Below are 71,249 nucleotides of genomic sequence, written 5' to 3' on the forward strand. Positions count from 1 at the left end.
TTTTATTGATTGAACAAAATGTGATATTTTGGGTGCAAAGATCATTCCTGTTCTACTGTGTGCTACTGCAAATAGAACACTGATGGATGAGGACAAGGTTCCTTATAAAGTTGAAGAATTATCTGGTAAAAACATCTTGAAGACCAATCTTACTGCGAACTCAGCTCTGTTTGTCTTGAAGATTCTCGAATGCCATTCTATGGGCATTCGAGACATGACGAAGCTTGAGGATGGCAATGCACATGACATCAGAACAAAGCTTGCATGCGAGCTATATGAGGATATCTGTCCTATAGAGCTTTGAGCAAGCTTTTCAGGATGTGTTTTATCAGATTTAGGAATATCTTTCGGGATTGTGTTATGCTTTTGGATTTAGGATTTAACCTTTTAGGATTTCTTATGGAACACCTTCGAGATTTGTCTTGGATTTAGGATTGGCTATAACTTAATCTTCTGCAATTGTCTTATGTTTTTGGAACTAGCTTATGTTTTAGGAATGTTCAGACCTTGTTTAGGAAAACCTTTCTAACAATAATTGTTTTTGCTTTTATGTCTCTGGTTCGATTGTTTTGAGATATGGGAGATTGTCCGAGCTAATAATGCAGACTCAAGACTTACTCAAGGTGGCCGAACGAGTGGAAATCACATCATATAAGTATGATATTGCTCAGGTATTCTAGTTGTATTTTTGTCTATTTCCTTAATACTCTTCTTATCAAGTAACCATTTATAAAAGCTTACTAACCATTTATAAAAGCTTCTTAAAAATGTTAGAAAAAACTTCATAAACATTAAGCTGACAGCTCGCATATGAAATCATATGAAATCAAATGGAATCAAACTTCATAAACCATTAAAACTTCATAAAACCTAAAGTTCATAATTCATTTCCAAAATTTAGAAAATTATTCCTAAAAAATGTATAAAGACCTACTTAAATGCTCGAGAAACTAACAAAAACAATCAAGAAACTAACGAAACTTAGGAAGTTCTCATACAAATCAAGAATTTTATACTAAACCAAGCTTCTCATACATTAATAAGACCTATATTCTATACAAAAATAAACGTTCAAAATTACCAATGATCGTTTTTCTGAAACGACACGACTAAGACATGACTTCACAGAGAAACGGTGCAGTCAAAATTCAATTAATTACCTTTTTGAAAAACGCAACTGTTCGAAATCCTGATTTACGAGACACCTTTGACCTATCCTTCCTCCTCTCTGAAAATTTACTCCCTCTCTTCCTCTATAAAAGGTGTCTCATCCTCCTTCGTAAGAACCACCTTCCCACACAGAAAAAAATAAAAATTTCTCATCTTTGTTATTCTTGAAAATGTGTTCATCGAAAGTAATCTCGAGGCAGTTGAAGGAAATTGAGAGGGTAAACAATGATCTCTTCAGTGCAGGTATTTTGTTTCTGTATTTCGGATAAGTATTACAATTTCTTTCTACTACATGAACTTGTCTTCTGCAGGAAATCCTTCTTCTGCAGGAGACTACTAATTTGTGTTTTGCCGATTTGATTAGGACTGGTGGATGGAGATTTATTTCACTGGCAGGCCATGCTGATGGGGCCCAAAGGTTCCCCTTATAAGAACGGGGTTTTCAAAATCACCATGCACATTCCTCCTGATTACCCGTTCAAGGCACCGAAGGTATGATTAGGCGTTCTCATATCATTTAGTAAGGGCTTCATAAACAATAGTTTTATATTCCTAAAAATATGAAAAGATTCCTAGTAACACGATGTTTTTGCAGGTCTCGTTCAACACAAAAGTCTTCCACCCAAACGTGGGTGTCCATGGCAGCATCTTTCCTAAGATGTTTGAAAATGAATACTTCTCGCCCATCTACACCATCAATCGAGTAATCATTTGACCTATTCTCATTATTGGTTTATGAATCGTTATTGTCTTTTGCTAATTTGTTTTTTAAATTCTTTGAAACCAGATCCTCACTGAACTTCACGAGAAGTTAACTGCCCCAGAGATAAGCGAATGCGACTATTTTGATGAAACCATAGCCAAACTCTACTGGAAGACAAGGCAGCTTTTGATTCAGTTGCTCGTGCATGGACTGCGTAGCACGTTGGAGCCTGAAAAAAAATGTTTATGTTTGGCTTATGTTTGGTTTTAAGTCATCTTTTTTTTTTAATGAAACTCTATCTTTGCTTTCTGAAAAACTTATTATGTGATACTATGGATGCTGTCTACTTTTTTTATGTGGACACTGTTTGTTTTTATTAATAAGTTTATATTTTGGCTACTCTAAATTGGTTTATATTTGGTTGCTCTGAATTAGTTTATATTTGGATGCTTTTATGAATAGGCTTATATTGGAAGGAACAGATTTGAAGTTCAAACCTAATGACAAGGATTCGCACAGGGAAGAGGCGAAGTAGATGAAGAGGAAGTCTTGAGAAGGGATTAATCAAAGGATTCAAGAGTGACTAGATTGAAGCATTCAAGTCTGCAACAAAGAAAAAAAATCAAGTGAGAAGAAGAAGATTAATAAAGGATTCAATTGTGAAGAGATTTTAGTCATATGTTGTGTTGTGTCGTTTTGTCAAGTTGGTTTTATAAAACGAGTTGTATATAATCCAGTATTGTCTTCTTGTAATCAAACTCGATCTTCAATGAAAATAGCTTTCCTTAAATGTCCTAAAACCTTTCAAAAACTTCATAAATCATTCCAGAAATTCAGAATTTAGGAAGTCTTACCGAGTGTTTTGGAAACATTTTGACCAATTTATGAATATCCTCTGAAACCAATGAACCAATTTCAATCTTAAGATGATGCCAATGAAAGCACATGAGTAAATCCAAAGAAAGCACTAGAACCAAAATGACAAAACCTATCTGACTCTGATCGAATCTAGACAAAGTACAAAAACTGAACCAAAACCTCTGATCATATTAAACGTATCTAAACCAAAACCAAGTACAAGTACTAAATCAATCCAAAAAACTTGGTTTGGTATTCCTTCGTTCTATAACCCAAACTTACTCGAAATCAAATCAAAGATAAATCAAACCAAACTTTAAAACTGCATTTCATTAATGTTCTTCTTTAGAGGAAAAGTGATTTACCCAAAAGATTAAAATTGTGCCAAAAGGATCTAAGCAAAAATGGCTATGGAGCATCTTTAATTCGATGATCTGCTGGAGGATCTAAGCCTCAAAGAAGTTTGTGGGCCAAACAGTGAGTTGAATCGAAGCACAAACGTAAGACTAGAGCATAATATATATTTTTAGGAATGTATTCCTAAAACCTTATCTACAGAGCATATAAAAGGGCTTTCAAATACGAAAGAGGCCTAAACCGAGACAAAAAGAGAGTTGGGCTTTTATTATGATGTCAAGCCCATATCACGTCTATAAATTTCAAACAAATCATAACCAAAGCATGAATCTTTAAGACTGTTTGAATATACATATATATATATATATATATATATATATATATTTGGGAAATCATTCCTAAACATTTATAAAGGCTTCCTAATATGATATCCATGTACTCCTGTTATGTCCTCCTACGTTGCATCTGCTACATTTGTGTCCTTGGGATTTTGAACCGGGTACACCAAACTCTCCAACTGATCTTTTTCTCTTTGTCGGAGGTCTCCCACTGGTTTGCTTACAAGTAGGTGGTGCGCATGAATATACTTGTACAGTATCTGGGAAATTACAATTTGTCAAATCTCCACATGGGTGAATGCTCTCAGCATATGCTTTAGCCCAGGTTTTCGTTAAGTAAGCCTGATCCATATACTTGTTCTCATCCTTGTTTGTACACTTAGCTGCAGCAATAGTATGGACACAGGGGATTCTGTCGATTTCAAAAATGAGATAAGTGCATTGCTTGTTTTCCAGATGAACAATGTACTTCCGAGTCTCGTCATTTACTTCAAACTCATACTGATCTACTTGGAAAATATCAAGTTTCATTGCAGCATTGTATCTCTCTAACATCATCTTCACTACGCGTGGTGTGACGAGCTTTTTGTGTTTCCAAGCTTTTTCCTGACGTTCATGAAACCATGTTGTGAGAGTTAACCTAATGGTCTCATACAGAGACATTATTGGCAACTCACGAGCCAAGTTTTAAATCGAATTTAGAGACTCCGCAATGTTGGTTGTCATGATATTGTACTTGTTCGAAGGTGCATACAAGCAAGACCACAAGTTAGAAAAGACTGAGCAACAATTTAAGATAACATTCCTAAAATCAGTCACAGCTGCTTAAAACGTTGTACTTACCTGTTCGAAATGTGCATAACAGCGAGCCCACTTTGCAAAATCAGATTCTTCCAAATATGCAGCTAATATGGGACTTATGCTCTTTATGTCATTGAAGATGCCAATGAACTCATGACAAGTGTAAGCGTCAGCTGCAGCTTCTACAAGCGGCAACAACCCAGTTCTCCCATACTTTGGTATTGTATTCCTCAACAGATGAATTCTGCAAATACCATGATGTGCAAGCGGATAAACCACTGAACGTGCATTTGCAATGGCATGAGCTCTATCTGAAACAAAGACTAAATTAGATGCATCAGGGATCACAGTCTTACGTCCTCTAAAAAACCAGGTCCACGCATGTTCATTTTCAAAGTCAACTATCCCAAACACAAGTGGATACAATGAATAATCTCCGTTCTGTGCACTAGCTCCAAGCAATATTCCCTTAAATTTTCCTTTAAGAAAAGTTTCATCCACAGCAATAACTCTTCTCATCAGCTAAAATCCTCTTATCGATTGACCAAAAACAACAAAGTTGTATTTGAATTTTTTCCATTTGGATCCATCTCAAGATAAACCTTTGATCCATGGTTTTTCTCAGTAACCTTAAACAACCACTTCGAGAGGTTTTGATAGCTATCCTCTGGAGTCCCTCTGATCAAATCCTGAGCAAACTCTTTAATCTTCCAAGCTTGTTTGTATCCAATGTGTACATCATGGTCGAGTCTGACTTGCTCCATGATTTATTTCAGGTTAAAACCATACTTATTCTCTCCATAATTGCTGCAGATCAGAGTCCCAAGCACCTTGGCAATTGCTTTGCCTACGGCTTGCGTTCCTATGAGCTGTATTACAGTTGTGTTCACTTACATAAGTCCTCACCACAAAGAAATCAGAAGAAGGGAGCTTTGTTGCACGCATCCTCCATGTGCAATAGGGGTCAACACATTTAACACCATCCTGGACTTGTTTGACCAAGCTGATCTGAATTCAAACTTCCAATCCAATGCCCATTTCCTCATTTGCAGCATCAACTCGTCTTTGTTCTTGAAGTGTTTATTGACATATAATTCAACTGATGGATATGCCATGCTTATAGGAGAAAGGTCAGGAGCAGAACGCAGAGCATCGATAGTAGAACATGTTGAATTGTCATCTCCATTTGCTCCATGAGTTAGCTACACAAAGAAAACTTTTAGGAATCATTTAGGAATACGTATAAGTTATTTAGGAAACCATATCTAAAAAACCCATGATTTCTCTTGAACCGTGCAAACACTAACTATAATTGCCTGCATTATGTTTGTATACAAGGAATCCCTTGTTAGTACTAACCCTTCACAGGAGCTTCCTAGTGCTATGATTGAGATTTTGCAGGAATATAAGGCCATTTTTCCGGAAGAAATCCCACCAGGGTTACCTCCAATTAGCGGGATAGAACATCAGATTGACTTGGTACCAGGATCAGCATTGCCTAATAGGCCAGCATATCGAACCAATCCTGTAGAGACTAAGGAGCTGCAGAAGCAAGTGGGAGAGCTGATGATCAAAGGACATATCCGAGAAAGCTTGAGTCCATGTGCAGTTCCAGTTCTGTTAGTGCCAAAGAAAGATGGGTCCTGGAGGATGTGTGTAGACTGCCGAGCTATTAACAACATCACTGTGAAGTATAGGCACTCGATTCCAAGGCTAGATGATATACTGAATGAGCTTTGTGGATCGACAATCTTCTCTAAGATAGACTTGAAGAGTGGATATCATCAGATCAGAATGAAAGAAGGGGATGAGTGGAAGACAGCCTTCAAGACAAAGCAAGGACTCTACGAGTGGCTAGTCATGCCGTTTGGCCTCACCAATGCTCCCAGCACCTTCATGCGATTAATGAACCATGCCCTGAGACCATTCATTGGCGAGTTCGTGATAGTCTATTTTGATGATATCATCATCTACAGTAAAGGTTTGGAAGAACATCTAGATCACATCAGATCGGTTCTTGATGTTCTTCGCACTCAATCTCTCTTTGCCAATTTATCTAAATGTTCATTCTGCACTAATGAAATTGTTTTCTTAGGCTTTGTAGTAAGTGCAGAAGAAGTTAAAGTAGATGAAGAGAAGATAAAAGCTATCAAGGAGTGGCCAACTCCTAAGAATATTGGAGAAGTCCGAAGCTTCCATGGCTTAGCAGGATTCTACAGGCGTTTTGTTCGTGATTTCAGCTCCATAGCCGCGCCCTTAACAGAAGTCATCAAGAAAGACGTGGGGTTCAAGTGGGGAGAGGCACAAGAACATGCTTTTACAGCCCTTAAAGAGAAGCTTATCAATTCGCCATTACTAGTACTTCCTGATTTTACTAAGACTTTCGAGATTGAATGCGATGCTTCTGGTGTAGGTATTGGAGCAGTTCTTATGCAGGATAAGAAGCCCGTCGCTTATTTCAGTGAAAAGTTAGGAGGATCGACGATGAATTATCCCACGTATGACAAGGAATTATACGCATTAGTTCGAGCTCTCCAGACGTGGCAGCATTACCTATGGCCTAAGGAATTCGTCATTCATACCGATCACGAGTCTTTGAAGCACCTCAAGGGTCAGCAGAAGCTTAACAAAAGACATGGGCGATGGATGGAATTCATTGAGACATTTCCCTACATAGTTAAGTACAAGAAAGGTAAAGATAATGTGGTCGCAGACGCATTATCCTGGAGGTACACTCTTATTTCTACCTTAACGTCAAAGTTGACTGGATTTGAGCATATTATAGATCTTTATAAATCTGATACTGACTTTTCTGAGAGCTATGCCAAATTTCATAAGTTTTCCTGTGAGAAATTTTATAGACAGGATGGATACTTGTTCTTCAGCAACCGGTTGTGCATACCACGAGGATCCATCCGAGAGCTATTGGTACGAGAAGCTCATGGAGGTGGATTAGCTGGACATTTTGGTGTAACAAAGACACTCCTTGGACTACAAGATCACTTCTATTGGCCAAACATGAAGAAAGACGTTGAGAGGGTCTGTTCTAGATGCGCCGTATGTAAAATGGCTAAGAGTAAAGTTCAACCTCACGGTTTGTATACTCCTCTGCCTATTCCTTCTCAACCCTGGACCAATATCTCTATGGATTTTGTACTTGGCTTACCTCAAACCAGAAATGGTAGAGATTCTATTTTTGTAGTTGTTGACAGGTTTAGCAAGATGGCTCACTTCATAGCTAGCCACAAGACAGATGATGCCGTAAATGTAGCTAACTTGTTATTCCGGGAAGTAGTAAGACTGCATGGAATGCCACAGGTTATCGTTTCAGATCGAGACATGAAGTTCTTAGGACATTTTTGGCGAACGCTTTGGGCTAAGCTAGGAACCAAGCTCTCATTTTCAACTACATGTCACCCTCAGACCGATGGACAGACCGAGGTGGTGAATAGAACGTTGTCCACACTTTTAAGGACTTTGGTGAAAAGTAACCTCAAGACATGGGAAGAGTGTCTGCCTCATGTCGAGTTCGCTTACAATCATGCTAAGCATTCCGCTACTCTCTTTTCGCCTTTTGAAATTGTATATGGGTTTAATCCACAATCACCTCTAGACTTAATCCCTTTGCCTTTAAGTGGAAAATGCAGTTTGAATGGCAAGGAGAAAGCTGAACAGGTCCGGAGAATACATGCTAAGGCTAAAGAGAACATCGAGAAGAAGACAAAGCAGTATGAGAAGCACGCCAATAAAGGAAGAAAGGAGCTGATTTTTGAAGAAGGAGATCTGGTGTGGATCCATCTGAGGAAGGAGCGATTTCCAGCTGAACGAAAGAACAAGCTAATGCCTAGAGTTGATGGATCATTCACGGTCATCAAAAGAATCAATAACAACGCCTACCAGATTGATCTTCAAGGTAAGTATGACGTTTCTGATGCTTTCAATGTTTCTGACTTGCTCCCTTATGTCGCAGATTCAGATTTGAGGACAAATCCTTTTCAAAAGGGAGAGGATGATATGATCGTGACAAACTCATAGGAGGAGGAGCCGGAGATAGCTGGGAGGATCACTTGTTCCAGAGCTAGGGAGATGGCTAAGGAGGCTCACGCTCTCATTGCTGCAGAGGACGGCGATCAACTGGAGGCTCACATCTTCAACATCTCCATCTTGAAGAACGAAGAACCCGGTAACAATGACTAGGTAACTTAGGTGATGATTCTGTACTCTTTTCCTTGGTGAGGATTTTGGTAGGAAGGAGGTTCTTCCCCAAGGTTTTTAACGAGGCAGAAATCATTGCTACGTCGAGTTACTTAGGAGTTGTTGCTAATGGGTAATAATGTGCAAGTCTGAGCCATTCAGAATGCACTAGTTTAGTATTTTGAGGCGCACCATTTAGGTTCTTTTGGAAGGGATGCCTCGCTGTTTTTATTTTTAAATCAAACTTCCTGTTGTTTTATTTTAAACTTCATGTAGCTTTGTTTCTTTAGGTTTGCGATTTCTCCTAAGGCTATATATAACTTGGGAATCGCAAGTCATCGGGCAGTGAAGAATTTTATGTCAAAACCCTTATTGTGTTCTTTGCTCTCTTGATTTCTGAGAACAAGAAAAACTCTGAAATTCGAATCTCTTAGAACTAATCTGTTTACAAGAGATTCTTCTATCTCTCAAACTCGATCCCATCTCCTGTTTGAGAATCGATCATTACACCACCATCACAACCCCATCGAATCATCTTCACGCCACCATCGATGTTTCTTTGAGTCATCATCCTCGCATCTTCTTCTCCTATCCATGATCTCGCATCCTCTGCAGCCTTTCCTTCGGAGTTGATTACCTAGGATCGTATCAGCTACACAAAGAAAGTTAAAATACAAATGTTAATGAAGGTCTGCCTAAATGATAAGAAACATCCATGACTTAACTATGAATGAATTCAAATGACGTTTACCTGTTGAATTCCATGTGCAGATGAATCAACATAAGATTCTTCAGTCAGAGTTACATGTAAAGGAATCACTTCAGATGATATTTTAATTAAGTTGATGAAACTCCTCAATTAGCGATCATTCTTAAGAAACACCAGTGGACAATTGTGAACTACCAACCTCATCTTCAAGGGGGCTCCATAGATAAGTGCAATAACAGTTCTGGAATCTCATCACAATTAGTGACTAAACTAAAGTCACAAAAACAACACAATTTGTTACAGCTAAGCCAAAAATTGTAACAAATAATAGTCACATTTTTATCACAAATTATTATCATATTTAATTCAACAAAATTTAAAATCAACGAAATTAACAACATATATTAACGTAGTTAAACATATGTCAACAAGAATTTAACATATATTAACAAAGTCAAAAAGAATTTAACATATATTAACGAAGTTAAACATAATTTAACAAATATAGTAAAAAAAGTACAATTGTTCAAAAAAAAAAAAACATATATCAAAATATCAATGACGCACACCATCCACTCTGTAGACACGCCTGCAGAACAAAACCATTTTCTAAGAATATCAATGACGAATACCACCCAGAGATCGTCTCTGCTTGTCGGATCGCATCTTCATATACCTAGACTCACCAAGATAGAAGCAATACAATATCGCCGAGAAACGCCAGCCTGAGCCACTGCTAGCCACCCCATGTGATCATCTTCCTCGCCGAGAGACGCTAGCCTAACCACTAATTAACCTGTGCTGAAAGAAAAAAATTTGCTGCTAGGAAGAACTGTTTAATTTGTTTTCTTTTTCGACTCTTAAAAGCTTGTCGAATAAGAAAATTGTTGAGAACAAATTGAAATTATAAGAGAGATGAAAGGATCAGTTGTTTTGCTTCATCGAGTAAGTGATGATCGCAGAGAAACAGTTTGATGAAAGTTCTTAAAGAGATTTGTTGATAAAATTTATGTCAGTGTATAATTAAATAAAGTTCTAAAGCAGTTCATGTGAAAGTTGTGGAGATCGTGGTTTCAAATAGTGGAACCGGTGAGAGCTTTTTTTTAATTGAAAAAATGTAATAATTATATTTTAGTTTTTGCTAATTAGCATGACATTTTAATTTGTTTTTTAATTCCATCTTATCAAAAGTAATGCACATATTATCATACCCAACCAAACCAAATTTTGATAAACATAATATTATAGAATATTGTGATGATATATAGTGACAATAATTGTCATATATGATATGATGATTAACATATTAATTTTTACTATAATATTTAAAAAATATTAAACATCTTTTGCCATTACCATATTTTAGTGGCATGACAATTACTACACAGCCACAGATTTTTCACCAATTGTGCTAATTAGCTACTGATTGGTCATACATTAGCCACTAATTAATGATCTTTCATGGCTATTGAAATAAATTGACGGCTAGCTAGTGGCTAGATCACATTTTTCTTAGTGTTATCTTGTGACGAAAATCTGAATACTATTTTTTACATTTATTATGTCATTTAATTATTTTTTATTATATGTATTTTTTGAGGTTTTTTACAATTAAAGCTATTCTCTTATTTATTTTTCTTAATTCACATGTAATTTTAATCTTGTCATAAAATAGTAACAACTATGTCACAATCTATGATCAAATGCAAAAGTCACTAAAACAATGACTAATTGTGATGATGTATTTACAAAATACTTGTAACTGTGAGTGACTTAAATTTAGTCACAAAATCATATAATATAGTTTTTAAATAATGTAATAAATCTGTAACAATATTTGTGACTATATTATTTTGTAAGAATTACGTCACGAAGTGTAACAAAAAATTTTTATTTTCAGTTTGGTCATAATATTATGACGAAATGGTAATGCTTTTATAACTAAATAATTTCGTCACGGTTTGGTATGAAAACAATCACAAAATTGTTACAAAAAAATTAGTCACAATTTTTTTGTAACAATATTCAGTTTTTTTTTGTAGTGCCTAAATCATCATGAACCATCTCAACTAAATCTTTGAATGTATGATGCTCATCAAACTCAAAAAAATTGATCCTTCATTTGCATCCATTTCAAAATTCCATTCCTGCTTCTCATTTTTCTTCCACTCACCACAAACACAAAAAAACTTCAACCATATTTGTTTCGATAGAGCCTGTCAAGAAGAAAAAGCAGAAATTTCGGCTCATTTATCAATTAGGAATGCCTTCTAAGTATACCAAATGAATTATCTTCCGAACACACATTCTTAGCATTTTATGCCAACACAAAAATCTCACCATTTTGCAACTCTAAAACTAAAAGAAATCTTTTAATCTTAAACAACAGCAGTAATCGAACAGCTATAATGACAGATGAATTGCTCTAAGTGAACCGACGAAAGATATGAACCCAAAGCAACCTGAGATGTGAATCAGATATGATGAGAGTTGTGAATCGATGATGATATGTATCGACGATGATATGCGGATAAGAAATCTCTCAATCGCCGGTGAGCTGAAATCGATTCATTCATTTCTCACCAGAATCTACGATTATTTCTAGTGTGAAATCGATTCCTTTGCTTCAGAAGAATGAGTTCGTCGAAACAAACCAGGTTCTCTCGCGACAATCTCTTCGATCTCTAGCTCCAGGATAATTAGAGGAATTGTATCCTCTTCGCCGGAATTTGGAATCGTGATCGGGTGAGATGAAATCGAAATTGTATCATCTTCGCCGGAATTTGGTCAAATGAAATCTCTAGTGATTTGAAATCGCGAATCCAATCAATCTCACTTTAATAAAGGCTAAATGTGTCTCCTTTCCAAATGAAGGCTATTCCATAGAGTCTTAAGTTTCTAGGGCTATTTGATTCTGTTTCTTTTTAATATATTATAATTCTGCGATATCATACCGATTAATATTTAGTGTCAAAAATAAGACTTACACAGGGTATGTTCTTTTCCCTCATGCTGCATCAGCGGCATGCGGGAAAAATTAAACCGTAAATGACGGCAACGAAACAGTAGAAAAGGAAAAAGGTGACACTGCCGCTACTTCTATGACTATTACGGGCGATGCAGGTAAAAATCCAGCGTTGATCGGAGTAGTGGTTGCGATTGTCTTTATGAATTTCTTCAACTATTTCAAATTTATATATTTTGTATTTTCTTAAAAAATATAAACATTATTTGTTATGTGTTAGTATATTATTATAAATCAATCAATTTGAAATACAATATCATTGAAAATCAAGAGTTAATATTTACATAAATTATTGTTTAATTATCTATCAATATATTTAATTAATTATAACATACTTGTTTAATATTTACATAAATGTTATTTAAAAATCAATTAATAGATATTTTTTTTGAGTAATTTCAAATTTAAAATTAAAATTTATTAATTAATTTTCTTTTTTAAAACTGTAATTTTAAATAGATTTTTTGTTCAACTATTTTAAATTTTATATATTTTTGTAATTTCTTTTTAAAAAAAAATATGATCATCATTTATTAATATTTTATTAATTCAATTAATTAAAAAATATAATATCATTAAAATTTAAAAAATTATTAAAAACATCAATTTTTAATTAATTATAACATAAATTCTTGTTTAATATTTACATAAATATTATTTAAAATCAATTAAAAAACTTTTCATTTTCTTTGAATGGTTTAACATTTAAAATTTATTAATTAATTTTCTTTAAAATGACACATGTCATTTCCATATCAATTCTCAAATGCTGATGTATCACTCATATGGAAAAAATTGAGCAACTTTTATATAAGATTTTCTACAGACTTAAACCACAACTAACTTATAATTATAGCTTTTTACTCTGTGGTTTCCGCTAACGTCCCCTAAAAAAACAGACCCACAGTTACACACACTAGATGAGTATTATTTTGATCAGTAAGTCAATCCATGGACTTAAAAGCCCGAATAAGTAAGTAACGAAACTTAAATCGAAGCCCAAAAAAAACTCATTCACTTCTCATCTTCTTCTCAAACCCAGCGGCTTAGTAGCATCCGTCTAAACCCTAGTTAGCCACAGAGAAGGAGAAGCCTTTTACATTCGTTTACCGTTTTCGCCTTACGATTCTCTAACCTAGCAACCTGGCTTGGGTCAACCTCTGCGCTCTTTTCCGTGGAAAGAAATGGCTTCTCCGCTGAAGTCTCTTCTCTCCATTTCTGCCTCAGTCTCTACAAGCTCCACTTTAGACAGACTCCGGATCTTCCGCCATGGGATCCCGGAAATTCTCCAGAATTCCGGTGAGCATTTACGTCTTATCATTCCGAGGGGACAAACACTGGTTTCGTCTTTTGATCATTGAATAGCAAATTGATCTTGTTTTATAATCTGATTGTTGTGAATATACACTAGGACAAACTCGGCCTCAAGAGTGCCTTTTACCTGTGAAGAACAAGTTTTTTGTTTTCATTGAGCTACATTCATATCATGGCATTGAAGTTGGATTATTGCCCTTTGTTTAATCATCTTAGGCTAATATTTGTCTTTTGGCAGAGTTTATTTTTTTGTTCCCTAGAAACTTGTAGCTGAAAGGAATAGTTAGTTCTTTGAACTGGATTTGTTCTTAGAAAATGTTTTCAGATGGATCGTTTCATGCGATTGTACATATCATATTTTCTGATTACTGCACATGACAAACTAATTAGAGCAAACATGTTATGATAGGAGTGATATATTAAATTCAGCAAAGATCTTGATCCTGATTCTAATCTGGTTAGATTTCTCATGCTCGGGCCCTTAACCATCTAGATTGTAGCTGTAGTTATTTGTATACTAATTAACTAAATTAATATTGGTCTACACTTAACTATCAATTTTTCTTCTGATTTAGCTGTTTTTTTTTTTTGGAATTTTACCCTGTACAGCGTTCTAATTTCAGGTGATCTGAATTACATATTTGCAGATATGACGTCTGATATTGCGCCTGTTCTCGTTGATATAATATTCCAAACATTGGCTATATATGATGACCGTGGCTCACGGAAAGCAGTAGACGATTTGATTGTAAAGGGCCTGGAAAATGTTACTTTTATGAAAGTTTTTGCGGCCATACTTGTACAAGTTATGGAAAAGGAGTTGAAATTTTGTTTTGATACCGTCTGTTACAGACTGCTAACTTGGTCATGTCTTCTTCTGGGCAAAAGTCAATTTGCAACTGTTTCGAAGAATGCATTTGTTAGAGTAGCATCAACACAGGCTTCATTACTTCATATAGTTATGGAGGGCTCTTTCCGCATGCGGAGGGCTTGTAAAAGATATATGTTCCATTTGTTCTCTCAGGTCTGGCTTTGTTCGCTGTACATTTTGCCAAATTTGATTAAACAGTCAGTTGTCTGAACTGTACCTATTGGGAATTTTTGGTTGTTGTTTGTAGTCAGAAGCTATCTACAATTCATATATGGACGAAGTTAAAAATTCACGAATTCCATATAAGGATACCCCTGACCTATTAGGACTACTGCTTGAGTTCTCTTGTTCGTCTCCTGCTCTATTTGAACAGACAAAGGTAAGAGAACGAAAGTTTACTTTTCCATTTTGCTTTGCCTCTTACACAAGACTTGTTTAGCAAATGTTTTTTTCCTTCTCAAGTCTATTATAAAATAATCATTAATCTGTTTGTTTCTCATTCGCAGGCCATATTTGTTGATATCTATGTTAAAGATGTCCTGAATTCCAGAGAAAAGCTGAAACAAAATCTTAGCAAATGTTTTCAACCTCTTCTTTCGCGCTTATCACGTGAAGAATTCCAAACTGTCATCCTTCCAGCAGCAGTTAAAATGTTGAAACGCAACCCAGAAATCGTCCTGGAATCAGTTGGATTTCTATTAGCAAATGTAAACATTGATTTAAGTAAGTATGCCCTGGAACTGCTGCCAGTCATATTACCACAAGCTCGGCATATGGATGAAGACAGGCGTCTTGGGGCTTTGTCAATGGTTAGGTCCTTAACTGAAAAATCAAGTAATCCTGATACTATAGAAGCAATGTTTGCGTCAGTTAAAGCCGTCATTGGAGGTTGGCCTTTATACTGTTTATTCATATTATTACTAATATCACTCGTACTCAATGAATCCTCATTTAGATATATCAGTGTGCCCGATTTTGTCTCTATTTATAGAAGCGAATAGGCAGGGTGGTGGTTATGTTATTATCCTAAATGATATTATCTGATGAATGCGGGCTTTTGTCTAAAGGTTCGGAAGGAAGACTTCAATCGCCACATCAAAGAATTGGAATGCTGAATGCAGTGCAAGAATTGGCAATTGCTCCGGAAGGAAAGTATATTGGTTGTTTGTCGAAGACAGTGTGCAGCTTTCTCATAGTCTACTACAAGGATGAAGGTAGAATAGTAATTGTTGTTCATATCCCGCTGTGCTCGTTTCTGTATTTTTCCAGATTTGGTTATTTGTTTTTTGATTCAGTCATCATCCTTGGCCTTCATCTTCCAACTCTTGAACTTATTGTCGCCTGCTAACTGATTTCTGTTTTATGTATAGGAAATGAGGACGTAAAACTTTCAATTTTGTCAGCCGTAGCTTCTTGGGCATCACGATCTTCTGATGCTATCCAACCTAACTTAATGTCTTTCATTGCTGCCGGTCTTAAGGAGAAAGAAGCTCTTAGGAGGGGGCATCTCCGTTGTGTACGAATCATATGCAGAAATCCTGATACCATTTCACAGGTCTCCTTGCAAGCATCTTGTTCGGCTTTTCGAATCTCAATCCTCTCATTAACTAAGTACGGTACTGAATATATATTACAGATATCAGACTTGCTATCCCCTTTAATGCAACTTGTAAAGACGGGATTTACAAAGGCAGTACAACGTCTGGATGGGATATATGCTTTGCTGATCGTTTCCAAGATTGCTGCATGTGACATCAAAGCAGGTTCAACTCAGGAAATCACGTGTCACATTCCTCCCTTTTAGTAGAATCTGAAAGTCGTGCGCTACTTTCTCTTTAATCGTGTTTATCTTCTTTGTCTACTCTAGAGGATGCAATGGTAAAGGAGAAATTATGGACTTTAATTTCTCAAAATGAGCCTTCACTCGTGCAAATCAATTTGGTAATTTTTTTTCTATAGATATCATTGGTAGTTGTTTATATGACCTGCTCTTGCCATGGTCGAGTACTCAGTTTTTGCTTTGCTGTTTTTTCTTCGTTTGCTTTCATATCTATGCATGTCACAACTGAAAGGCCTCAAAACTATCAAGTGATGATTGCGTAGTATGTGTCGACCTTCTTGAGGTGCTCCTCGTGGAACACTCCTCCAGGTAAATATCCTGCTTAATGATGGAGATTCGTTGAGTTGTTTGATAGGTTGTAGAAGTCTTAATTATCTGCGTTTTCTCAGGGCTTTGGAAGCATTTTCAATGAAACCAGTATCACAGGTAACCTAAGCGAGTTCATGTTTGCTGACCCGTTTTTTCCTGTTCTGGACTTAATCTGTCATCTATTTTTTATACAGTTGCTTCTCTTTCTACTCTGCCATCCAAGCTGGAATGTCCGTAAATCAGCCTACAATTCAGTTACCAAAATCTTTCATGCAACGTCACAGCTTGCCACTACCCTTTTAGAGGAGTTCGTGAAATTCCTTTCCGTAACTGGGGACAAGATCGTTTCTTCGAAAACTAGGTAGACTGCTGCCTGTGATGTTATCCACTATTATTCTCTGATTCCTGGCTTTCAATATGATAACTCATTTCACATTTTGAAACTTTTAGACCAAAATTCTATAGCGACTTATTCATTATAGGAACTAACTTGGCACCTCTGTAGTGACGCAGATAATTCCGTGGATCATCAAGCTCCTCTCATCCCTTCTGTAGAGGTATTAGTGAAGGCTTTGATTGTCATTTCATCGGCAGCAGTTGCTGGACCTCCAAGCGCATGGATTGATCGTGCCATATTTTGCTCGCATCATCCAAGCATAGTTGGTACTGGAAAAAGAGACGCTGTTTGGAAGGTAATCTTGACATTAGTTATTCGCATGGTTAATTCTACTTACTCATGTTTTCTTTATTTTCACTTTTAAATAGTAATTTCTACCTTTTGATATACCAGAGATTGCAAAAGTGTCTCAAAACTTGTGGTTTTGATGTTGCTACTTTTCTGTCTACCAATGGAGTACGTGTTTGCAAGGTAATTGACGACTGTCAGTGACTTCTACGTCAGCAAAACTGATGGTTTTCGTTTGGTGCTTGGTACTAGTAATCAGCTATTGATTTCAATGACTGTTTCAGAGTCTGCTTGGACCAATGGCTTTAATGAGTCCAAAACTTCCTGAGCAGCAAGCAGCAGTATATTCCTTGTCCACACTGATGTCTCTTGCACCAGAGGATACATTTACAGTGTTTAAGATGGTATTGCATTTTTAGCAAATTTATTTTCTAATCAAAAGTTATACCGTTTGCTTTGATTTGCTGATGCTTTATGTTTTAATTTTCTAGCATCTGCAAGAACTTCCAGATCGACTCTCTCATGATATGCTTTCGGTGACTGACATTAAGGTAAATCTTCTCACTTTTGCTGTATGTCTTTCTATAGTACAGTTGGACTTAGCATTTCTTTCCTCTCTCTGTAGACACTTGCGGATTTCTAAAATCTAACTGTAACATTTCATTTCATACAGAATGCAATGGGTGTAGTCTACTTTTCAGTTGCAAGTTTTGGTATTTGGTACTTTTCTTTTTTTAATGTTTTATTCAGATCTTCCAGACCCCTGAGGGGATGCTTTCAAGTGAGCAAGGTATTTATGTTGCTGAGACGATTGGTGCCAAGTACACAAAGCAAGAGCCGGTACTTACATGGGTTTACTCTATGTTTTCTGTTTTATACTTGATACATGGTTCCACTTTTAGAATATTGGATCTAATAACATCTCCTTCTTGTTACTTGTTGTAGACTTCTAATCATTCTCTAAAGCAAGGATTGGCTAGCAGAGATGCTGCAAATTTAGGCAGAAGGGACACTACAAAGTTGACGAAGAAAGCTGGTACACATCTATCAAAGCATTCTATCTGGTATCATGCTACCAACATATATATATTCTTCACCGAAATAATAATTACAGACAAAGGAAAAACGCCAAAGGAAGAGGCACGGGAAGTAATGCTCAAAGAGGAGGCCTTAACGCGGGAAAAGGTTCACAGGATACAACAAAATCTTTCGCTGGTGCTTCATGCGCTTGGGGAGATGGGTCTTGCTAATCCTGTGTTTTGTCACAGCCAGTTACCCTCTTTGGTATGAACAAGCTTTGGTGCATAGTTCCGTAAGAGTTGTACCCATCTATATGCTACAGAGTGAAGAAACAAATTTTGGAAGCAATTACTTCTCATTCTTCTGCAACTGTCGCTGCTTCTCCTTTTGTTTATGTCCACGCATGTTACTCTCTTTGGCATATCAGGCTCCTAGAATTCTAAGATCAAGCTCTTACAATTGCCGTATCTCTTTACCAGGCTAGGTTTCTGGATCCTTTGCTGCGATCACCTATTGTAGGTGCTCCAGCCTTTGAGAACGTGGTGAAGCTGGCAAGGTGTACAGTTCAGCCACTGTGTAATTGGGCTTTAGAAATTGCAACTGCTCTGCGTTTGATTGCGATTGATGAAGTTGATACTTCATCTGATTTTCGTCCATCGGTTGACAAGGCTGGGAAAACATATGAGGGTCTTTTTGAGAGGATTGTAAATGGGTTATCCATATCTTGTAAATCAGGACCACTTCCTGTAGATACTTTCACGTTCATCTTCCCGGTTTGTTTCTTACCATTTATGCTGACATTATTTAAACTTGTATTACCTCACTGAATGAGCAATGAACTATTCTTGTCAGATACTTGAGCGAATTTTACTGTCATCAAAGCGGACAAAACTTCATGATGATGTGCTTCGTATTCTGTTCATGCATCTAGATCCAATGCTGCCACTTCCAAGACTCCGGATGATATCAGTTTGGTGACTTGAACCCTTACTGTTTTCACTGTTATAGCTTTTGTTGTATTTTGGTGTAACCAGATTTACTTTTTAAATGTAACTAGCTTCTGAACTATATTTTTTCAGGTTCTTTATCATGTCCTAGGTGTTGTTCCTGCATATCAAGCTTCAGTCGGACCTGCATTGAATGAATTGTGTCTTGGATTGCAAGCAGATGATGTCGCAAATGTATGACATTTTCCCAAGTATTACGTGGAAAATTTCCCGTTCTAGAGAGTAATATTTCATTTTATTTTACAGGCGCTCTATGGAGTATATTCGAAAGATGTTCATGTCAGAATGGCTTGCTTAAACGCAGTCAAGTGCATTCCAGCTGTCTCCAAATACTCCCTTCCTCAGAATGTTGATATAGCAACAAACATTTGGATAGCTGTACATGATCCTGAAAAGGTTAACCTTCATAATTGATATAGTATCTTGTTATGTTTGCTGTTGGTTGTTACTAGTTTTTGGTTGTTGTTGTAGTGTACATAAATGCTGGTTATATAAATGTTTGCTGTGTCATAACTATTAAATTGATGCTCTTGGCTGGAGCTAACAAATTTCTTATCCTCTTATCGTTTTCGTTGTTGCACAATCTGATTTTATAATGTTAATGCTTGCAGTCAGTGGCTGAGACAGCAGATGATATATGGGCCCGTTATGGTTATGATTTAGGGACCGATTATTCAGGAATCTTCAAAGCACTTTCTCACATAAATCTCAATGTCCGATTAGCTGCAGCAGAAGCATTGGCTGCTGCTTTGCATGAAAGTCCGACATCAATCCAGGTGACTGCATTTCTTGGATCTTTACCTCTAGTGATAATACGAATGGTTTTTAAAGATTTGTTAGTTTTGCAGCTATCTCTTTCAACTTTATTTTCCCTGTACATCCGTGATGCTATGTCTGGTGAGGATGTCTTTGATGCTGGTTGGATAGGCAGGCAAGGAATTGCCTTGGCACTGCAATCTGCTGCCGATGTGTTGACAACAAAGGACCTTCCTGCTGTTATGACTTTTTTGATATCTCGGGCTCTGGTATTTCTTCTCACCCTGTCAGATGAATGCCTCTCATATGAGAGACCTCTCCCACTCTTTGTCATGTTGCAAAAGGAATTGGGGTTTGTAGTGTTATCACCTTGAAACCTACCAAATATCTTATATGAACTGAGTGTTTTTCCCAAGTGCAGGCTGATCCCAACACAGATGTTCGTGGGAGAATGATCAATGCTGGTATTATGATTATTGATAAGCATGGCAAAGAAAACGTTTCATTGTTGTTCCCCATCTTTGAGAATTATTTAAATAAAGAGGTTTGTTTTACAAGCAATACCAATTTGCTGGATACGTTATTTCTTTCATCATTATTACGAGTTGCTTCTGAGCTTCATCTTATCTCATATCACGCAGGCATCAGATGAAGAGGAATATGACCTGGTTCGTGAGGGTGTTGTTATATTCACTGGAGCATTAGCAAAGCACTTGGCAAAAGTGATAAGTCTATCATTAGTTTAAATCTTGTCACAATGCACATCATTTTCTTCTCTATCTTATACATTTACTAATGATAGCAGGATGATCCTAAAGTCCATACTGTCGTGGAAAAGCTGTTGGAGGTGTTAAATACACCTTCAGAATCTGTTCAGCGTGCAGTCTCAACATGCCTTTCTCCACTAGTTCTCTCAAAGAAAGTATGTTTTCTACAAATTTTGAGATCTTACCAAAACAAATTTGTTACCTACAAATTTAAGATCTTTCCGAAACAAATTTTGCTATAACTATGTTTCCTAGTGTGACTTTTGCCAGGGAGTAAACCATTTTGGCTTGATGAGGTGTAAGGTCTATTATCGTGTTTCTCATTTTCTGTTAGGAGGATGCCCCTGCCCTTTTTTCGAGGCTCTTGGATAAGTTAATGAAGAGTGATAAATATGGTGAGCGAAGAGGAGCAGCTTTTGGTCTTGCAGGAGTGGTTATGGGGTTTGGAATTACTAGCTTGAAGAAATATGGTCTTGTAGTCACTTTGCAAGAAGCTCTTATTGACAGGTATTTCTATCTGCGTTTTTCAATACATATTTTTAGATGATATTTCAAGCTGTTGACGTTTGTGTTTGAATATGAGGAATTTGTGCTGAATGATTTTTTCTGTTTTGCTGAGTTCATGTAGCTGTTCATTGTTGTACTGGGGCATATTCTGCAAATTGAGTTAAATTGTCCATCTTGATGAAATAGCACAACTTATTGTTATCTTTACTAATACATTTTAGAGACCACCAATTTATAGCTAAATGCTGCTTTTATTTCTTATAGTGCCATATTTTTGTATCACGTGCAGTGAGATATGTAACCTTTCTCTACTTCCGCTAAGTTCTTTGTGTTTTGGCTGCAGAAATTCTGCGAAACGGCGCGAAGGAGCACTGCTTGCATTTGAATGCCTCTGCGAGAAGCTTGGAAAATTATTTGAACCGTAAATGAAATAATGCTTGGAAAATTATCTGATGATCAACCTGCCAAAAACTAATGTTTCAACTTTGTAATAATCTCTTCTTCTGGTTTAGGTATGTGATCAAGATGTTACCCTTACTTCTGGTGTCGTTTTCTGACCAAGTCGGGGCAGTTCGTGAAGCAGCAGAATGTGCTGCTCGAGCTATGATGTCCCATCTATCCGTATATGGTGTGAAACTCGTCCTTCCTTCTCTACTCAAGGTAAGAGTTCATATTGTTCTGCAGATTTTTAAGTTAAGTGTTATATAACTAAGGTTTGGTGCATCACCTGGTGCTCTTCTCATGAGCATTTTTTATATTGGGTTAACTACGTGATACTTGTATCTTCTTTTTCATTTTTATATGCTTTGTGCTGGAGTAGAATGGATGGAAAATTTACTGATTCTTCAATGATCATTTTTTTATTATCACTCCTTTTTCTTCTAGTTCTATTCAGCTTGACTGCTGCACCTTAGACATAAGTTTCAGTTACTACACTTGCAATTCCTCGCTGCATTTATTCTTTGGTCTTACATGGCGTACACTTGTCTGTTTATTTCGTCCTTTTCGATAGGGCCTTGAAGATAAAGCATGGAGAACAAAGCAAAGTAGTGTACAGCTCCTCGGAGCTATGGCATTTTGTAATCCTCAGCAACTGTCTCAATGCCTTCCTAGGGTTGTGCCAAAACTTACAGAGGTGTGTATTACATGTAGATTTCAGTTGCGTCTTAACTGTAAGCCTGGTAGAAATTCTCCTACCTTGGTTTTTGATGTTATCTGATTCCATGACAAGATGACATATGATGATACAGGTTTTGACGGATACTCATCCAAAAGTTCAGTCGGCTGGGCAGTTGGCACTTCAGCAGGTTGGACTGATATAGCTGAACAAATTCCATATTTCGTGGACTTTGCTGACTAGAGTTTCCTCTCACTGTTATTTTAGGTTGGAAGTGTCATCAAGAACCCAGAGATATCCTCTCTTGTCCCCACTCTTCTATTGGCCTTAACAGATCCCAATGAGTACACACGACATTCTCTTGACATCCTTCTTCAAGTAACGATTTCGTATTCATTGGCCTTCTGATAATTTTTCTCTTCGTTTGCGATTTTGTTCTAACTCTTTCTTCTTTATTCTAGACAACATTCGTTAATTCTGTTGATGCCCCTTCACTTGCACTATTGGTACCAATAGTGCATAGAGGATTGAGAGAAAGGAGTTCTGAAACAAAAAAGAAAGCCTCTCAGATTGTCGGTAATATGTGTTCTTTGGTGACAGAGCCAAAGGATATGATTCCTTACATAGGGTTGCTGCTTCCTGAGGTTAAAAAGGTAATTTGCCATTTCTACCAAAATCATGAGTTGCGTTTTGTGTATGTTTACTCAATTAAACACTGGAGTTGTCAGGTTCTTGTGGATCCAATTCCTGAGGTACGTGCTGTGGCAGCAAGGGCGGTTGGGTCACTTATCCGAGGAATGGGAGAGGAAAATTTCCCAGATCTTGTGCCATGGTTGTTTGAAACTCTAAAATCTGATACAAGCAATGTTGAAAGGTCTGGAGCTGCTCAGGGATTAAGTGAGGTATGTTGGATAAGATGTGTTTTTGGTGGCTTTGTTTCTTTTAGTCAAAGCACCTGGTTTGATTTCGTGGAATTGACTAAACTATTCGCTAGCTTTAAAACTATGGGTTTAATCTTGTTATCTTCACATTTTCCAGTACATCATTGCAGGAGTATTAGGATTTTTATTGAAGTTTAAGTAGATAGATTCGCTTCATCCAGATCAAATTAAATGAGACGTCTCTGTATAAGTGCTTTTGTCTTGGATTTATTTGGTACCTTTTTGTAATGTTTTGATCATGTACATTTGAAACTGATATGCTGTAAGGCATATGTGGAATTACATCGAGATGCAAAATCATTGATCTAAGCTTGTTCTTAACATTTGTTTTCAACAAATTGTAGCTGCATCTGTTAGCATTCTTTCTCCGTATGTTTCCCTTCAGGTTTTAGCAGCTCTTGGGACAGAGTACTTTGAGAATGTACTTCCTGATCTCATTCGTTATTGTTCTCATCAAAAAGCATCGGTCCGGGATGGATACCTTACACTTTTCAAGGTGAACTCTATCACACTCCAGATATTCCTCAAACTTCACTCTTGTTAGATTTTTCTGATTTTTGTTTGCTTGTTAATCGCAGTTCTTACCAAGATCCTTGGGTGCTCAGTTCCAGAACTACTTGCAGCTTGTGTTACCGGCCATTCTGGATGGTGACTTCTTGGCAGACTTTTAACTTCTAAACTAGCTTTTGACCTATTGACTGAACTGATGGTGCGTTAATGCTTTAGGTCTTGCCGATGAGAATGAATCTGTTCGTGATGCAGCCCTTGGTGCTGGCCATGTACTGGTGGAGCACCATGCAACAACGTGCGAAGTTACACTGCATCTGTTTCCCCTTTTTTCTTTTTTTGCATGATTAACTAGATTATTTAATGTTGAGTTATCATGATCCGTAGATTGATTAGATTTTCGACTCATTTGATTAGTTCCTTAAATGGTGTTACTAAGTACCTCCACTGTTCCTCTTGTATCAGTTGTTGTTTATAAATTCCAGTAGCTTGTGATAGATTAAATTGATAAATCCCATTTTAATTGATTGTTGATGTATAGTAGAAGCTTCTTTTATTATCTATGACCTCCTCGTTATAAGAAGCATCATTGGTTTACAGGTCTTTGCCTCTTCTACTTCCAGCTGTGGAGGATGGTATTTTTAATGACAATTGGCGAATCCGTCAAAGTTCTGTTGAACTGCTTGGGGATCTATTGTTCAAGGTTTGCAGCAATTTTTCTGTTGTGTTTTTTTCTTCTTTCTTTTATCCGACCTCTCATAACCTGTAGCCCAATATTTACTTGGGAACCAATGTTGTCATCTTCCTAGCCTGTTACTGATGTTGCAATGCTTGGTTTTTAGTGTGTATTGGTAACTACACATGCTCTAAGAAATTGAAATAAATACTATTATCTTTAGCAGTATCAAAAATTAGATCTATGACCGTGAAAATCTTGATATTGTAAAAATAGGTCTAAACTTGCCTTAACATTTGGAGCTTTTGTACTAGGTTGCTGGTACATCTGGTAAAGCTCTGCTGGAGGGTGGAAGTGATGATGAAGGTGCAAGTACTGAAGCGCAAGGTCGTGCAATTATTGATATTTTAGGAATGGACAAGCGCAATGAAGTTCTTGCTGCATTATATATGGTCCGGACTGATGTTAGTTTGTCTGTTCGTCAGGTAATGTTGTTAATGCTCTATTTAAGTGTTTTGTTCTGGTGTACTGAAATTTGGAGATGAAAGCAAAATTATTTTCTCTTCCAGGCGGCACTACATGTATGGAAAACCATTGTAGCAAATACACCAAAAACGTTGAAGGAAATAATGCCAATTTTGATGAGTACCTTAATCTCTTCTCTAGCATCACCATCCTCTGAGAGGCGGCAGGTTTGGATCCCACTATCCTTTTGTTTCTTTCCTTGTAGTTTTAGCCTGCAGTTTTATAAGTCTATTATACTGTGTAGGTAGCAGGAAGATCACTTGGAGAGCTGGTCAGGAAGCTTGGTGAAAGGGTGCTTCCTCTTATCATTCCAATATTAGCTAAAGGGCTGAAAGATCCGGATGTTGACAAAAGACAAGTAAGCTTCATGTTGAATCCTTTGTGTCACCGCTTATTTTGTTTTTATCAGGATCTATTTTGGTAAAAATTATTGTTGTGACCTTGCTAACCATGAAGTATTTTTATCTGAGTAGAGCTGTCACCATTTTTGTGTTCTATTTACTGTGACATGTCTTTATATGATGTCTCTTAAATGGGCTAGGTATCACGGCATGATTCATGTTCAATGAATTTGAGACCTGATTTATGGTTATATTTCCATATGTGATGCTCAAGTGTCATATTGACCAACTGATGCTAAGCATATGCAGACTTTTTAGGCACATGTTATTCATCTCCTAATATACATGATTGACAGGGAGTATGCATTGGGCTGAATGAAGTGATGGCTAGTGCTGGGAGGAGTCAGTTGCTGAGTTTCATGGATCAGCTCATTCCCACTATTAGGACAGCACTTTGTGATAGGTTTGCTTCATTCTCAATGCATCAGCTTCTGATTCAGCCTGTTTCTTCATGCAAACGAATGAATTAAAATCCTGAACTTCTGCAACTTTCTTCTACAGTGCTCTTGAGGTTCGTGAATCTGCTGGACTGGCATTCAGCACTCTGTATAAGGTACCACTGCTGACTTGTTTTGCTTATCAGATAATTCTTCCGTTCACACTATTTATCTTTCGTCTACTTTTGAAATGCAGAGCGCTGGATTGCAAGCAATGGATGAGATTATCCCAACTCTTCTGGAAGCATTAGAGAATGATGAAATGTCTACTACTGCCCTGGATGGGCTTAAACAAATTATAAGGTTTTCTTCTACTTTTTTCTCGTGCTCTTCATCCCCTTCCCAGCTCGAAGTTTTCTTGTTTTCTGAATTCAGTTATGCAATTTCAGTGTTAGGACAGCAGCTGTTCTTCCACATATCTTGCCCAAGCTTGTCCATCTTCCTCTCTCGTATGTGTTCCTTTTCTCTACTTCTGTAAATATGCAAAGCATGATAATTTTCCTTTTAGCTGTCTATAACGTCTTAAAATACTTTGTCTAGTGCCTTAAATGCGCATGCTATTGGAGCCTTAGCTGAAGTTGCTGGTGCTGGTTTTAACACTCATCTTGGGACCATTCTTCCTGCTTTGCTCTCTGCAATGGGAGATGAAAACAAGGTGATAATAAGATTGTCTTCACCCTTAAATTTGTATGAAAGCTATTGTTAATTTGTTATCTGAGATAAGAATTCTCTTTCTTGTCGCAGGGTGTCCAAGAATTGGCACAAGAGGCAGCAGAAAGGGTGGTGCTTGTCATTGATGAAGAAGGAGTTGAGACTCTATTATCAGAACTTCTCAAAGGAGTGTCTGATAGTCAGGTTGGTTTGTTACCTTCTTAATCAAGTATTTTGTTTTTTCATCTAAGTAACTTAGGTTTCTAAATTGTTTATTTTCAGGCTTCAATAAGAAGAAGTTCTTCCTATCTGATTGGTTACTTCTTCAAGAGTAGCAAGCTTTACTTGATTGATGAAGCTCCAAACATGATATCTACCTTAATTGTTATGCTCAGTGATTCAGATTCAACAACTGTTGCGGTAGGCTACTTGACCAGAATGAAAAGAGTTGAAGTGAGCATATCTTTTTTAACTTACTCTCTTTTGTACAGGTTTCCTGGGAAGCTTTGGCTAGGGTTATTGGTTCAGTTCCAAAGGAAGTACTTCCTTCATATATAAAACTTGTGCGTGATGCTGTATCCACAGCTAGGGACAAAGAGCGCAGAAAGCGGAAGGTATACTTTGTGCTATGATTCAAAGAATGTTTTTATGTAAGAGAGCAATTAGCGATCATACTATGGATAATGCAATATTTTCGTAAACTAATATCTGTAGAGTATAATGTATTACTTGAATTGCAGGGAGGATATGTTGTTATTCCTGGTTTATGCCTCCCTAAAGCCCTTAAGCCTTTACTTCCAGTATTTCTACAGGTATCCCTTATACGTTGCTTTTCTAGTGCTTGAGGCCACCTTATATCAGATCTTTTAAATTGTGTATAAGCTGTGGTTTCTGGGTGTCCTGAGCTTATCTCGCATTTTGCATTTTTCGTACCAATTCAAGATGAAAATCAGTTTAAAAATGCAGAAACTGTTCCCCGTTATTAGTTGCACGTACAATAGCAATCAAGCAGTTTTATACTTCGTTCTCATATCTACCCATATTACAGTTTTCCTATAATTTACAGGGTCTAATTAGTGGATCAGCCGAATTAAGAGAGCAAGCTGCACTTGGTCTTGGTGAGCTTATTGAAGTTACTAGCGAGCAAGCATTGAAGGAGTTCGTCATACCAATAACAGGGTATGCAGTGTGTGAAGTCGATACTTGCTCTGCCATTAGTCCATTTGTAGTATTTATTACTTTGCTTGGGTAGTAAAGTTGTATCTGGATAAGTTGATGTTTAAAGTTGCATATGTGCTATCCGAGTCTAGAACTAGCACTAATGATGTTAGAAGATCTTTGACTGAGTAGTTCCATCAAATTTGACAAGTTATCACTGTCTGTTGGGCTGAGATACCGTTTCTTGTTATTGCAGGCCTCTTATTCGAATCATAGGAGATCGGTTTCCATGGCAGGTCAAAAGCGCTATCTTGGCTACCTTAATCATCCTAATACAAAGGGGTGGGATGGCGCTTAAGCCATTTCTCCCTCAACTTCAAACAACATTTGTCAAGTGTCTACAAGACTCTACAAGGTTAGTCCTGGATATCTCAACCTGAGTGAAAGGTAGCGACTAAGTCGACAACAGTTTACATTTTAAGGGAAAGGAAAAGATTAAAAAAATAAACAGCTACATTATTAAATTCATCCAGGCTGGACAGTTGTTGCTCTAATCGCGATCTGATACTTTGCGGTAGTATTACTAGTAAATCTCCTCTGTTTGTAATTAGAAGAAAGATACATCTGCACCCCACTGTTTGTAATTAGAAGAAAGATACATCTGCATTGCTGGACTAGATTCGTGTGCAACGCTTTATCTAAATTTTTTTAGTCAGCACTCCTACATATCTACCTTTTTTCACATATTGCCTTTTGATTTGAAGTGACATTAAAGATACGTCTTTGTAATATGTTTTCTAGAGAATAGAGTTGTTTTGTAAGTACGTCTAATAGTTATGGTCCATTTGTCATTACCATGTATCGTGTACTTTGAGCCAACACCTTCACACTGCAGGACCATCCGTTCAAGTGCTGCGCTTGCCCTAGGAAAGCTTAGTGCATTAAGCACAAGGATTGACCCATTAGTTTGTGACTTGTTGACAAGTTTCCAGGTACTTTGCTTCTTCTTTAAGCAACAAATACATAAATTCTTAATCTGTCGATCTAGTTCTTATCTGTTTATAAAATTTGTTATATTAGGCTGCGGATTCCGGGGTACGGGAGGCCATTCTATCTGCTATGAGGGGTGTAATAAAGCATGCTGGGAAGAGCATTGGGCCTGCTGTTAGAATACGTATTTTTGATCTCCTAAAGGATCTAATGTACAAAGATGATGACCAAGTTCGAGTTTCTTCCACAAGCATGCTGGGTGTTTTATCACAGGTAGGGCTCCTTACATGTGTTGGGAACTTTTTTTGTTTCTATGGTTCACACCACAGACGTAATCCAATTTAAAACACTTCTCATGTGATGCCATTATGCCTCAAGTTTGTAGTTCTCGAACATACCTTTGTTTTTGATGTATTTTTAATGGAAGTAGAATCAGGGTTTGTTTAACTATTGAGAAAACTTCTCATGTCGATGATGAAGCCTAAGCTTCTCTCTTTCCTATTTGTGCAGTATTTGGAAGCTGCGCAACTCAGTGTTCTGCTTCAAGAAGTCAGAGATTTATCTGCTTCACCAAAGTGGAGTGCTAGGCATGGCTCAGTTCTCTGTATTGCATCTTTGCTGAAGCACAATCCTTCAACCATTACGACATCTAATCTCTTTTCCTCAATGTTAAATTCTCTTAAGAGCTCTTTGAAGGATGAGAAGGTACCTTTGTGGAAAATAAGGTTTCCCCCGTTTTCTGTATAACCTTCTTATGATATTTGTCTTTTGTATAGTTTCCATTACGTGAAACCTCGACAAAGGCCTTGGGAAGGCTTTTGCTACATCAACTTGCAACGGATCCTTCCAACACAAGAGTGGTGATCGAGATCCTTTCATCGATAGTCTCTGCTTTGCACGATGATTCGAGTGAGGTCAGAAGAAGAGCACTCTCTTCACTTAAAGCTTTTGCAAAAGTAAGTCGGAGACTCCAGCAGTCGTTTCGAGTTGATTTATTCGTTAGTGACAGGAGCAACAGTAATATCAAGACGTTTTCTTATAGGATAACCCGACAGCAACCATGGCCAATGTGAGTGTTATTGGTCCTCCTCTTGCTGAATGTTTGAAGGATGGAAGCACGCCAGTGAGACTTGCTGCAGAAAGATGTGCTTTGCACGTGTTCCAATTAACCAAAAAGGGTATTGAATTGGCATAACTTCTCTCATGAAACGTCTCAATTTTTGAGTTTTAAGCTATTTATGACCAATATGTTGGCAAATTTTGGTTGCATATGGCATGTTTCTGTTTCTTGCCGTCTTTCTGAAAACTGCAGCAACATCGACATATTTTACTAATTTGCTTTTATCGGTCTCTTCAGGCACTGAAAATGTTCAAGCAGCTCAAAAATATATTACAGGATTGGATGCCCGACGGTTATCCAAGTTACCTGAACAAAGGTACATAATTTTCCTTAGTAACGGAAATCAATTTGCAATAAAATTTCCACTCTAGAGATCCAGAGTTCTTTTTAATCCTGCATCTGTAACATAAAACGATCCAGGATATTGCTTTTCCTTATTTTATTTAGAATGATGAACCTAGAAAGTAGGGGAAAGGTTTAACACCTGGGGACAAATGCCTGAATCTTTATGATGACTGAACATTTCTTTCTATGGGTACAGTTTGCGTGGATTCACTTAAGTACAATTTGTTACATTTGCAGTGATGACAGCGACGATAGCGAAGATGATAATGGAAGTGGGTAGGCGGAAACTTGTGGGCACGCTCATTGGCTTTCCTCAGAAGGAGATTATCCCGTGAGTGGCGGATAATACTTTTTATCTTTTTTCCTTGCCATGAGAATATAGATACGAAGAGGTTGACACAAATTATTACCTGATTTTGGATTTTGTCAAATCCTTATCCTTCTGTTTGAAATGGCCAATGGTTTGTTCAATTGTATTGTATATCATAAAGGGTACATTTTATGCGACGTTAGCATGTTTGATAATATTTTAAAACAATGATATATTTAAATAAAAATCTTCAGGAACATTATTATTTGAAAAAATCTTTAATAATTAAATCTTAGAAAACACCAAAACAAAATACTAGAAATTGTAGGTGGTGAGTTGAAGAATGCACATAGAAAGGGGAAAGATGAAAGTCACAAAAGAAGTGTAACAATACTAAAAGTCTAAAATCGAAATTAGAAACCCTATTATTTTATGGGAGAATTAGTTTTATAATGCAAATTTAATTACAATTTGTTTTTTTTTAAAATATCTGTCTTTTTTAATGTTTAATTTAAATTTAATCCAATTATACCCTTTAATTTCGTATTAATAAATTAATTTATTTTTAAAAATATTTTAAGAATAAAAAAAGGAAAAATAATCCATCTTCTTCACCTTCAAGTCTCCATCTCCTCCAAGTCACCTGCAAACTGTAAGTAAAACATATTTCTTCTTCTTCTTCCTTGTAACAGCTGTCAGCCTACGGGAATTTCTAGAACTTATTAGGCTCTTTATTAAACGGTTTTATCTGCTTTTGTTTAAGCTCTTTACTAATTAGTTTATGAATTGGTCTAAGCTGCAACTGACCTACTGGCTATACTGATTGGAATAACTTATCATGGAAGTTAGGTGACCAGATTGGTCATTTTGTTACATCTGAATTTTGAAGTCGCTTGTGTGATTTCAGGCCAGAGCTCTCATCACAAGGCTCACCGAGGAAAAGAACTCTGGTGTTCAACTGAATAACAAACTTCAGCAAGAATTGGTAAGAAGCTTTTTCATATGATCCTTATATTTTTGAACTATTTCTCTCTATAATTTTCACATGCACTTTCTTAGCTAGTAGTTTCCCTGGTATCTGAGAAGCAGCCATTTTCTTGGTTTTTTTTTTAACTAGTACGAAGATTTTAGCTCATCATTTTCGGTGGCCTTTAATTATGTATGTTTTATTGGTATCATTTCCTCCCTACAGTGTCTATGCCATTTTGTGTAGTTCGTAATTCCCATTTTACGTTTTGTTCATTATTTTTGTTTTAGTTAACTTATTTTGCTTGATTTTAGTTAAGTTTTTAAACCGAACCTGCTTTCTAGATTCACTATTGGATACTGCTGGTTTAGACATGTGCAATTACCTTCGTGTGTTGTTTTTTTTTTCCTTCTAAGTTGAATTCGTTTATATGTGCGTGGGTCAAAATCAGAGATCAAGTATTTTTTTAGTTATTTGTCGTGATGAAGTTGAAGCCAAATTTTTTGCCATGTATTTTTTTGTTTTTATTCGTAGGTATGGACGAGGAACTTCCGAAACTGCTTTTCGAGCCTGGTTTTGTGAATGATATTGACAAGATCAACAATCGATGCATTCTTAACACAATGGACCCCGTTAAGAAAGCACTTTCAGACGAATACAAAAAAGTTCTGCTAGACCCTGTCTTTGGACCTGTTTTGTCGATTATCGAGAACGACATGGGATATTCAGGGCGACTAATCCATAGCTTTCTGTATAAGGAGCTCATCACCGACAAGAAACACGAGCTATGGTTCGTGTTTGCGGGGAGACCTCTTCAATTTTCTCTGCAAGAATTTCATGCGATTACTGGACTGAACACGGAAGACGATAAGACTTGTGATTTCAGTGATTGGGTTGATGATGGCGGGTTCTGGAGTAAGTTGTTGAGAAGCAAACGTGGAATTACTTTGTCTAACATAGAAACTAAGTATCTTGGAACACAAGGTTTTCTCGTAAAAGAAAAAATATTCTACAGGAACTTTTTAAATTAGAAATTTAAAAATAAAAAAGTCGTTTTTTTGGGGTTTAGGAACCCTGCATTTTTTGGGTTAGAAAGAAAAAAAAAAAAACTGAAACTACGTCTAGGGGTAATTGAACCAGGGTCTAAGAGAAGGAATGAGCACAAGGGGAACCAATAAGAAATCAATAATTGTATACAAGCAATATGTTTTCACTATGTGAAGTCGTTTTTATTTAAAAAAAACTGGAACTACGTCCAGGGGGTATCGAACCCGGGTCTGAGAGTAGGAGTGAACACAGGGGGAACCAGTAGAGCTATTGTAATAAATCAAAAATTGTATTCAAGCAATATGTTATAACTATGTAAAATCGTTTTTATTTTAAAAAAATGGAACTCCGTCCAACGGGTACCGAATCCAGGTATGAGAGAACGAATGAGCATAGGGGGAACCAGTAGAGCTATTGTAATAAATCAAGAATTGTTTCCTTGCAATATTATTTAACTATGTAAAGTCGTTTTTATTTAAAAAAAAACTGGAACTCCGTCCAGGGGGTATCAAACCCAGGTCTGAGAGAACGAATGAGCATAGGGGTAACCAGTAGAGCTATTGTAATAAATCGAAAATTGTTTCCTTCCAATATCTTTTAATGTGTTTATTTTTTTTTTCTTAAAAAATCTCTGAAATCCCATACGACTTGTTAACCCTGAAATTCATCACATATCGTACAAAGCATCTCTAAACTACCTCCAGTTTGGCACTTAAAATTGAAAATCAGTACAGAATTTGTCTTTCATAAAGTGAAAATAAATAAGAAAACCGAATAAGCAAAACGAATAACAATAAAAAAAGAGATAGAGAAGAGCCTATATTGGCATGTCACATGTCCCTCTCTTATGTCCTTCGATACCACAGCGACTGCACTTGTGCTTCTTAGACCGTTGTGATCCTTGGGACGCTCGTATCTTGTCTTCCACACTTTCATATCGTCGTTTTTTCCTGCGTCCTGCTGCTCGTCGTGATTCCGGTTCTACAACTTTGGCATGTTCAACATGATCAGGGACACACCAATCATCCTCTGGACCTGCAATTGGATTAATGCATTCCTCATAAGCTGTTCTCCATGCCTCAGTAGTGTAATAATGATCGGTGAGAATGTGTATCTGCTGGTTCACAGAAAACGCTGCTTTAATTGCATGCCGACACGGAATTTTAAGCAAGTCGTACTTGCCACATGAACAAGTTCTTCTGTCCAAATCAACAAGACAGTCATATTTGTCACCTTTGACCAAAAATCGATCCTGGCTAACTGGGTAAACAATGAATGGTTTACCCTTATCAATCCTTCTCTCGATCTTCGTCTCAACCTCAACTGTTAGAGGAGCCTGATGCTTTGAGCTAAGTTTTTTACGCTAAAAAAACCAATTGGTTAACATTTCTCTGATGCTGTCGAGTAGAGGAATAACTGGGTACTCTCTAGGAGTTAGCAATTTATTATTTATCGACTCAGCTGGGTTAGTGGTTCTAACATCATACCTAAATCCGGGGAATTTGCATCGTGCCCATTTCTCAACACCAGCGTCCTGAAGATACTTTCCAACAGCTGGACTAATAGAACAAATGGCAGCAAACTTGGTATCAAAAGCAGAAACTCTGTACTCTTTAGAAGCCTTCGCAATCAAACCAGTCAAACCCTGTGTCTTGAAAAATGTTATCACATTATTCAGCAAGTGGTGGATCCAGATACCATGGCTAGATTGTGGGTACACTTTCTCAAGTGCTTTAATTACAGAAACATTTCTATCTGACACAAAAGCCAAACGCACCTTATCCGCAATGACAACTTTTAGTTGCCTCATAAACCACTCCCAAGACAGGTCGTTCTCTGAATCGACAACCCCAAATGCGATCGGATATAAGTTCGAGTTGCCATCTAATGCTGTAGCAACGAGCAAAACTCTTTTATATTTATTTTTCAAAAATGTCCCATCCACAACAATCACTCTGCGAATAGCTTTGTAAAAACCTCGTACTGATTGACCGAAAGAGAGGAACAGAAACTTGAAACGTCCAGTAATGTCAGTTTCATACTGCGTATGGATTCCTGGATTCGCTTCTTTCAGCATGTGCAAATATTTAGGAATTTTGGCATAGCTTTTCCCGGGAATGCCTCGAACAATACTAATCGCATACTCACGTGCTTCCCAAGCATGGTCATAAGAGATGTCACATCCATGCTCTGTACGAATAAAATGAATTATTTCTCTAGGGCTAGGTCCTGCATTAGCACCCTCAAACTTATTCTTAATCAGATTACCAATAGTTTTTGCTGAAGCTGTCCTACCGACTACGTCTTTATTAGAAGGAGCGCATGTATGTTGAGCGACATACTTGTTGATTCTGAAATACTCTGACCCTTCAAGACACTGTGCACGAATACGCCAGTTGCATGACTTCTCTTTGCAGCGGATACACCACACATGTTTGGTTGATTCCAGTACGTTGTAGTCAAAATTATACTTCATCGCAGAAATTTCCAAAAAAGCCTTCAACTCTGTTTTGCTTCTAAAAATTTGATCTTTCTTTACGACATCAAGCAAGTTAAGCCGAACGTTTTGCTCACCATCAACTTTTTTCTCAACCATAACGGGTTCATCAAACTCTTCCTCAACTTTATGGCCAATGCCTCTAATATCATCATCGTCTGACTTCACAACCTGGTCGTTTTTAATACAGCTTGAATCAGAGGCTTTCATCATCAATTCGATGTTAATCGGAATCTCAGGATGTTCAGCGTACGCAGTGAATGTCACACACAGATTTACCGAGGTTTTATTCCTAGAGTACCCAACAAAATTTTTGAGCTGACGATCATTAGCGATACTCACTGGTGGAGAGCCTACAGTATCAATCAAATCACTCGGTAGATAACTAAACTCAGCTTTGTGATCGACTACTCCATAGTCTTCTAGAACCATTGTTTCTAACTCTGCGAGAGTCGTATTTGATTCAACAGCAACTAACCTAGCTCGTTTTTCTCCATCAGCCACAAAAACCCACTTCTTATCTGTCCCTGATTTCCGTGAACCACAAGTCACATAGATATGTAGCATGTTTGAAGCAGACAATATGTAATTTTAGGAAAAATCTGCTTAATCAATGTGAAAGAAGAAGAAGAGAACGATGACAGCCAAAAAAGGGAAAAAAAACGTCGTTACAGCATTATTCTAAAAAAAAAAACGTTGCAAATTAAAAAAAAAACAGATTTTCGAAATATTTAAGATCTAGAAGTTAACTAATTTCCCTAGATTTTCTCAGATTTTGGTAGAAGATGTATTCTACATTAATGTAGAATGCAGTCTAACTGGTAGAAGATGCATTCAACGTTAATGTAGAATGATGTCTATTAGGTAGAAGATGCATTCTACAATAACGTAGAACCTGTCTAACAGGTAGAAGATGTATTCTACTAACATGTAGAATATAGTCTATCTAGTAGAAGTTATAATCTATCAATCGGTAGAAGTTATAATCTATCAATCGGTAGAAGATATAAAGACCTATAGAAAATGACTTCTACTAGCTGGTAAAATATGTGAAGAACTATAGAAATGGGATTCTACGTGGACGTAGAACATAGAACATGCATTCTACCAAGCGTAGAACGAATTTTATAAATATTTTAAAAATATTTTCTTTCCATAAATGATATACGAAAATATTTTAAATTCCTTTTTAGGTATTTTCGAAATTTTTAAAATATAGTTTCGAATTTATTTTTAATTATAACTGCCATAACTGATTTAAAAGGGCAACTACGTCAAAAAGTGACAAAAAAATAGAAAACATTAAGGGGACAAATGTTAATTCAATTGACATTATAAAAGCAATTCTCCCTTATTTTATTTAAAATATAAAAGTTAAAAAAGTAAAATAATTAAACAAAATTTGAACATTGAACGTAAAAAAAGAAAAAAAAATACGAAGAACATGATTTTTCTTCTAACACTGATTTACTATCAATCCATTTCAAATTATGAGAAATTATTACAATTACGATTCTATAATAGACAATTTATCCCCTAAAAAAAGATTTAAATGTATTTTATAATTGAATCTGGTTTTTATTGTTGGATGGTTTGTTAGTTTCCTGTTTTTTTTTTTGTGGTTTCATCTGTAGTTCTTTAACAAATTTCATTTTATATATAACTAGGAAAGAACCCGTGCTACGCACAGCTTATTTTATTTATGTTTTTAATTTTCTAGTTCAACTATCAATTTTTTTTTTTTTTTTGTGATTTCCTTAATATTGTTTTTAACTTTTTTCATTGATATCTTAATCTAGCAATCATTTGAAATATCAATCTAGCAATATCAAAACTTGTTCTTCAATTGTTTGAAATTCTCAACCTATTATTTTTTTTTAAATTTTCATAACTTATTTTTTTCGATCATTTTTACTTTACTTTACCATATTCATGTTCTGTTTTCACATAGTTCATTGATTCTATTTATTTGTTATCATATTATTTTTTTTCTATTTTGTCAATGTTATGTTCTCTATATTTTTGATAATTTGTTATCTTTTTGATTATTTAATGAATGTTCTTTTGTGTTTTGTCGTTTTCTAACTCAAGTTTTTCAGTTGTTTGAAATTTTTTTAATCTATTATTCTCATTTTTGGTTTCATTACTTATCTTTTTTCTTTATTTTTTATGAATAAATTATCTTTTTAATTAAAAATATTAATATATTACATAGAAAAAAGAGTAGACAAAACTAAAATCTCAAATTATTTTGTTTTATACATTATGATGTTTAATTTAAATTTGAATTTAATTTATATTATTTTGATTATTTAATATTTTTAACATAATAAAAATTAAATTTAATTTTGTTTATGCATTAATATTAGAAATTATTTGTTGGGACAGATGTCACTTTCTCGAGTGATGATGTGTCACTCAGCTAGAGAGAATTGAACAACTTTTATATATAAGATTTGATACCAATCATACCTGGATATGTTATCGATTTCGATTTGTAGTTTAATCTGGTCGTAGCACTAGTCTGGTCCGGTTTTGAAAACATTGCTAATTAACCAAGGAATAGTGTAGATTTTAGAATCGGTTTATTTGTTTACATATTTAAAATTCTTGGGTCTCTATAAAGACACTACTACAATATTATGTTTCCCCTGTACATACTGTAGAATTTATAATGTTAAGATTATAATATTTTATTAAAAAAAATTAAAAATCAGTGTTGGGAGATGATGCACTGGTCTACAATCAGGATTAAAAATCCGAAGTTACACCGCCAGCGGTCCCTTAATTCAGTAGGATTACTTGAGTTATAATATATATATATATATATATATATATATATTATTAATTTATCATAATATTAAATATCTATAAACTAATAATGTTAACATACCTTGTCGGGATAAATTCAATATTTTTCACGTGAACAAACAATGTGAATACATATGGCTGATGCTGTTATGATGAGGTGGTCGCAGATGAAGTTTTAAATTTATAAACCTTAGTTTTCCTATAATAAGTGCATAGCTGTGCAATATAGTACTTAGTTACGATCCTAAGAGAGATTATCTACTCTACAAAAACTTCAAACTGAGATTAGTAAACGAACTAATAAACTTACGGAGCTTTTGTATAAGGTTTTTGGTGTTACAGAAAAGATAAAGTAAAAGAAAAATAAAACAAATTCCTAGACCTAATCGATATAGGCTTAAAAATAATAGAGAAGTAGGGCTGGCAAGGATATCTGAGGGGATGCAAAATTCATCTAAAGCTTATAAGGTGATTTAACATACTCCTGAATGTCCTAATCGATATCTAAGTATCTTTCAATTAGCCTATGGTCGTTTGTCTAATCGATTTCTAAGTATCTGCATGGAATTAGTATAAACACTGATATAGGTAGCCAACTGTCGTCATCCTAACCAACTAATCACTCAAACTCGACCAGTAGCTTTAGTCTCTAGTCGTGAGATAGATCATGCATTAGCTAAACTGAATTCATTCTTGCTCACAGGTTTTTTTTAGGAAGCTTTCGTCTCCTACAGCGACTATGTTATTCTGAAGCTATATATGGCAATCTGATTCATCACTGTTGTGGCTCTGATTAAACCTAGGTCAGAGATTAGTTCATCACTCTAACCTCATGCATTAAGTAAAACTTAGAAGAGGTGTGATCTAGAATATGGCTAAGAAAATAACAATCCTAATTGAACATGTTGATCCTCATCTTTAGATCCTTTAAACCCAACTACTAAACTACTATAACATGATGCAAGAAAAGAAAATCATAATAGATAGATGCATAAACTGAAATAGATAGATAAAAAGGTATAACAAAGGGTTCAAGGGAAGAATCCCTATCTCCCTGACCTAAACCTAAGAAATAAAAGTTTAATGGCTCAAAAACTCATTACTCAGCACACACCTGAAATAGCTAAAATAAGTATTTGTAGATCTTCAAGTCTTCTAGGTCGTCCTTAGGGCTTTCTTTGAAGAGAATTGCAAAATGGGCTTGATGTTGAGCCTCAGGGCCGAGATAAGCTGTGCTGCGGGTGAGAGTCTCCCGGGACTGTTGGACTGAAGGTCCAGTGCGGGTGAGAGGCGTGAAGCGCGGCCAAACAGATGTTTGCCGCGAGTCAGCTGAATGTTGGACTAGTTGACGAGATATCTTGATCTTCATATATCTTTTGATTGAACTATGGGATTGTCCTTAAGTAAAGTGAAATGGAAAGTCAGCTGGGTCCTCTTGAATGTCTCCAAATTTGAGCTGGATCAGACGGTGAGAAAGTCTTCATTTGAGACTGAACTTCTAACTGTTTGATGCTGAGCTAAAAATGTGGGTTTTCTCCATTTGCAAGTTTTTTTCCTAAGTATCCTGAAAAGAATCTTGAAAATAAAAATAGAGAAGAATCATTATAAAAACACTTAAAAGTAATTGAAACATTTGAATTTGAATTTGCAATAGAAATTCTTATTAGAAATGGGTAAAAATACGGTGTTATAAACTCCTCCAGACTTAAACTTTTGTTTGTCCTCAAACAAAACAAGATCCAAGCTTGGAAAACCTTTTAACAGAAATTATAGGAAACTCAAAATCCCAAAGACTATACCTCTAGACTAATAATCATTGAAATACATCTACCACAACCTAGCAGAGAAAATTCTCACCAAAGCAAGTATGACACTAGTCCATTGTTCTATCATGCAAAATCTAAATAACCTAGATCTCAATTATGGTCAACTAGCTTCTCCACATTAATTAAGTATGAGCATGAATTCTCAATAAACATATCATCAAGGATACACGGCGTTCCGTAATGAGAGGGCATCTATTTAAGTGGTGGAGTTAAAGTGTTTGGGGTTACCTTTGAGCTTAGGAGAATGCAATACATTATGAAAAATCGCAAGAGAGAATGGACCTGTTGATATCCACAACTATTGAGATAGCCCAAATAGAGAAATAAAGAATGGAGGGTCTGGACTCTAGTATCGGCCCATGAAGGTTTGCTACGGCCCATAGAGGTTTCCCACACTCAAATATGACCGTTAGAGAAGAAGAAGAGACAAAGAAAAGTGGTTAGAATCTTTACCTCTGGAGTCAAACAAACGACCTGTCACTTTCAGCCTAGGGATTGCTCTTTTCTCTCTCCTTTTTGTCTTGTGTAGCCCCGCAAATATCTTCTAGGGTTTCTAGGATCCATCCTGTCTTTCTATATATGTAATGCGACTTATGTATTCAAGTTAATGAGAATGGAAAATATTTTTCTCATCAAACTCTCTTTCTTCTTTACATTTCCGCGATAACTCTCATCAGTATTCTTAAAATCTCACATGGTATCAGAGCGATGATCCATATTCTTCATCTTTGATTCTCATTTCTCTTATATTCTTCTCTAAACATCTCGCTAATCTCTCGCATTCTCTCATTCTTCATCTTATTCTTCATTTTCTTGAACTCATTTCTCTTTTATTCTCCAGGAACTCTTATTACCCAGCGGTCCTTCACTTCTTTTCTTCATGTCTACCGATATCTCCATGGAAACTACAAAAACTGTGGTGATTCCTGTCACACTTCGAGGAGAAAACACTACAAGAAAACATGTGATTTCCAACTGATTTCCGACGGACTAAACTTTCCGACGGATTTCTGACGAGCTTAACTTTTCTGACCAAACTCCGAGGGACGTGGTATTTCCGACCCTTTTCCGACGGCTCCACGATTTCCGACGAACTTCCGACAACTATACAAATTTGTCAATTACCGACGGATTCCCGATGGATTTAGTTTTCCGACGGAAAATCGAGAGATATAGAATTCGATAATTTCCGACGGATTTCCGACGGAATATTTTTATTTATTTTCCGACCGATTTCCGACCACTCCTGTATTTTAATAAAAAAAAATTATTTATAATAATTTTTAAATTTATATATATAATTAAAATGCTAAATTAAAATTAAATTCGAAAGTCATTTTTATAAATAAATCTAATAATTAAACAAAATCCAATATATACAATATATCTAAGAAATCTAATAATTTTACTAGATAATATGTTACAATTCTAATTTCAAAATCTAACATAGAAAAATCTAACAATTTGCTTATAACAATCCTAACAAATAAATTTAAGAATTCTAATCTAGCATAATTTCTAACAAATAACAAAACTAATTTTTTCTTAAAATTCTAACAAAATCCAGAATAAATTCTACTTAAATTCTAACAAATTCTAACATAAAACAACCTAATTCACAAAACTAACAATTCCTATAATTCATCCTAAAATTCATCTTAACAATCCTCTAATTTTGTTTTGGATATTCAAAACTAACAAACAATGAAAAAAACTTACAATTTTCAGGCTGATGAAGCAGATCTACGGCTTGGAAGCTTGGCGGGTCGACGGCGGCGGCGGTGGCTTCAGATCTGGCGGCGGTGGTGGTGGACTTCAGCCTGCAAAAATAAAAACCAAAAAGAGAAGCTGAGGAGAAGATAAGAAAGAAGAAAAGAAGGTGAGGAGATGCAAATCAATACCTGAGAGCTTGAGTAGCAGATCGGCGGCGAGAAGTACCAGATCTGGGATGAATTCTGGCAGTGCCGAGCAGAAGAGCAAGAAGAAAAATGGAGAAGGAAGAAGAAGAATAGAAAGGGAGAAGAAGAATCATGTGTAGTAAATAAAAAGAGGGGTGGTCCGTAATCGGTGGGGAATCATTAAGACTTCCGTCGGGATGCGGTCGGAAATAATTAAAAATTTTGGAAAATTTTATGCGGTTCGGTTTACGCGGTTTTATTTCGCGGGCAATTTTCGGAATCCGTCGGAAATCCATCAGCACTCCTGACGGATTTCCGACGGACAATTAAAAAACCTTATTTTTTCTTCACTCTCGCCATGTATATACATGTAAATTAAATTCTATACACTTAGAAAAATTTGGGAAATTTAAAAAGTCCGTTAGAAATCTGTCGGAAATTTCCGACGGATTTCCGACGGACTATGGAAATAAGATAATTTTTTTAAATCAACATAGTTATACATCAATTTTTGTAAATTATGATTTGAAATCTACTAATAACAAACATATAAACATCATATATATATATAAAATACATCAATATGTTCATATGGATCTATAATTCTTTATACACTTAGGAAAATTTGGGAAATTCACAAAGCCCGTCAGAAATCGGTTGGTAAATTCCGACCGATTTCCGATGTACTATGATAGTATGACGATTTTTTTTTTAAAAAAAAATCATCATAGTAATACATTATACTTTGTAAATTAAAATTTTGAAATCTACTAATGACAAACATATAAAATACATCAAATTTTTGTTCAAATTTGGAACATTTATATATTCCGTCGGAAATCGGTTGGAAATTTCCGACCGATATCTGACGGATTAATGATTAGGGCATAAAAAATTGCAAAAATTAATGAGATTAGTCTTTACAATAGATGATTAGATTCATATAACAACATTTCCCTTACAAATCAACATAAAACAAAAGTTATGATGAATTTTGAAATCTACTAATGAGCAACATATAACTTTTTTAAAGATATATAGAACTTAAGGTTATGTTTTAGGGTTTGATATATATTTTTGGTTAAATGATGAAAATAATCTAATTTTGAGATAAAATAACATATAACTCAATTATAATAGCTAATATCATCATAACAACCATAATTGTCAAAACAAAATTCAATTTCGATGTTTCTGAACCCTTATTCGTAGCATTTTCGTCGGAAATTCCTGACGGATTTCCGACCATTTTAAAAAACACATGTAAAAATCGATTTAAGCATGTGTTTTTATCATTTCCGACGGAAATCCGATAGAATATCTATCTAACGGTCAAAAATCCGTTGGAAATCTCCGACGGATTCCGACGGATGATTGTTTAATGTTTAGGGTTTGGGAATTATTATTATTATTGTTAAAATAGTGATCATATTTATTATTAAAATTATAAAAACATATAATCTCAATATATAATGATATAGTTTTATTTTTTCTTTTTGGTAAAATGGTGCAAAATTATATTTGACTAAAGAATGCATACATTAGTATTTTAAAATCTTGAAAACATAATAAAATTACATTTTTCATAATAATATAAATAGTATTACAAATTCATCGGAAGAATATTCTGAACTCTCGTCAAATTCGCCAATCTCTGACTCCAAATTGTCAAAAGTTTAATTATTTTTATTGTATCAGTCGGAAATCCATCGGAAATATTATCAAAGTTTCGACGACTTTCCGACGGAGTTTTCAAAATCGACAATTTAAAGATCCGTCGAAAATCTGTCGGAAATTTGATTAAATTTCTAACGGATTTCCGACGGAAATAATTTAAAAATAAATAAATTTTTGATTATTTTTATTACTTCCGTCGGAAAAATAATCAAATCTCCAACTATTTAAGTATCGGTCGGAAATTCGTCGGAAATTCCAACCAATTTCCGATGACATCTGAACCGTCGGTTATTTTAAGTTTTTGGTCGGGATTCCGTAGGAAATTTCCGACGGCAAAAAAACCGTCGGAAATACCGTCAGAAATCATGATGTTTTCTTGTAGTGAAACCATCTCCTTTGGTCAAGAACCACAAAAACCACCTTGTGTGGTCGCGGTCTTTGGAACCATGTTTTGGAGGACAAAACGCCGAAGGAAGCTGCCAAAGGTGGAGAGGAATCGACTGAAGCTACTCCAGAGGATGTCAAGTGGTTTCAGGAGGATCAAACGGTTCTTGGACTCATCCAAAACTCACTTGAGCCAGCCATACTCGAAGCTTACTCCTATTGTGAGACCGCCAAGTCTCTGTGGGAAACTTTGAAGAATGTGTACGGCAACATTTCAAATCTCAACCGTGTCTTTGAAGTCAAAAGGGCCATTAATGCCTTACGTCAAGAAGATATGGAGTTTACCAAACACTTTGGCAAGTTCAGATCTCTTTGGGCTGAACTAGAGATGCTGCGACATGCAACTCTTGATGCAGCTGTGTTAAATGAAAGGCGTGAACAAGATAAGGTCTTTGGCCTCATGCTTACCCTTAACCCTGTATTTAATGACCTCATCAAGCACATTCTTTGAGAAGACAAGCTCCCAAGCCTAGAAGATGTGTGCTCTCGGATCCAAAATGAGCAGGGTACTTTCGGCTTGTTTGGAGGCAAAGGGGAGCTTCTTACAGCTAACAAAGGCGTCTACAAGGAGGAGAGGAAGGTCTCATTCTGTGAACACTGTAAGAAGAAGGGTCACACTAAGGATAAATGTTGGATTCTTCATCCCCATCTCAAACCAAGCAAGTTCAAAGACCAAAGAGGCAATGCGGCTTATGAAATCTCTGAAACATCAAGACAAACCGGTCCACCTATGATGAGAGATGAAGCGGCTATGACAGCATCTGGTGACTTTGTGAGGAAGGCCGATTTAGAAGCTGTCATCAAAGCCATTGCATCTCTAAAGGAGTCTGGTATCACCTTCTTTTCTCATAAACCTAGTAGTACCTCTCTTATTGTAGATTCTGGTGCATCACATCACATGATTAGTAATCCGAATCTGTTAAACAATATAGAGCCTGCTCTAGGAAATGTTATTATAGCGAATGGTGATAAAATTCCTGTAGAAGGAACCGGTAACTTGAAACTGTTTAACAAGGATTCAAGAGCTTTCTTTATGCCTAAATTTACATTGAACCTGTTATCTGTCAAAAGAACTACAAAGGACCTAAATTGCAAAGCTATATTTGGTCCTAATGATGTCTATTTTCAGGATATTGAGAATGGCAAAGTAATCGGCAGAGGTGGAACCAAAGATGATCTCTATATTCTTGAGGACTTAACACCAAGCACTTTTGATTTAGTTTCTTCTAGTACTTGTTTTTCTTTGTTTGAATGCTGTGTGGCATGCTAGGCTAGGCCATCCCCACTCTCGTGCCTTAGAATTAATGTTACCCCATGTTTCTTTTGATCATTCAAGTTGTGAAGCATGTATCTTGGGTAAACATTGTAAAACTGTTTTTCCAAAATCATCAACTATCTATGAGAACTGCTTTGATCTAGTTCATTCTGATGTTTGGACCTCACCCTGCCTATCTAGAGATAACAACAAGTATTTTGTCACATTTATTGATGAAAAATCTAAGTATACTTGGGTTACTCTGCTTCCTTCAAAGGATTGTGTATTTGATGCATTTTTGAACTTTCAAAATTATGTCACTAATCAGTTTAATGCCAAGATTAAAGTCTTTAGATCAGATAATGGAGGGGAATACACAAGCCATAGGTTTAAAGAATACCTTGCAAAGCATGGCATAATGCATCAAACAAGCTGTCCTTACACTCCACAACAAAATGGCGTGGCTGAAAGGAAAAATAGGCATCTCATGGAAGTCGCAAGATCAATGCTGTTCCACACCAATGTACCAAAGAGATTTTGGGGAGATGCAGTCTTAGCCGCATGTTATCTCATCAACAGAATTCCAACAAAAGTCTTAAAAGACATATCTCCATTTGAGGTACTCAATAAAACTAGACCTTCTATAGATCACCTAAGAGTGTTTGGTTGTGTCTGTTTTGTCCTAGTACCAGGTGATCAAAGGAAAAAATTAGAAGCAAAGAGCTCAAGGTGTATGTTTCTCGGGTATTCCACCACTCAAAAGGGTTACAAGTGCTTTGATCCTTCAACAAATCGCACCATTGTATCTCGGGATGTGAAGTCTCTTGAGCATCAAGGCTATTACACCAACAAAGGTTGGACTAGCCTCAAGGATCTATCAAGCTCACCTGGTGACCGTGCCACCAGTTTACGCTTTCTCTTAGATCACCTCGGAAATACTGGTGCCCCACAGTCTACACCAGTCTCGAGTCCACCTACGGAAGAGGTCTCAGCAGGTGAGGAGCCTCAAGATCAGAACTATGAGACCACATCACCACCTGAGCATCAAGACTCGACACAAGGTGACAATGAGCATTTACCTCAACAAGAGGAAGGAGAGATAATCGGGGAACCGGCCCAACAAGCCGAAGAACCACCGGCTCCACCTCTAAGAAGAAGCACTAGACTAATCAAGGACCCCTCGAATTGGATTAATACTCGGGTCTACTACAACAATCAGGCTGTGGCCCATCCGGCTCAAATACAGTGTTCTCTTGCCCTTGTTCCCTTAGAGCATAAGGCGTTTCTTGGGAGACTTGATATGCACATCATTCCCAACAGCTATGAAGAGGCTAAAGACAAAGAGGTGTGGATACAAGCAATTGGAGCTGAAAAAGATGCCATGGACCGGAATCACACATGGGATGAAGCCGATATTCCTCCAGGCAAGAAGGCGGTCAGCTCCAAATGGGTCTTTACCATCAAATACAAGAGTAATGGAGAAGTGGAGAGACACAAAGCGCGACTAGTGGCTCGAGGATTCACTCAGACTTATGGGGATGACTATACTGATACGTTTGCACCGGTGGCCAATCTCAAAACTGTAAGGGTTGTACTTTCATTAGCCACTAACTTATCTTGGGAATTGTGACAGATGGATGTCAAAAATGCTTTTCTTCAAGGAGAACTTGAGGATGAAGTATACATGCAGCCACCACCGGGTCTCGAAGATACTATAGCACCAGGCAAGGTATTGAGGCTCAGAAAAGCTATCTATGGACTGAAACAATCCCCAAGAGCTTGGTACCACAAGCTGAGCTTCACACTTAGAGATCATGGCTTTAAGAAATCAGAATCCGATCACACTCTGTTCACACTTCAAAGCCCTCAAGGTATCGTTGTTGTTCTTGTTTATGTGGATGATCTGATCATCTCAGGGAACAACAGCGAAGGTATTGCCTCAACAAATTTCTTTCTCAAGTCTGTTTTTGATATAAAAGATCTTGGAGAACTTAAGTACTTTCTTGGGATCGAAGTCTGCCGATCAGAAGACGGTCTCTTCTTATCCCAAAGAAAGTACACACTCGATCTTTTAACTGAAACAGGCTTCCTTGATGTTAAGCCGGTCAAGACTCCTCTTGAAGAAGGGTACAAGGTCATTCGAAAGGGGGAGATTGCAGATGAGCCGTTCAAGGACATTTTCCTCTATCGCCGGCTTGTAGGTAAGTTAATCTACTTGACACTTACACGGCCTGATTTGTGTTTTGCTGTGAACCAGGTAAGCCAACATATGCAAAAACCCTTGGTGCATCACTGGAACATGGTGGAACGCATTCTTAGATACCTCAAAGGCTCGTGTGACCAAGGAATTTGGATGGGAAAGAATGAGAGCACTGAGATAGTTGGATATTGCGATGCTGATTGGGCTGGAGACAGGAATGATCGCAAATCCACAACCGGATATTGTACATTCATTGGAGGGAACTTGGTGACTTGGAAGACAAAGAAGCAAAAAGTGGTGTCTGATTCAAGTGCTGAAGCCGAATACAGGGCAATGAAGAAGCTGGCCAATGAACTGACATGGCTCAAGGCAATCCTCAAAGATCTCAACATTGAGTCCTCAACACCTATGACCTTTCACTGTGATAACCAGGCGGCCATACACATAGCAAACAACTCTGTATTTCATGAAAGGACAAAGCACATCGAGATAGATTGTCACAAAGTGAGGCAAAAGATTGAAGAAGGAACCATCCTACCTTGTTTCACTCGAAGTGAAGACCAGTTGGCCGATATTTTCACTAAGGCTGCAAGTTCCAAAGTTTGTGATCACATCTATAACAAACTTGGACTTGTAGATCTTCCGCAAGCTTGATCTCAAGCTTCTCTTGCTCATGAAGATCATACTCTTTTTCCCTTGATATAGTTTTCTCCCAAGTGGTTTTCTATATCAAGGTTTTTTTAATGAGGTGATCATTCATGGGCTTTCAAGCTTAGTCTTTAGTCTCACCAAGGCTAAGCTTGAGGGGGAGTATTGAGATAACCCAAATAGAGAAATAAAGAATGGAGGGTCTGGACTCTAGTATCGGCCCATGAAGGTTTGCTACGGCCCATAGAGGTTTCCCACACTCAAATATGACCGTTAGAGAAGAAGAAGAGACAAAGAAAAGTGGTTAGAATCCTTAAAAAGACATGTGACTAATTCTGGAGTCAAACAAACGACCTGTCACTTTCAGCCTAGGGATTGCTCTTTTCTCTCTCCTTTTTGTCTTGTGTAGCCCCGCAAATATCTTCTAGGGTTTCTAGGATCCATCCTGTCTTTCTATATATGTAATGCGACTTATGTATTCAAGTTAATGAGAATGGAAAATATTTTTCTCATCAAACTCTCTTTCTTCTTAACATTTCCGCGATAACTCTCATCAGTATTCTTAAAATCTCACAACAACATCGAGTCACTTCTTCTTGCTATGTAAGTTTTGTACATCTCTCCTTCTTTGATATCTTCTTTGTAACTCTCCCAAACTTAGATTTTTCTTTGGGACTCAATAAGGAAAACTTCTACCCTCTCTAATGATGATCCTTAGAATCCTCGGAACTCAGAGGTATATCCTTAAACTTCTGTTAGATGATGCAAGCTAGGGTTGGTGTCGCAAAAGAAGTTTTAAATTTGTAAACCCTAGTGTCTGCAAAAGATAAACTGGTCATCTAGGACGAAAAAGGAGTGGTAAAAGTGAGGGTAAAAGACGTCCTAGATGTGTATGTCGATGCCTGCCTAAAATCAATGATGAGAAACTTAGATGTCAATATTAAGGTCAAATAAAATGAGCTAGTATATCCTGTCAGAAAGAATCTCCATGAATAGAAGTCATCTGGTGGGATTTCGTTATGCAAGTATTCTAGCTACCGCCTAGTCTAGGCCTAAATCAGAAAAAGAGCAAAAAACGAGGAAATAGTGTAGAAGCACACTGGTCTAAATCATCATAGAAATGTTTATTGTGTTCCTGGTTTGAAAACTCTTTGAAAACGATTTTTTTTTTTTTTTTTTTTATGAAAAACATTTTGAAAAACTTTTTAAAAAATTTTATGTGTCCAAAACAAACTCAAAACAAATCAATTTCATTAGTAAATGATGAACATCCTACCCCAGACTTATTTCACACTGTCCTCAGTGTGATAAATCTTGGAAAGAATGGTAAAGAAGATTGAAAAGTTGAAATGTTTAAGTAAACTTATCGTGCTAGTGAGTGTTGCTCGTCTTTTGTGTTTGTTCTTCCTTATTGAAAACCTGAATTTTAATGAAACAGAAACAAAGCAGTGCAAATAGAAGATAACGTTTAAAGGGAAATAGATAAAATACCAAGTGGGTTGCCTCCCACTAAGCGCTTGTTTCAAGTCATTAGCTTGACATTGTTGCTCGATTAGACTCAACCGGGGTCGTGACACTCCTTGGTCTCATCATTGCCCGATGATGGATCAATCAAAAACATCACTTCTCTCTCGTCTTCTCTTTCTTCAGCCAGATATGGCTTTACACGCTGTCCATTCACTGTAAATGAGTTTCCGGTTCTGTCCCACAGGACAATGGCTCCGTATGGCTTGACTTCCTTTATCGTGAAGGGTCCTGACCATCTTGATCGTAATTTTCCTGGAAAAAGCTTAAGACGAGAATTGAAAAGAAGTACCTTATCGTTAGGAGCAAAAGTTCTATGAATAATCTTCTTATCATGATATGCTTTAGTCTTCTCCTTGTAGATCTTCGGGTTTTCGTAAGCATTGTGTCGAATTTCTTCTAACTCGTGAAATTGAAGTAGTCTTCTTTCTCCAGCTGTTTTCATGTTCATGTTCATTTCCTTGATAGCCCATTGCGCCTTATACTCGAGTTCTACTGGAAGGTGGCATGCCTTTCCATAAACTAGATTGAATGGTGTTGTTCCTAACGGTGTCTTGAATGCTGTTCGATATGCCCATAATGCATCGTCAAGCTTGGTAGACCAATCCTTGCGATGAACTGCAGTCGTTTTCTGCAAAATCGACTTGATTTCTCTGTTTGAGATTTCTACTTGACCGCTGGTTTGGGGATGGTATGGAGAAGCAACTTTATGTGTAACTCCATTCTTTCTAACAAGGTTTTCAAAAACTCTGTTGATGAAGTGCGATCCTCCGTCGCTTATCACAATTCTAGGAACTCCAAAACGCGGGAATATAACAGATTTAAACAGCTTCATGACGACTTTTGCATCATTGGTGGGACTAGCAACTGCTTCAACCCACTTATAGACGTAGTCTACTGCTACTAAGATGTATTGGTTTCCAAAAGAAGTAGGAAAGGGTCCCATAAAATCTATTCCCCAGACGTCGAAAATTTCGACTTCGAGAATAAAATTTTGAGGCATCTCATTCCTTTTGCTTATGTTGCCCATCCTCTGGCATTTATCGCATCGCGATATATAAGCTTGAGTATCTTTGAACAAAGTAGGCCACCAAAAACCTGCTTGCAAGATTTTTGAAGCGGTTTTGAAGGTTGCAAAATGTCCTGCGTAAGACGAGCTATGGCATCCGAATAAAATTCCTTCCATCTCTTCTTCAGCCACGCATCTTCGGAATAACCCATCAGCACATCTCTTATAGAGATAGGGTTCATCCCAAAAATAATGTCTTATGTCTTTCAGGAACTTTTTCTTCCTATACCCAAAGAATTGTGGTGGTTCTACATCAGCTGCTAGGTAATTTGCTATGTGCCTAAACCATGGGGTGTTGAAAGCATCTGCTCGTCTCATTAGAGGACGTGGTGGTGCGGTATTAGCATTGGTGGGGGTTGTATCTATAACATAGATGTTTTCTTCAGGCAAACTGTCATTTAAAGGCAATCTTTCTTCAACTCGAATTCGTGAAAGATGGTCTGCAACTCCATTATCTGCTCCTTTCCGATCTCGAATTTCGATGTCGAATTCTTGCAGTAGGAGGATCCATCTTATCAACCGAGGTTTAGCGTCTTTCTTAGACATTAAATACTTGATTGCAGCATGATCAGTACGAACTATGACCTTAGATCCTACGAGATAAGAACGGAATTTCTCAAATGCAAATACGACAGCTAGAAGTTCTTTTTCTGTTGTAGCATAATTGCATTGAGCTTCGTCTAGAGTTCTGCTTGCTTAGTAGATTACGTGCAGTTTCTTATCTTTTCGTTGGCCAAGCATTGCTCCGACTGCATAGTCACTTGCATCGCACATGATTTCGAATGGGAGTTCCCAATCAGGTGCTTGCACGACTGGAGCGGAAACAAAGGCTTGTTTGATCTTATGAAACGCGGCTAAGCACTCATCATCGAACTCGAAGTTCATTTCTTTGCAAAGCAAACACGTAAGAGATCTAGCTATTCGAGAAAAATCTTTTATGAATCGCCTATAGAATCCTGCGTGTCATAAGAAACTACGAATTCCTTTTACGTTTGTGTGTGGTTGTAGGCTGGTCATGACTTCGATTTTGGATTTGTCAACTTCAATACCTTTTCCGGAAATTCTGTGCCCAAGCACGATTCCGTCTTGTACCATGAAGTGACATTTTTCCCAATTTAATACTAAGTGCTTATCTTCACATCTTTGCAGAAATTTACCAAGATTGGCTAAGCTTTTTTCAAAAGAAGATCCATAAACAGAGAAATCGTCCATGAATACTTCCACGAAATCCTCAATAAAATCTGTGAAGATCGACATCATGCACCGCTGGAAAGTAGCAGGTGCATTACACAATCCAAATGGCATACGTCGGTAAGCAAACGTGCCATATGGACAAGTGAATGTCGTTTTTTCTTGATCCTCTGGGCGAATAGGAATTTGGAAAAATTCGGAGTATCCATCAAGAAAGCAATAGTAGGGATGATTAGCTAATCTTTCTAGCATTTGATCTATGAAGGGAAGTGGAAAATGATCTTTCCTAGTTGCTGCATTCTGTTTCCGGTAATCGATGCACATACGATGTCCAGTTACTGTTCTTGTAGCGATCATTTCATCTTTATCATTTTTAATGACAGTGACTCCTCCTTTCTTCGGAACAACATGAACTGGGCTAACCCAAGTGCTATCTGAGATAGGAAAGATTATTCCAGCTTCTAAAAGCTTCATAATCTCCTTCTTGACAACATCCATGAGATTAGGGTTCAGTCTCCTTTGACTTTCGATTGAGTTTTTAGCATTATCCTCTAGATTAATCTTGTGCATACAAAGATCTGGAGAGATTCTAGGTATGTCATCAAGTGAATATCCTAAGGCTTTTCTATGCTTTCTCAGCTCAGTCAACAGCATTGTGGTTTCTTCTTCCGTCAAACCAGAGTTTATTTTGACAGGATAAGTAGAATTTGGTCCAAGGAAGGCGTACTTAAGTCCGACGGGAAGAGGTTTAAGCTCGACTTTAGGGGCTTTAAGCTCGCTCCAAGGATCATTAATTGCTGCAGCAGTGTCTTTAGGAGGTGTAGGAATGTTTGTTTGGTCCTTAAGATCTAGATAGTGAAGAGGTTTCCTATAAGTTTCGGATTTATCAAGCATACGTGTGCATTCACTAGAAATTTCTTCAAGGAAATTGCGTTCATCTTTTGCGGGTGAAAGCGTGACACTTAAAGGGTCGTCTAGAAGCAGATCTTCATAGACTTCCTCAATAATTCCGTCTAACTCATCAACCCAACAAATTTTGCCATCCAAAGTTGGTTTATCAAAACTTTTGTTCATGTCAAACTGCATAACTGAACCGGCTAGATGAAGGTCGATTTTTCCTTCAGGAACATTGATTATGGCTCCGGCTGTAGATAGGAATGGTCTTCCAAGAATAAGCGGATCCTTAGGTTCTTTTTCTAGTTCTAGAACTACGAAATCGGTTGGTATGGAACATTTTTCGATTACGACGGGAACATCTACTAAGATACCTACAGGTTGTCTAACGGAACGATCAGCTAATACTAAGGAGATTTTAGTGGGCTTGAAAGTGTGATGTCCTAAACGTTTTGCTACTGAAAGAGGCATCATGTTTATGCTAGAACCTAAATTACAAAGAGCACGCTCAAAAGCTACATCATTGATGGTGCATGAAAGTACGAAGCTTCCAAGATCGTTTTTCTTTTCAGGGATTCGGCTTTGCAGGATAGAACTACATTCATGGGTTATCATCATAACGCCTTCTTCAAGAGTTAAAGAATTTGTTAGAATACCCTTCATGTATTTTCTTAAAGCAGGAATCATAGCACAAGCTTCTACGAAAGGTAATCTCACATTTAATTGATCGATTAATTCTTTCAGCTTAGCTTTTTCTTTCTCTTTCTTAGGAGCTCTTAAGGCTCTACGATATGGAGGTTTAGGTTTATAGACACGAGTTGGTGGAGGAGGAATCGGGTTTTCTCCAAGGATTTCCCGGGATGAATCTTCTCTTACTTGTTCTCCATCCTTCTCTCCTACCACTTCTTTTTCAACATCTTCATTCGTGATTCTTTCTTTTTCTTTCTCCTTTTCCTTACCCTTTTCCTCATCTTCGGGATCTTTAGGAAATTCAGGCTCTTTGTAAGCTAATCCACTCCTAAGTGTGATAGCTTTCACATCATCGGAGGGATCTGCTTCACTTGAGCTTTCGAAAGAATTTTCACTTGGCTCCTCTTCAGATTTTTCTAAGTTTTTAGAATTAGTTTTGACTATTATGTTAAGGAGATCACTAATCTCTTAAGACATAGATTTTTCAAGCTCTAGAATCTTTTTGTTTAGGTTTTCAGCTTCAGAAGAGGGAAAACTTCTTTTTGTTTAGGTTTTCAGCTTCAGAAGAGGGAAAACTTGGATAGGAAACAGGATTAGATTGAATAGCTGAGATTGGTTCGGACAGGTGGCTCACGACCGCGGTGAAACACATCTTGGCCACGGTCAGAACCAGCACGACCGCGGTGAAAGCTTGTTTGGCCGCGGTTTGGACGAATGGACCCGCAGTGATCATAAACGAATGGAAAATCTTGAATTTGATAGACTTCTGCAGTGTTAACCATCCCTTGACCATAAGAATCCATTGAGTTGTCCCAGCCATCAAAGTTACACGTATTGTGTACCCTATTTGGTTGTTGCAATCCAAGATGACTGATTATGTGACGGAGACACTTTATAACTTTCGAAATTTCTTCTTTCTTCTCAGGAAGTGCAGAATTACCAAAGGTTACTTGATTTGGGATGCTGTTTCCTAAATTTTTAATGAAAACGTGAGCATCTTCTACAGATCTAGTTATGAAATCTCCATTACTTGTTGTATCAAAAGAGTGTCGTAACTCTGGAGTTATGCCGCGATAGAAGATACTTAGCAGGTATTCCTCGGCATATCCATGGTGTGGACAATCTCTTTGGTATTCCCTAAATCTTTCCCAAGTATCTAAAAGATCTTCATCTTGTTTTTGTTTAAAAGTTCTTATCTTCTTTCTTAAGAGATTTGCAAGATTTCTAGTGTAAAAACGATTTAGGAAAACAGTTTTACACGCTGCCCACGTTTTTAGTGAAGCAGGTGGCAAAGATTTTAGCCATTTGCTGGCCTTATCTCTAAGAGAGAATGGGAAAAGACTACACTTGTGGTAATCCCCATTTGCTGTAATGGTTGCACATAATTCTTCGAAAGTCTCGATATGGTCTATCGGGTTTTCGAATGAATAACCAGAGAATTGATTTTGTTGAACTAAATGGATATGGGGTACCTTAATTTCGGTTTTGCCATCCTTTGGTAAGGCTGGTTGAATAGCTATTCGATCTCCCATGAACTTTTCGAGTGAATCGAAACTTCCAATCAGTTCATCATCATCTTTGTGTTTGACCGATCCGATCAGCTCATTGTCATCATAGATCGGTTCTTCAAACTCATCATCAGTCAGGTCATCATCGCTTGGATCACCATCCACACGATTTGGTGGATCACCAAGAGTCCCGGGAACATGTTCTCGGTCTCTCATCTCAGAGAAACCTGAAAAATTAAAAAGAAAAAGTAAAAATAAAAAAGTGTTCTAATGGATTTAAGCTGGGATTCGCAACGAAACAAATTTAAGTCCCTGGCAACGGCGCCAAAAACTTGATGCGGTTTTGTAAACGGGGTTGGTTGTTTTCGTTTTACTAAGCTTCGAGTTTTAAATTTATAACCCCTAAATGTCTGCAAGTGCACAGATGTGCGCTGTAGTACTTAGGGTATCGATCCACAGAGACTTAGTTGTTTAGTACGAATTCACTGCAACGCTTAAATCAGATTAGAACTAAAAGGGTTTTGGTTTTGGGTTTTTGGTTGTCACTAAATCTAAACTAGAAAGCTAAGCAAGTAAAAGCAAATAAAAACGAAAGCAACTAAAGCAAATAAAAAGCGATTAACTAAGGCAAATGGAAACAAGTAAATAGCGATTGAAAATGAAGGCAAATCAAAGCAAGTAAAATCGATTAAACAAAAGCGAATGTAAGCAAGTAATAAGCGAATGAAAAACGAACTAAATTGAAGGTTGTAAACAATTAAAGACAAACGTTGAGCATCAAGGGGTTTTCGCAGGGGTTCATAGTCTATGCTAGGTCGATTTTAAACAAGTGATAAAGGTAATCAACTACGTATGTTCTAGAACTCGAGGCACGGAAGTATGAATAGCCTACTTTCGCAGCACTAAACAACTATCTCTCGCAACCCTAATCAGTAGGTTTCCACTCTGATTCTGGAAGGGAGAAGATGCAATAGCAGAATAAGACTCATCAACATTCACAACTCAACTACAGGTAGGTTTCCACTCCTATAGAAGAATTGCTCGTTTCACCCTAGTTCAGACAATCAATGAAAGCTTTCGCAACATATCATATCAGATCGGTTTCTAAGTGGCCAGCAAAGAATCACACAGTAAGATTAAAGGCAAACGAAGAACATCTAGAAGATTATAAATCCTAAATCTATCGATTCATAAGCAAAGACACATGAAGTTCCCTTTGAAAAATCCCTTTAAACCCAACTGGGTAACTACTCAAACATATTGTAAACAATCATCACAGAGTATTGAAAGTTGCAGGAAATTAAAGAAAAGAAGGAAGAAGAACGAAGAACGGAGAAGCAGAAGGAGGCGTGATGGTCACTCCTGCGGCGGCTCCTCTTCGAAGACGGTGGCGGCTCCTCCTTAGGGGTGCACGAAAATCTCTCTCTCTCCTCTTTGTCTATTAGTTTCGGTGTCTGCCCTTTAGAATGACCTAAAGGGGGTATTTATAGCTTCTGAGGTGGTTCTGGACACTTAGGGCTTCAAAAATAACGAAAGGAATTGATCTGTGCTTTAATTAAGTCGTCGGGAAAGTGAACGACCAAGTTCCGCGGTCGCGGTGGCTCTATCCGCGAGAAAATGGGTGTTGGCCGCGGTCCCGGCACTTGCTCTCTTCCGGAACTGCATTTTCTGTCATTCTTGCATCGGGAGTATCTGAAGATCTAACCGTTGGAGTGTCTCCAAACCAAGTGCATTAGAAAGCTGGTTGGATCCTCTATGTTGTCTCAAATTTTGGGGGTGATCAGACGGTGAGAAGGTCTTCATCGCTTGTCATACTTCTGACGGTCTGCATTTATCCAAAATTGTTCATTTGTTCCAAATTGCATATCTTTTGCCCAAATTTCCTGTAAAGTCTTTTGAAACTCTAAAACATTGAAAACACTTTAAAAACATTGAAAACAGAGTTAAAACACCTGCATAAGATACAATTATGATCCATAAAAGTGGTCAAAATACGGTGTTATCAGGCAGTGACAAAGAAGGTATTCAAAACACCAAGTCTGCTCTTTAATCTGCTTTTAATATTAAAGACTTGGGTAAACTAAAGTACTTTCTTGGCATAGACGTATGTTGTTCTGATGAAGGACTATTTCTATCTCAAAGAAAATATACACTTGATCTTCTGAGTGAAACATGAAAGCTTGGAGCTAAACCAGCAAAGACGCCGATTGAAGAAAAGTACAAAGACTCTCGTGAGGGGGAACCTGAGGGGGAACCCTATGACAACATCGGACAATACCAAAGAATTGTGGGTAAGCTAATTTATCTGACCATCACTCGTCCTGATTTGTGTTTTGCTGTGAACCAGGTCAGCCAACACATGCAAGCTCTAACTATCTACCATTGGAATATAGTGGAATGGATCCTCAAGTACCTGAAGGTAACTTCAGGCAAAGGCATTTGGATGCAGAAGAATGGCCATACCGAGATTGTTGGCTATTGTGATACTGATTGGGCTGGAGACAAGACGGATAGGAAATCAACTGGAGGCTATTGCACATTTGTTGGCGGTAACTTGGTCACTTGGAGAAGCAAGAAGCAGAAAGTTGTGTCAAGATCAAGTGCTAAAGCTTAGTACAGGTCTATGGCTGACACTACGGATGAACTCATCTGGCTTAAGGCATTACTATTGGAAATTAGAGTCAAGACACCGCAACCTAACATTATGCATTGCGACAATAAAGCTGCGATTCACATTGCCTCTAACTTAGTTTTCCATGAGCGCACTAAACACATCGAAGTGGACTGCCATCATATTCTTGAGAAGGTTGAACTCGGGATCATCTGTCCAGCTTACACTAAGAGTTCTGTTCAACTTGCATATATCTTCACTAAGGCAGCTAATTCAAAGGTGTGCAACTTCATTCAAAGCAAGCTTGGCTTAATTGACCTTCACCATCCAAGCTTGAGGGGGAATGTTGGAACGTGACTGTTGCACTATTTTCCCTTAACCATGGTTTTTCACATTGGGTTTTCTTGGTAAGATTTTTAATGAGGCAACATCTTTGGTCAATTCAACTCTGCATTTATTCTGCCGCCCAGAATTAAATGCAACATGCTCCTCACTCCCATACATGCACAAGAACGAAATTCAAAACTTATTCTCTTTCCTTCATTAAACTCTTCTCATTTATTATTCTAACAGCTAGTTTATTCTCTATATATTTTGTATCTCCTTGTACCAATCATATTAAGAGAAATAATATACAATTTCTCTCTATTCTCTCGGTTCTACAATTCTTTTTCTTCCGCATAAATTTCTACAGGTTCACCATGGGTGGAGGTTCTGAGGCGGTCACGAGCTCCTGGACCACGGTGGTTATCCTGTGATGTCCAAACTTCATTCCTTCTCTTGCTTCTTTCGCTAGACTACATAATATGTCTTCAGTAAATTGGAAATAACTTATGATCCAAGCGTTGGATTGCGTCCAATCCAATTGCATTAGAAATCTGGTTGTTTCCTCTATCTTCTATCTAAATATGAGCTTGATCAGACGGTGAGAAGGTCTTCATCGGATGTGAAACTTCTGACGGTCTGAAATTGGCCAAAAGTGGATTTTACCTCCAATTTGCATTGTTTTTACCTACGTAACCTGAAAAATCTTTTAAAACTCCAAAACATGGAAAAAACTAATAAAACCTTTAAAACTGATTGAAAACACGTGCATAAGATACTGAAAGTGAACTATAAATATGGTCAAAATCATGTGTTATCATTAGACTTATTTTTTCTATTTCTTTTTTTTTTCTTTTCTTTTATTTTGTTTTAGAAAATGGGAAAACCTTTCTGATAGAGAAAGAGTCTAAATTCACGACCATGTACCATATTTTTGAGTTTCCATAATTAAGTAATCCTCTTGGGAATCTCCTCTACTAATAAAGTACAGTCTTCATCGTCAGTGACTGAAAACTATCTTGTTCCTTTTCTCTCAGACATTTTTGCACATATCTGCACATAAGACAATAGAAAAAAAGAGTGCATGTGGTCTGAAAGAGATAGTGTAATGTGGGAAATTAGCTAAAGATGAACTAGCCTTTCAGGATAAGCAAAAGGTGGTAAAAAGGAAGAAGTCCTGAATGTATGATTTGTTTCCCTGGTCTAACACATTAACTGAGAAATTAAGTCAAAATTAAGTTCAAATAAAACAGAGCTAGTATATTCCATACTCAAGAATCTAGACTATTCAAATTCCTTGGGTTCTTTGCATCACAAATGTTCTAGCTACCGCCTATTCTATAACCAAATTTTCAATACATTTCTTGTCTCTGACCTCCATATTAAATTCTTGCAGCAACAAAACCCATCTGAGCAATCTTGGCTTGGCATCTTTCTTGTCCATAAGATATTTCAAAGCAGCATGATCAGTGTGGATTATAACCTCAGAAACTACCAAATAAGACCTGATTCCTTCTCTGACTATGAAGTGGTATTTTCCCAATTCACCACTTAGTTAGTCTCCTCACATCTTTGCAATACCCTGCACAAAGACAAACAAGAAGAAAAAGAAGATCCATAGACGCTAAAGTTGTCCATGAATACTTTTACCATCCCTTCTATTAAGTCAGAAAAGATAATATGATTTTCCCTGAAATCGACACTCTCTAAACTGGATCTAATGAGATAGCCTTGCAAACAATAAATTGCTTCAAGGTTTGTGGATTTGGTAAGGCTTCAAGGGTTGCGGAAGTCCCTTGATGAATTTGTTTCGAAACTCCTAAGGATATGATACACCAGAGAAGAATTGATATTGAAGGATATAACACACCAACAAGAAGTTTTAATCTTAACTTAGGAAGGATTTCATAGAAAAAGGTAATATAGTCTTGAAGAAGAGATTACAATAGAATATAAAGGAGAGAAAGAAATGAGTTTACAAAGCATTAAAACATCTTGGAACTAACACATGAAAGCTATCTAAGTTGAAATTCAAATACTCCTTATACGCTTCTCTTCCTCTTTGATCGACACAAAGTCTTGTGCTTGGCTTCATGGGCTGAGATGAATGGTGATCCAAAACATGCCTCATTGAAAACCTATCTAAAGAAAACCCAGTAAGACAAAACTTGAGATAGGAAAAAAGAATACATAGTCGGATCACAAGTCCATTAGCCTTCTTGAACCTGGATCACAACTAGTGTAGCTGCAACATAATCTTTTCCCTTTTGATCCGTATGCATTCTAAGTATGTCTCCAACATCTTTCTTGAGCTTCTTAGCCTTTACTCGGGTCATGGGACCATTTGAAATGAACAAAGGTTCTTCTTGATCTAGTCCTTGCCCCTTGCTTCCTAGCGGTTCACTCTCAGGTACAAGCTTTACGTTGCTATTGCTTTCCAAGATCACATCATCTGTAAAATAAGGAATTAAATCAGCAACATTGAAAGTAGAGCTTATCTTATACTTACCTTGTAGATTAAGTTGAGAGGCGTTGTCATTTATCTTTCTTCTTATTTCAAAAGGACCATCAACTCGTGGCATCAGCTTATATTTTCTTTCTGCAGGGAACCTCTTTTTCCTTAGGTGCACCCAAACTTTATCTCCGTCCTCGAAAGTAAGCTTGGGTCGGCCCTTGTTGGCTTGTTTGACATTCTGTTTCATTTTCTCTTTTATATTAGCTCTGGCCTTCTCATGGATTTGTTTAATAAGTTCTGCTTCTTCTTTCCATCCATGCTAGTTCTTTCACTCAAAGGCAGAGGGGTTAGATCCAAAGGCGACAAAGGATTAAACCCATAGACAATTTGCAAAAGGAGAAAACTTTGAAGCCGAATGCACAGAATGGTTATATGCAAATTCTACATGAGGTGAACAGTCTTCCCATGTCTTAAGGTTCTTTCTAATTAATGCACACAGCAAAGCAGACAATGTCTTATTCACTACTTCCGTTTGTCCATCGGTTTGTTGATGCGAGCTGGGGTTGATGTCGCAGAAGAAGTTTTCAATTTTGTAAAACCCTAGTATCTGCAAGGGTACAACGGTGTGATGTAGTACTTAGGGTGTCGATCCACATGGAGAGTTGTCTGTTATGCAAAAATTTTAAACTGAGTTAATAATCGATGCCAAAGACCAATGACGGTTTTTGTGGGGTTTTTATGTAACGATTTCTAAGTAAACTAATAAGGAAATAAAACTAAAAGAAGTTGACAAAAACAATAGATAAAAACGTTGCTGGGTATTAGGATTTCTCTCTAGGGTTCATGATCACATAAGGACTTTAGATACGGATTTTTTATGACTCTGGAACTAGAATACACTTATAAGATTAGCCAACTCTCGTCACCCTAACACTACAAGAATGAGGGGCTTTTCCGTCGAATTATTTACGACGATTTGTAGTCGTCGTAAATTTACGACGATATTACGTCGTATTTACGACGATCAAAAATTTCGTCGTAAATTCGACGTAAAAAATAGCCCTCGTAAAATCGTCGTAATGTTACGACGATATTACGACGAATGAAGAACGAATTTTATTTCGTCGTAATATTGTCGTAATATTTACATCGATAATACGACTAATTGTCCTCTATCTTGTAATTGACGTAAAATCGATGTAAATGTGATGTAAATTTTATTTCGACGTAAATTTGATGTAAATATGCAATGGTAATATGTTGGTAACCAAACAAAAAATTCTATATATACCCATTCTTCTCATTATTCCATCAACCCAAAAAAACATATAAACACACAAATTTTTTGAGTCTTTGAATGTTTAAGTAAAATTTTTAGTAGTTGAAATTTATATCAATTTTCAAAAACAAAAAGTCAAATATTTGTTTTTGAAATGTCTATATACGATCTACGAAAGTGGATGTATACGCCCAAAAATGGTGATGGGTCGTTGACTGAAGACTTCAAAAACGGATTGGAAATATTCATGTACCAAGCCGGCCTTATGCAAACTGTAATTGAAAGCGGCAAAATGTATTGTCCTTGTGTGAAATGCAAAAATAGGAAACATATTCCTATTGACACTGTCTGGCAGCATTTATTGAATAGAGGGTTCATGCCCCAATACTTTATTTGGTATCAGCATGGAGAGGGATATGGTCAAAGTAGTGGTCAGATGGCTGCACGGAGTAGTAGTAATCATCAAGAACATGTGGATTTTGAAGCGTCAAATGATTATCAAAGTAGTCAAGTTGAGGGTGAAGATCATGATAGGATGCATGAAATGGTTACTGATGCATTTCATGAAACACATGCTGATACTGTTGAGGAGCCCAATGCAGATGCGAAACGCTTTTATGATATGTTAAACGCAGCAAAACAGCCTCTGTACGAGGGATGTAGGGAAGGTTTATCAAAATTATCATTGGCAGCTCGGATGATGACAATAAAAACTGATCACAATCTATCTGAAGTTTGCATGAACGATTGGGCAGATCTTATTAAAGAGTATTTGCCAGATGATAATTTGGCTGCTGAAACGTATTATGAAATTCAGAAGCTGGTTTTTAGTCTTGGATTGCCTTTTGAGATGATTGATGTTTGTGTTGATAATTGTATTGTTTTTTGGAGAGATGATGAGAAGCTTGAAGAATGTCGTTTCTGCCAAAAGCCAAGATATAGACCGCAAATTGCTGGGCGTAAGAAGATTCCTTACCAACGAATGTGGTATCTTCCTATCACTGATAGGTTAAAAAGACTATATCAATCTGAACGGACAGCTGCGTCGATGAGATGGCATGCAGAACATTCACAAACAGATGGCAAAATGACTCACCTGTCTGACGGGAAATCTTGGAAACATTTTAACACCGTACATCCAGACTTTGCTAGGTCTAAGCGAAATGTTTATCTTGGTCTTTGCACTGACGGGTTTAGTCCATTTGGTATGTCTGGTAGGCAATATTCATTATGGTCTGTGATTCTTACGCCATATAACCTTCCTCCAGATATGTGCATGCAAAGAGAGTTTTTGTTTCTAAGTATATTAGTCCCTGGTCCAAATCACCCGAAGCGGGCCCTTGATGTGTTTTTGCAACCACTCATACATGAGTTAAACCAGTTGTGGCATGTTGGAGTACGAACATATGACTGTTCGAGTGGTAAAAATTTTACGATGCGAGCGGTGCTTATGTGGACAATAAGCGATTTCCCGGCATACGGAATGCTATCAGGTTGGACAACGCATGGGAGGTTATCATGTCCTTATATTCTTCATAGGACTGATGCATTTCAGCTTAAACATGGTAGGAAAACCTGTTGGTTTGATTGCCACCGTCGGTTTTTACCACCAAACCATCAATATAGAAGAAATAGGCGTTTGTTTATAAAGAACAAATTGGTTCGTCTCCCTCCACCAGTGTACCTAACTGGAATAGAGCTTGAAGCGCAAATAGATCATTGGGGTGGACTTGAAACGGTCCCCGTTGGAGGAAATTGGCACACTCCTGCGAATATGCCGGAAGGATATGGGGTTCATCATAATTGGCACAAGAAAAGTATATTTTGGGATCTGCCTTACTGGAAAGATCATTTGTTTAGACATAATCTTGATGTTATGAACATTGAGAAGAATTTTTTCGATAACATCATGCATACTGTTTTGAACCTCCAAGGAAGAACCAAAGACAGCGTTAAATCACGGATGGACTTACCCGATATATGTAACAGAATTGAGTTGCATATGGTGAGTAATGGGAAAGCACCTGTTCATGTATTTTGGTTGGGTGCTGAACAAAAAACAGCATTGTTTAATTGGGTATCATCAGCCGTGAAATTTCCTGATGGATATGTATCTAATCTGGCTAAATCTGTGGATAAAGGACAAAAGTTTTCAGGGATGAAAAGTCATGATTGTCATGTGTTTTCTTTTGCATCAACGGTGGAACTGGGACATCGGGATCAACGAGACGGTCCGCGAAGCTTTCCGGCTGAAGGCGTAGAAACGCCTAGTCAACACCGTTTCCGATTGGAGCGGAAGTGGGAGACCGATGGAGACGACGCAAAGCCGAGCTCCATGTCCACTTTCTGTTGGAACGGGTTGAAGGCGTATTGGCTGGACCCGCATGCCCAAACCACTGCGGCTAAGTGTTCGGCCGTCCGAAACCGGGTCGGTCCTGACGGTCAGAAGTTAGTGACCCCTCACACTTCTGGCCAAATATCTTTTGCGGGAAGACGTCTCATGATGGTAAGTAATTAAATATAAATTATTTCATTATTATTTCATTTTTAATTATTGCTATAATTTATTAAATATTTTTGACTAATGTTTATTAATTGGTAGGCCGAGGAGAACGGAGGAGAACTTCCTCCAATGACGATGCTCTTCGAGACCACTCACCGGAAGAGGGACGGGAGCTTTGTCGACGCTCGGTCAGAGGAAATCTACAATGCCGCTATTCAGCGGATCGCCGAGCGGGAGACCCAGGCCACACTCAAGTACCGTTGACCGTCGCTGAGCAAGACCAGATTTTCGAGGAGGTATGATCTATTTCAAATTTTTTAAAATTTATTATATTTATTACTTAATAAATAATTAACGTTTTTATTTCCATTTGTAGGTTGCTCCGAAGAAGAAGGGCCGAACCTTAGGGATGGGCTCTATTATAGACTCTCCTGCCGCCTCGGCTTCCGGATTTCGCACGCAGGAGGATCCGAGTTATCTTCGCCAGGAGCTTGCTACGGCCAATGCTGAGATAACCACTCTCAGGCATGAGCAAGTGGACCAGAAGCAGGAGCTCACCGTGATTCACGATCTCTTTGACATCATTGCGGAAGCGGTTCCGCAGTTGGCCACCGCAATCCGAGCGAGGCAACAGCGAGCACGAGGCGTCTTTGAGGCCGGTAGTACTTCCGGTGGACCATCAAACCAGCAGACGCAGGGTCAGTCTTCGGCTCCGGTAGTGCAGACGGGAAACGATGGTCCAGCAGCGACGGGCGGCCAAGACGGAGAGCCTCCTCGTGACGTCGATCTCAACCTCGACGATTACGAAATCACATTGTAGATTAGGTTTTTTTGTAAAAAACAATTTGTATTAAATTTTTTTATATATATAAATTATTTTCGAACTTAAATTTTAATTTAAAATGTTTTTTTTCTATTTTTAATTTTTTGATTATTTTAAAAATTCATTAATTAAATTAAAATCGAATTAAATAATTAATTTATAAATCGACGTAAATTCGTCGTAAATTTACGTCGATCTAACGTCGAACATTTTACGACGAATTTACGTCGAATATGTTTACGTCGAATCTACGTCGAAACTTTACGACGAATTAACATCGATGATTAAAAAATTAATTTCCCTTAATTGAAATTGTTCGTCTCCTAATCGTTGTTAAATCGATGTAATTTTACATCGTTTTTACGTCGTTCTTATGATGGACTTATTTCGTTGTACTTTCGTTGGAAAATTTACGTCGAGTTTACGACGAATAATTTCCGACGATATTACGACGATTTTCCTGGGTTGGTAATTTTACGACGATTTTACGACGATTTCGGTTTTACGACGATTGTTTTACGACGATTTTTTATTCATCGTTAATTCGACGTAAATGCTCTTTTACGTCGATTTTACGTCGATATCTGCCGACGTAAAACCCGATCTTTCTTGTAGTGTAATCATCTAATCACTCTAACTCAACAAGTAGCTTTCGTCTCTTTCCGTAAAAGAGATTATGCAATCTTGATCAGAATTCGTTTTGGCTCACGCCCCCTACGTAGGTAGCTTTCGTTTCCTACGACGGTTACGTCCATAAGATCTATTTCAGGCAATCTGATACATCACTCTCGTGGCTCTGATTCAACCTTAGATCAGACACTATGTGATCAATCCAGCATACAACATTAAAAACGGGATGCATGGGAGAATCATTTAAAATCAAAATCCTTTAACCTAAAAACCTAGATGTCATTGATCATGCATGGGGTCCCTTTTGATGGCCCTTTTACCCAACAAGGTAACTACTCAGACATAGCTGAGCTTGACCTCATCATTGGTTTTGAAATAGAAAAGCAATAAAATAAAAGAGGTAGTATAAACTGAATAGATAGATGAAAAGAAATAACAAGGGTTCAAGAGAAGAATCCCTAATTCCCTAACCTAAAACCTCATAAACCAAAGTTTGGTGTTCCCCTAACAAGGGCACACAAGCACACCCGAATTAGGTATTCTAAAATACATATTTATAGGTCTGCAAGTCTATGTGATCGACCTTGGGGCTTTCTGTGAAAAGAGAATGAGTTGGGCTTGAAAATGGGCCTTAGGGCCGGGAATGGGCTTGCCGCGGATGATGGCTCTCGGGGACTGGTACATGATGGTTCCACTGCAGGTGGAGGCTTGGAGGCGCGGCCAAGAGGTTGTTTACCGCGGTGACAACCTCCTGAACTGCGGTGATTGGACTATGAGGTCACAACTTTAATCCTTCTCTTGCTTTTTTTGCGAAACTGCAGAACATGTCTTCCGTAAATTGGTGATAACTTATGATCCTACCGTTTGTTTTCGTCCAATCCTCTGACGGTCCGAAATTGGCCAAAAAATGGATTTTTCTCAAATTTACATTTTTTGAAACTACAAATATAGGAAAATTATGATAGAAACACTTAAAAGTAATAAAATTTTTTGAAATAGCATAAGAAAACACTAATGAAATGGGTACAAACACGGTGTTATAATTTGCGGGTGACAAGTAGTGGAGAACAAGAGTTTTGTACCTAGCTTAGACCACAAGGTTTTCCAAAAATAAATCAAGAACTTAGTTTCAGGATCAGATAGTACAGTCCTAGGCATTCCATGTAGGCGGATAACTTCTTTAAAGAACAAGCTAGCTACATGCAATGCATCATCAGTCTTGTTACATTCAATGAAATGAGCCATTTTTGAAAACTTATCAACTACAACAAAGATTGAATATTTTCTGGTTCTAGTTCTAGGTAATCCTAGCACAAAATCCATAGATATATCAGTCCAAGGATGATAAGGAATAGGAAAAGGTGTATACAAACCGTTGGACTGAACTTTAGCCTTAGCTTGCTTATAGGTTGCGCATCTTGCACAGACTCTTTAGACGCCCCTTTTCATGTGAGGCCAATGGAAATGGTCTTGTAGCACCTTTAATGTCTTAGCTATGCCGAAATGACCCATCAAGCCACCACCATTAGCATCTTTGACTAAAAAATCTCGAGTAGAGTAATTAGGAACGCATAACCGTTTGGCATCAAGAGTAGAGAGTAGAGTATACCTTCTAGACAATTCATCAGCAACTACATTGTCTTTACCTTTCTTATATTTGATGAATTAAATCCACCTAGCATGTCTTTTGTTAAGCTTTTGTTTCCCTTTAAGGTGTTTAAGGGATTCATGATCGGTGTGGATAACAAACTCCTTCGGCCATAAGTAGTTTAAGGGATTCATGATCGGTGTGGATAACAAAGCCTTGAATGCTTTGTCTTGAGCTTCTCCCCATTGAAATCCAACATCTCTATTGATAACTTCGGGGAGAGGTGCAGCTATTGTACTGAAGTCCTTAAAAAATCTTCTGTAGAATCCGGCCAGGCCATGAAAACTTCTAACTTCTCCGACTGTCTTAGGACTAAAGCCGATCTCTGATGGCCTTAACCTTATCTTCATCAACCTTGATTCCATCTGCACTCAACAAATCCTAAAAAGACAAGGTTATCTGTTTCAAAGGTGCATTTCTTAAGATTCACATACAGCTTTTCCTTTCTAAGCACATCTAGAATAACTCTTAAATGCATGACATGTCCGTCTACATTTTTTGCTATAGATCAGGATATTATCAAAGTAGACAACCACAAAAACGCCTTTGAAAGCTCTAAGGATATGATTCATTAACCTCATGAATGTAATTGGTGAATTAGTCAATTCAAATGACATCACAAGCCATTCATATAAACCATGTTTAGTTTTAAATGAAGTTTTCCATTCATCTCCTTCTATCATTCTAATCTGATGATAGCCAATTTTAAGATCAATGTTAAGGAATATGCTAGAACCATGCAACTCATCTAAAATATCATCTAATTTAGAGATAGGGTGGCGATACTTTACAATGATATTGTTGATGACTCTGCAATCTACGCACATTTGCCATCTCCTATCCTTTTTGGGCACGAGTAGAACCGGTACTTCACAAGGACTCATGCCCTTTCTCCATTAGTTCACCGAGTTCTTTTTGCAACTCCTTAGTCTCTGATAGTAGATTTTTAGCCTACTAAGGTCAATTAGCCTCTTGTATTGTAGCACTTGAGGGTCAATCCAAATGGAGAGATTCTAGACACCAAGACTATATGGAACTATCTTAATCCAAGTCTAATAAGTAGATGAGTTGGTGATTCACTTTCAGTTCCCCATTTTCATTGAGCCATTGCATCTTATATGGTTTTGGGTGCTTCTCCATCTTTAAACCGAGCTTCTGAATCGTCACCTCACTGGCAACGTTAGTGCAACTTCCCCCATCTATAATGAGGTTGCATACTTTTCCTTGAACGTACCTGGTGTGAAACAGGTTCTCTCTCTGTTCTTGCTCAGCATCTTTGGATTAGAGACTTAGAGATGATAGCAGGAATTTTTCAATCCTTGATCAATTCCTCAACTACTCATGTCATTGTAGCACTTGAGGTATCAATCCAAATGGAGAGATTCTAGACACTAGAACTATGAGGAGCTATCTTAATTCAAGTCTAACAAGCAGATGAGTTGGTAACAAGGTGATCTAAAACATAAAACAAACAAAAACAAGCAGTAATTTAAGAACAAGCAACAAGACAACAAAACAAAGACTCAGATTCAAAACAAAGAGAAAGCTAAACCTCTATATGTGATCATTGATTAGGGTGCTTTAGAGATTTATTCATGATGCTAAGAACAATAATGCAATGCAAGTTACTCTTTAGTCTAGACTTCAAAAGCAGATTAATTCAGTCCCATGACAATAATCTCTTTGTAAATCACTTAATCAAGATTAATTCACCTTAAACAAGATCAAGCAAACAACAAGCATAAAGTATCAAGTCTAATAATGACCAAACGGTTTCTATTTCAAAGAGACCGAATCTTACACAGAAAGCAGCAACAAGCAATCACATGATCTCAAAACCAATTAACTTAGAACTCAAATCTAGACTAATCCTCTCATGAAGGCATTAATAGAGACACTAATCCAATTTCTAACCAAATCATCATTTGTGAAATATGAATCAGTGAGCATTAAGAAACAGTTCTAATATGTCATTCATGCATTTAACAAATCATTCCCATGATGAAAAAGGCATAAACCCTTAGCTTAGCTCATTCAGACATTTCATCAAACACCTTGTGGGTGGAGAAATGACTAAGGTCTAGATCAGAGTGATGTGCAAAGATCTAGCATTAAGAGCAGCTAACTAAGGAAAGAAGATGAGAATCTAGAACCTAAACATCATAAACCGATCATCTAAGCACCCTAATCTACACACCTAGAAGCTTAAAAGATAACTACTCACTAATCATGATTAACACACCATTTCCTTTGCAAGAGATGATGTTAATCATGATTAGAAGTTGAGATCAGATGATGAAATGATAAGAAACAGCTTTAAGATAATGAAATCTCTCAGATATCTCTTAATAACGTCGGTTTTACACAGATAAGGAAAGAGAAACCAAAGAGAAACTAAGATAAAGGATAAGATAATGGATAACTAGGGTTTTAGTCTCTAAAAACTATTTATATAAAAGAGTGTGGGCCGGGTCAGCCCAGGACAAACTGGGTACTGAGCCGCCCTTTCTGGGTTGCTGGAGCCACCCCTCGCCATCTGAAGAAGCACCACACCGAGGGTCACACACCAGGGGGTCATGAGCTGGGTTGAGACTTTGATGAACACTTGAAGAACATGCATGAGACTTGGCCTTTGATCCGGTTAAAGCTTTGAAACGAGAAGAGGATTTGTTTGTGATCTGGGTTGGAGAGATGAGGACCTCGGCATAACATGCCGAGGGGCTTGGTACCCGAGGTTTGTGTAATATAGGAGCTCGGCATAACATGCTGAAGGGTTCACACCAAGGTCTGCTTCAACACTTAGTCATTTTGGGATCATTTTGGTGATTAAGGGAGCCTTGGTGTTGAAAGACCGAAGTCCTACCTCGAGGTATAGTCTCAAAGCCTCGTAAACATGCCGAGGTATTCACGCCGAGGTAGGACACAACACTTAGCTTACAGTCGCGTCTCTTAAAACCTGAATTGACTAGCTTCTATTCTGTTCAGTGTAACTTTCAGCTCGTAGCTCCAAATGACCTGAAACCAGTTCCATGAGAAAGATAACTCATTCAGCTCCATCTTTGGTGAAGAAACTATCGGCGCTTGGGAAGTGGAAGGTTCCCCGGAGGGCTAATCTTTGCGATGCATTGACACGATCAGAAAGAGGCTTTTAGACATGCGTCCATTCCGGAAACGTTATCTTCTTGATCATAGCTCTAAATCGAACTATATCAAACGTTCTGGAAAGAAGACTAAAATATCTTGAATCTTGATGAAGGCACTGTAAGCTGAATCGGTCTGGAAGTGCATCGTCCCTCGCAATCTTTGGAGCTCACCGGGTCGGTCTAAAAGTAGCGACGAGACATGTGTGTCTTCCGGTGAGCTTAACTCTCTACTTAATATTCCAAATCCAATGATTCCAAGCGGTCCGGAAACTAGACTCATTTCTCTAAACCTTATATTAAGGCCCCGAAATCTATATCGGAAGGGAAGGCTTCCCAGTAACGACGTCTTTGAGGCGTATTGGGTTTCTCCGGAATGAGTGCGAGACATGTTTGTCTTCCGGTGACCATATCTTTCAGCTCCGTGGTCCAAATGCCTTGATTACAACTGTTCTGAACTCTTGGCTCAATTATCTCCAACTTTCATGAAGACTCTGATAGCTGAATCAGACGTATCTGCACTCGAGAGTTTTGGCCGAGAAACTTAACTGCGGTACGTGTTTTTGGCCGAGAGATCTACCCGCGGGAAGGATTTTGGCCGAGAATATTCGACCTTCAGTACAGCATTTTTCCGAGAAACCCAAAATTGCTCATTTTCACCATTTTTGATCATTCCAACTCCATTTCTTCATCTGAATCACATCCTCCACTCCAAATTGGCTCCAAAAGCACCTGTTTAATACTCCAAACCATGCAAAACTCTCTTGGACCTAACGCAATCTCCTAAGTCCTAAAATAATGCCTAAAGACCTAAAATGCATGAGATAAGACATGATTTAGACTAAAATATGTACACTAAATGAAGCAATTTATGAATATATCAACTCCCCCACACTTATCCTCTGCTTGTCCTCAAGCAAAAATAACAAATGAGAGGGAGAGGTTGAATGCATTGGGAGTTCATATTTCCTTTTAGAGAGAAGTGATCACAATGAGAATTCAAGTTCATGTTCAATTATGCAATGCAAAGCCATACTCAGATATATATCAACTCAACAAGGAATCTCCACAAGTTCTCCTCTCTCTCAACTCTTTCACATTCATTAAGCTTTTATCCAGTGAATCAAATGATGCAATGTTTAAACAAGCTGGCTTGGCTAGGGAGAGGCTATGAGATTAAAATGATCTCATCAGTGTTCAAGCGGGTTTTATGCAGCAAAAGGATCTCTCTATGAATGACCAAACTTTGGCAGAATGCTAAAGGTAAAAAGCAACCTATGC

At 37.4% G+C, this 71,249-nt stretch overlaps 4 protein-coding genes and 1 non-coding gene across 7 annotated transcripts; 3 read left to right on the top strand and 2 right to left on the bottom strand.

Moving 5' to 3' along the window:
• Positions 1-1,308: 1,308 nt before the first annotated feature.
• Positions 1,309-2,408, top strand: LOC18015329 (ubiquitin-conjugating enzyme E2 28). Its single transcript, XM_006397325.2, has 5 exons — positions 1,309-1,413; positions 1,535-1,662; positions 1,766-1,873; positions 1,958-2,094; positions 2,336-2,408. The coding sequence occupies exons 1-5, from the start codon at positions 1,341-1,343 to the stop codon at positions 2,406-2,408; spliced, it is 519 nt and encodes a 172-aa protein (XP_006397388.2). The 5' UTR covers positions 1,309-1,340.
• A 1,099-nt stretch (positions 2,409-3,507) lies between these two features.
• On the bottom strand, positions 3,508-4,991 carry LOC112085994. Its single transcript, XM_024154811.1, has 3 exons — positions 4,830-4,991; positions 4,270-4,695; positions 3,508-4,032 (listed from the first exon to the last, which is right to left on the bottom strand). Exons 1-3 carry the CDS (start codon positions 4,989-4,991, stop codon positions 3,508-3,510), a joined length of 1,113 nt encoding a protein of 370 aa, XP_024010579.1.
• An 8,209-nt stretch (positions 4,992-13,200) lies between these two features.
• Positions 13,201-30,674, top strand: LOC18015333 (protein ILITYHIA). 3 transcript variants are annotated; one of them, XM_006397327.2, is made up of 60 exons: positions 13,201-13,454; positions 14,117-14,493; positions 14,588-14,719; positions 14,847-15,228; positions 15,408-15,554; positions 15,711-15,895; positions 15,977-16,103; positions 16,208-16,281; positions 16,413-16,489; positions 16,570-16,606; positions 16,684-16,850; positions 16,995-17,181; positions 17,280-17,357; positions 17,459-17,578; positions 17,666-17,725; positions 17,925-18,014; positions 18,120-18,210; positions 18,289-18,458; positions 18,674-18,967; positions 19,047-19,163; positions 19,274-19,375; positions 19,448-19,597; positions 19,813-19,977; positions 20,050-20,226; positions 20,379-20,501; positions 20,599-20,679; positions 20,760-20,879; positions 21,059-21,231; positions 21,575-21,652; positions 21,744-21,891; positions 22,244-22,366; positions 22,482-22,538; positions 22,616-22,726; positions 22,810-23,001; positions 23,077-23,250; positions 23,675-23,785; positions 23,868-23,937; positions 24,016-24,094; positions 24,397-24,499; positions 24,787-24,957; positions 25,042-25,164; positions 25,242-25,355; positions 25,695-25,801; positions 25,900-25,951; positions 26,032-26,138; positions 26,225-26,284; positions 26,376-26,490; positions 26,580-26,690; positions 26,769-26,906; positions 26,978-27,100; positions 27,227-27,298; positions 27,553-27,665; positions 27,901-28,059; positions 28,540-28,636; positions 28,725-28,907; positions 29,145-29,339; positions 29,411-29,590; positions 29,677-29,812; positions 29,992-30,070; positions 30,337-30,674. In XM_006397327.2, the coding sequence occupies exons 1-60, from the start codon at positions 13,340-13,342 to the stop codon at positions 30,377-30,379; spliced, it is 7,842 nt and encodes a 2,613-aa protein (XP_006397390.1). In that variant the 5' UTR covers positions 13,201-13,339; the 3' UTR covers positions 30,380-30,674. The 3 variants fall into 3 exon arrangements, with proteins under 3 accessions (XP_006397390.1, XP_006397389.1, XP_024010581.1); XM_006397326.2 differs by having other exon boundaries at positions 20,763-20,879; XM_024154813.1 differs by having other exon boundaries at positions 17,934-18,014.
• A 2,566-nt stretch (positions 30,675-33,240) lies between these two features.
• Positions 33,241-35,487, bottom strand: LOC112085995. The gene is made up of 2 exons (XM_024154812.1): positions 33,911-35,487; positions 33,241-33,772 (listed from the first exon to the last, which is right to left on the bottom strand). Exons 1-2 carry the CDS (start codon positions 35,485-35,487, stop codon positions 33,241-33,243), a joined length of 2,109 nt encoding a protein of 702 aa, XP_024010580.1.
• Positions 35,488-54,151: 18,664 nt separating this feature from the next.
• LOC112086008 lies at positions 54,152-54,259 on the top strand. The gene has a single exon (XR_002899244.1). It is a non-coding gene; the product is annotated as a small nucleolar RNA R71 (small nucleolar RNA).
• The last annotated feature ends 16,990 nt before the right edge of the window (positions 54,260-71,249 follow it).

Source organism: Eutrema salsugineum, unplaced genomic scaffold (assembly GCF_000478725.1).
Source record: "Eutrema salsugineum unplaced genomic scaffold, Eutsalg1_0 scaffold_25, whole genome shotgun sequence".
Taxonomy (NCBI): Eukaryota; Viridiplantae; Streptophyta; class Magnoliopsida; order Brassicales; family Brassicaceae; genus Eutrema; species Eutrema salsugineum.

Excerpts from the sequence above, each read along its gene's own strand:
- LOC112085995 (XM_024154812.1), bottom strand. The coding sequence starts at position 35,487 with ATGCTACATATCTATGTGACTTGTGGTTCACGGAAATCAGGGACAGAT. Across the intron at positions 33,773-33,910 it reads TGCAAATTCCCCGGATTTAG|CTCAAAGCATCAGGCTCCTC; the intron begins GTATGATGTTAG and ends TAAAAAACTTAG.
- LOC18015333 (XM_006397327.2), top strand. The coding sequence starts at position 13,340 with ATGGCTTCTCCGCTGAAGTCTCTTCTCTCCATTTCTGCCTCAGTCTCT. Across the intron at positions 21,653-21,743 it reads CTTGGAAAATTATTTGAACC|GTATGTGATCAAGATGTTAC; the intron begins GTAAATGAAATA and ends CTTCTGGTTTAG. Across the intron at positions 23,251-23,674 it reads CTGCTCAGGGATTAAGTGAG|GTTTTAGCAGCTCTTGGGAC; the intron begins GTATGTTGGATA and ends GTTTCCCTTCAG.
- LOC18015329 (XM_006397325.2), top strand. The coding sequence starts at position 1,341 with ATGTGTTCATCGAAAGTAATCTCGAGGCAGTTGAAGGAAATTGAGAGG. Across the intron at positions 1,414-1,534 it reads CAATGATCTCTTCAGTGCAG|GACTGGTGGATGGAGATTTA; the intron begins GTATTTTGTTTC and ends CGATTTGATTAG. Across the intron at positions 1,874-1,957 it reads CCATCTACACCATCAATCGA|ATCCTCACTGAACTTCACGA; the intron begins GTAATCATTTGA and ends CTTTGAAACCAG.
- LOC112085994 (XM_024154811.1), bottom strand. The coding sequence starts at position 4,991 with ATGGAGCAAGTCAGACTCGACCATGATGTACACATTGGATACAAACAA. Across the intron at positions 4,696-4,829 it reads AGAAAAACCATGGATCAAAG|GGAATATTGCTTGGAGCTAG; the intron begins GTTTATCTTGAG and ends GGAAAATTTAAG. Across the intron at positions 4,033-4,269 it reads GTTATGCACATTTCGAACAG|GAAAAAGCTTGGAAACACAA; the intron begins GTAAGTACAACG and ends CATGAACGTCAG.